Here is a 72,089-nt window from a genome sequence, read left to right as displayed (position 1 = left end):
CTACTTTATCCAATATATCCAAAACCGTTCTTGTGGGCACCGCTATGTAGGCACTCCTGGAGCGCGCCGCCCGATGAAGCCATACAAAATCCCAAATGGGTCGCCCAGTCACTACCCGATCCATATGCAATCATCCCTTCCCACTCTCTTCTACTTAGCCACGTTAACACCAGGGGCTTCTACCTCCATAGGTCTTCAAGGATCGCCTTCCGACACTCCCGCCAGTTTACTTGTGTCCATGTGTCTAGAGAGGGAGTCAGCTGGAGGCCGAATTAGCAAATGTGATGGGAGGCCCATCGATACAGCACAAGTTTCTCCAGGAGGGGAATCTCCTCCATCGGAATGGTGAGATTGAGGGCCCAGGATTTGTCATGGTTAATCTTAAGGCCGGAGGCCCACTCAAAAAGTCACAGCACTGAGTGCAGTGCCGGGAGGGACACCTGGGGACGCGTTAAAGTGAGGATAAGATCATCGGCAAACAACGCTACCTTGTTCTCACGTCCTCCATGGGGAATACCATGGATATCAGGTGCCTGTCGGATCATCTCCACAAGGGCTTCTACTACAAGGGCGAACAACAAGGGTGAGAGGGGGCACCCCTGCCTTACCGCTATGGATGGGGAACTGCGCCGTGAGTTGCCCATTGACCCGAATCCTGGCCTGCGGGGCAAGATATGGTGATCATATTCTGACCTAGCCCAATCTTTTGCAAAACCGCCCGAAGAAAAGTCCAATTCACCCGATCAAACGCCTTCTCCGCATCTAGCGACAGGAGTCAGGCCGGTATATTCCAGTGGTGTGCTTTCCCCACTATGTGCGAGATTTTACGCACATTATCCGCCCCCTGCCAATTTCGGATGAAGCCGGCCTGATCCGGCTCTATGAGTCCCGGCATGTGGGGATCCAAGTGTTTTGCTAGCAGTTTAGTGTACATTTTAAGGTCAGTATTTAACAAGACTATGGGACGGTAGGACGCACAGAGCGTGGGGTCCTTCCCGGACTTTGGGATAAGTGCTATCTCCGCCATACCCATGTTGGATGATGGTCCCTCTGTATCAGTGAAAGAGTTGTAAAGTCGCAGAAGGTGGGTCCGGAGCTGTGACTGGAACATGCAATAGAAGGACAGGGGCAGGCCATCCGGCCCGGCGTCTTCCCAAGGGGGAGATCCCTTATGGCTGCTGTCACCTCATTGTCGGTGATAGGTCCCTCCAGGGTCTTTGCATAATGAGGGTGTATCGGCGTCTCCGTGTATCTAATCAAAGCGTCCGCCACCATGTTTCCGCCTCTTATAAAGCAGTATAGTAGGCCCGGAATGCTTCGCACTTGTCCTTCTCCAAGGTAACCCTCGTCCCGTCTGACAGCTGAATATTGGCTATATGAGCCTTGGCCACATTTGCCTTCAGACGCCTCGCCAGCAGCCTGCCCACCTTATCCCCCCCTTCAAAGTACCGCTGCTTCAATGCCAACAAAGATTTTTCAGCCCTGTTGGTACGCAAGAGCCGAAGCTTCCCCCGGAGGTTGGCAAGCTGCCGCCTAGACGCCAGTGAAGTGTGTTCCTGATCCCGTTTCTCGGCCCGCTTTATGTCCTTTGAAAGGCTATCTTCCAGAGCCTGACCCTCACGCGCCCGTGCAATCGAGAGAGTGGTAATGTGGCCCCGGATCGTGGCCTTGAAAGCATCCCACACCACAGGGAAGGGCGTCTCCGGGAGATCATTACTATCAAAGTGAGAGTCAATGGCAGCCCGTATACTTCGGCTGCATCCCGGAGAATACTCGGCGGCAGGGAACACCTCACGTCTCTGGCTGGACGAGCGGCCGAGTCCTGCAGGAGCAGCTCAACATGAGCATGGTCAGAAAGCAATATATCAGACATGGAGGCTCCTAGCATGTCTCGTATCAGAGCATGCAAGATAAATATATAATCAATACGGAAGTACGAGCGGTGAACATGGGAATAGAATGAGTAATCCCTCAGCCCCGGAGAGTGGTAACACCACGTGTCCAACAGCTCCAAGTCAGCTATCTGCGTGCGTAGCGCTGAGGACACAGCCCCTGTTCCACTGAACGAAGTCTCACTGCAATCCACTTCCAGGTCCCGTACTAAATTAAAATACCCCCCCCCAGGATCAACGAGGGATCGTCTTGTGGTACGTGCTCCCTCAGGAGTGTCCGGAGGTATCCGTCCTTCATCTGATTGGGTGCATACACATTTCACAGAGTGAAGAGGCGCCTTCCAATCCCCACATTTACTTTAAGAAAGCGCTCATCCCTACTCCCAAAGGGTTTAGCTTCCCCCGCCTAATACCATTCCTGCACAATATCGCCACTCCTGCCGTTTTGGTATCTGCTGCGGCCCAAAATTGGAGGGGGTATTTAGGGTGTGCCATGCGCCCCACATCAACTTGCAAGAGATGGGTTTCCTGTAGAAATATGATGTCAGGGCTATGCTGGAGGAGATAGCGCCAGGTTTGCCTCCGTTTATTGGGGGAATTTAGGCCCTTGACGTTAAGCGTTAAAACCTTCAAGGGGCTAGGCAGATTCGTAGTCATATTAAAGTCCAAATGGGGCCCGCCCATGACCTCCCACTCTGCCTCATCAGAAACATATAGGCGCGGGGGAGCCCATCTATTCCAACCCACACAGAGCGACGCAGCCGCAGGACCCCCACGCGACGCACTCAGAAAAGGGGAAGGAATAAGAGAGGGAAATCAGCAAGAAGCAGAAAGAGAGAGAGAAAGTCAAGAAACCCAAAGGTGACCAACAGGGCCACACAGCAGTGGAGACCAACAACGGCCAACGGGGCCATACTATTCTGTCCCCTTTACAGGGCATCCTACACCCAAGGGTTCGGACACACTCAGAGATGTCACTCCCTCAGGAACAGTTGAGGGTAGGTTTGCAGTCGTCCTCAAGGTCATCTAGTGGGAAGGTCTCAGAGTTCCCCACCCCACTGACCGGGAGCTGGGGTGTAAATCAAGGTATCGCAACAAACAGCAAACCCAGGGAGGAGAGTACATTCCAACAGGTACGTGATTCCTAGTGCATTGCAGACATCTGCCCAACCGATCATGGAGTCGAGGGCAGCGAGTCGGGTTCTTCCTGATCCCCTTCAAGGGATTGAATATGCGCGATGATGTCCTGTTTGGCCTGCGAAGCAGATTGCTCATCCATGGGAGGTGAACGTTGATTACGATGGACAGTGGTCCAAGATGGCTTGGCTGGCACCCGCTCCTGGCGCCGCAGGCGGGAAGGGCTTGTCGGTGGCGACAATGGCAGTTGAAGCAGCTGTGCTGCCTCCGTGTAGGACTGTATCACCCTGCGCTTTGACTCCCATTGGAAAATGAGGGTGAAGGGATGGCCCCACTGGTAGGAGATGCCCATGGTCCGCAGCTGTTCGGTCACAGGCTTGAAAGCCCGGCATCGCCCCAGGGTGTTGGGCGCCAAGTCTTGGAAGATCTGTATCTTGACCCCTCGTAGCTGAGATCTGGCTTATCATGTGCCGCTCTGAAGATGGCCTCCTTCTCTGTAAAAAAGTGGACCCTTGTTAAGATTTCCGGGAGGAGCCCCGGCCTCCCCACGGGCCCGGAGACCTGGTGGGCCCGATCCAAAGCCGACGGAGAAGCGTCTTCGTCCCCCCAGACCCCATGGAGGAGTTGCGCCACATAGGTCATGATGTCCTTCCCCTCCGCACCGAGAGGAACCCCCCGAATGCGGAGGTTATTCCTGCGACTCCGGTTCTCCAAATCCTCCTGCTTTACTTGCAGCTCTATGTTCTGCTCCTCTAACGCTGCCAGGCATTGCCACAATTGCTCCTGGTCTTCCGTGTGGGTGTCCACTGTCTTCTCCAGGCTATCTACCCATCTCCCAGATCAGTAACCTCTTTTCGGAGTTCCCGCACACAGGAGTGGACCTCGGAGCGTAGGGAGCCAATTTCAATTTTGAGTTCCGACAGAAAAGAGGTCATGAATGCCTGGGTCACCGGTGGCGAATCTCGGCGGCCAGCGGTATCCCCTCAGTGGGAGCTGCCGACCCCACCTTGCCCCACATTGCCACCACAGAGTTGTCCCTGGGGGCCGCAGGCGGGTCAGCCTTGCCCCCTATGGAACGCGTCATCGCCAGCTCCGGAGCGTTTCGTTAACAGCCAGGCAGCGTGCTCCCTGCAAGCCAGTTGCAGTGTACCTGTAAAGGTCCACCTCCCAAACCTTGTCGCTATGATTCCTCTCGTGCAATGTCCAAGATTTCCACAGGGGTGTAGAATGCGTAAGGGCCACCTCCCAACTCCCGACCCGCCAGGGCGAGAGCGCCGCCTCGCTAAAGGCCACTTCCTGACCACCATCTCAACAACTGGGCCTATGGGCAGAGTGCTGCAGGAGCTGGGATGCCCACCGCCTCGGATCAGTGAAGTCAAGTGTCCGCTTCTGTGTTGTCCGTCACTCCAAGACAGTCTGCACATGCCACTCTTACCCCCCCCCCACACAACAGGCAATCTAAAAGCTCTCTAGATCCAAGGAGCACACTCCTGCCAGCCAGAACACCGCTCCACCCAAAAGCGCCTCGCAACCTCTTCCCTGCTGTGGTAAAGTTGCCCTGGTCTCCCCCTCCACCACCCTAAGCAATGTGGTGCATCCCCCGGACCCAGTCAGTGCTGGAGCGAGCAGCCCAACATCCCCAGTCTGCCCCATTCAGCAGTCCCGAAATGGTGCCATGCACTCCCTGTGCAATGTGTCTCTTCCCCGGACGCCCGGGGGCAGAGGCGCTGCAGGTGGCACAGATTCTCCAGGTGCAGCGGCGCGCAGGAGCCAAAGTCTTAGGGCAGCTCGGTGGGGTGAGGTTCAAAATGAAGGGAGTGCACTTGTCCCGCTCCGTCCCTCATAGGCTGCTCCCTACCTCAGCCACACCGCACCCAGCCTTGTAGCCCCAGTGGGTAAAGTCCGCTCACCCTCCTCTCCTCCAGCCAGCGCGGGGTAATGTTCAGGCCACTGCGGCGTTAATGCTATCCGCCTAATGGCTCCAGGCCGCCCCGCTCGGCAGCCTCAAAATGGGGGCAGGTACTCCCAGTGCGAAGCGCCCCCCGCCGTCGTCCAGCAGCCGGGTAGCAGCGGCCGCCAGCTGAGTCTCTCCAAAGCCCCCAAGCAGTGATCCAGAGGCCTCGGATGTGGCACAGGTCCCCCGGGGCCGGCCATCCAAGGCCTGCCAAACAGTCATGTGCACTTCGATTTCTCCACCCGAGCTGTGCTGTGCAGCCAGGTGTAGAGTAAGCTTAGGGTCGTAGTCCCTTAGTGAGCGCCTAACTAGGGCACTCATACCAATCAGCGTGCTGCTTTCATGCTAGCTAATAGCGGCATGAGACGAGCATCTGGATTGGCTTTGGGGAGCCTGTAACATGACGAGAGTCGAGGCACAGAGGCCAGCAAAGCACCAACGCTGCACATGGTAAGCATTAAAAAAATAATTTTCCCTGCCCCGCCCTCGCGCGCTGCATTCATGTGCAGCCTCTCCTGTGCTATCCCACCACTTTAATGCCCCAGCAGCCCCGCTGCTTTAGACCCGAAAACTTTATGCGGTGTTCCTTCCTCTTCCCACTCTGGAAAGGGATGCATTTTTCCAATAACAGGAGTAAATCTCAGAGCATTTCCAGGGTTAGAATCAGAAAAAAGTTTGTGATAGTCACATACAAGCACCTTGTGGTTGAGCCCAAACGTTTAGCTCATTTACACCCATGCACACCAGGCCACTGAATGTAGATTTACTGACACTTGAAAGCCTCTTGGGGCACAATAGGCAACTCAAGCTTCGAGCTTGTGTCTTTTGATGTCACGTGGAACACCTCAGTGAAAAATAATCCCATTATTGATAGTTACCCATCCAGCATTCTATATATTACATAGACCCACTCGGTACAGCCAATTTCATTGTACATAGGTTAAACTCACATTCACACAGAAATTGTAAGATAACAATATCACGAAAGAGAGCCAACGTCAAGAAGGTATACATGATTAGTTGTTAAATGGATGGTGGATTTGCGTTCATGGATATGCATGTGCTTTAACATTACTGTATTATTGTAAAGAAACAAGGGAACCAAAGGAAGGTCTGCCAGGGACCTTGGGAATTAAGCTATTTTTAAGAATAGTGGTCCCTAGAGAAACAACAGTAAAAAGGAGCAAATGAATATAGACCCAGTCAGTACTGTAGCGCCTATTAGGATGGCAGACGAACCTGCGTCCATTTGCCACCCCCGAGGTGGAGGGACCGTCCGCAGAGGCAGCGGCACCAAATTGCGGCCAACAACCCGCGGATCAGCGGCGGACGGACCTGCCATCCGCCACTGATCCCACCGCCATCATAATCTGGCAGTGGGTGTTTTGAAGGTCCGCAGAGGTGATTCCGCATCCTCCGGGCCGGCGGTGGCTTCCACCGGCCCGGAGGATGCGGACTCACCGCAATCATAATCGACCCCTATATTTGTATACCTTGTCCAGCCGAACAGAGGTCAGATATTTAATATTTTGAAGTCAAATAGGAAAAATACAGACAAAACAATTTGTAAGTGGAACACAAGCCTGCATCCAACTAAACCAAGAGGGACAAACAATGAAGAACACAAAAGGCTCAGGAAAAGCTGTAGGTTTGTTAAATATACAATTTTCAATGTAACAAACAAATTGCAATAGAACACCTTTACACATTAAATGACAATTTAGAGCAGTGTATAAGGTGTATCGGGTGTCGACGGCGTTTCGATCCATATATACAATAAATGGATCATCATCAGGACAATTAGAATAAGCATGCCTGTGTGCAATTGCCTGTATTAAATGTTGGCAACTCCCTCATGGATAGTAACATATATGGAACTGAGGGCACGAATGGTGAACAGCCAGACCAAGAAAAATACAATCAGAGGTGTAGGGGAACTGTACCATCCATATAGCTAAAAAGAGGGTGCTAGAACATCAACAAGCGGTAATCTACCATTACTACGCGCCCACTTCTACGAATTTACATTTCTACGCATCTTTTTACTGCGCATTAACTTTTATAACGCATGGTTTTACTTAGCAGGAACTATTATAACGCATGCTTTTACTTCGCATGCTTCTAGTACGCTTACCGCTACTTCGCAAATACATTTTTAAGTAATAGAGTATTACTTACAATTGGGGCCAAACGGGTGTGACTGGAAATATGCAGAAAAATACTTGAGTATTAATTGAGAGGGAGGCTTCACGGTAACTTGCGCTACGGAAACAGCTATAATATAAATAAACGTACAATATCGAGGCTTCACTGTAACTTGTGCTACAGAAACAGCTATATAAATAAACGTACAATATACCAATGTCGCATCTCGCTGTTGTCAGACGAAGCACCAGGCCTGGCGATCAGACTTATAAATGACAGGATGAGGCTTTCCAGTGCAAAGGAGGTGACTGACTCTTCCCAGCTCTACCAGGCGGACATGGCTAGCTGCCACAGCCCCACTATGCGAGCATACAATGGGTGGCATACTCACATCCTTAAAATGGAAACAATTGTCCGTTTTCAATTTCTGAGAAAGATCCAAACGTGCATGCATACACGCATCAACGTCAATCCGTGATGTGAAATGTAATTACGTCATTTAGAGAATAGAGGGGCAATGGATGAGAAATATGGAAGGACCGTTCTACAGGTAAGACGTTTAAATGTGTATATTATTTGTTGGTAGAGGTACTTATCAGTAGATGAAGAGTAATTCGAGGATATTTTCATTAGTGTAGATTTGACAAATAGCATATTTGTATTAAAAAAAAAAGAAGTAAGGTTGCAAGAAGAAGTACGTACATGTGAATTTAGCATAAGGTATAGTTTTAAAAACCAGTTAAATAAACACGTGAAAGGAAGTAGTTGTAGAGGTATGCTTATTAATTTTCTGCAGAGAAAAACATTTTCAGTAGATTACTATGCATTTGCGAAGTAAAAGCATTTGCAGTAAAAACATGCAAAGTAATGGCATTTGCGATGTAAAAACATCGCACTAAAAACATGCTAAGAAATGAGTTTACTACACCCCAGAGAGGCTCTACAGATATGGTCTCCGCCAGTCGGCTGAATGTGAGAGGTGCCACGCGCCTGTTGCTGATTTTTTGCAATTGGCGTGGCAATGCCCGGGTATACAGGCCTATTGGGGCAGCATCTTCACCGAAATGAACAAGATATTGGAACTGGAGCTGACTCCTGATCCCGCGCTGGCACTTCTTGGTCATTCCAGGGGACTCCCGGTTGCGGTCCGGAGGCTCACAGACATGGGAATGCTCATGGCTAGATGTGTGGTGGCGCTGTGTTGGATGAGAGGGACGCTACCCACTACTAAACGCTGGGCGCATGATATGCTTTACTGCTGCACGCAAACTAAACACTATAGCGAGTTGCTACCCTATAGCGAGTGGCTCACTGGTTAGAGGCGGCAGACCCGAGAGCAGAGGACGGCCCGGGACCAGGGTTCGATTCCCGGCGCGGCAGGTTTCTGGACCAGGGTCAGCGGACTCGATAATTCTCTCGCCTCGGTGCCCACTCTGATCAGCGATCACACTCGGCAACTCTGGGCATCAGCTTGCCTCATCTTCACTAACGGCCCCACCAGACCGCCGGGGATGCCTGGTCTCACCCTGGAGATACCCATTAAGGGACCATCTCTCAGGGAAGCCAGGAAGGGTTTCGCAGCGGTCGTAGCGCCTTGGGACCCTACGGGTAAGTAGTGCGCTATATAAATGCCAATACATTTACATACACCAGTCGCCCGAAAAACTTATGGGGATTGTATCAAACACATTTAAGAAGCAGTGAAACAGAAGGTGAACCCGAGGATGCGCACGATGGCGGAGTGCCTCTCTTAGGCTCTTCGGACAACACAGAGGAGGTAACATTGACGAGCCACTGAAGGCGGCACTTTGGGGGTGTTATAGGGGAACATCAGGTATCCGGACCATGTCTCCCTAGTATTAGAGGAGGATGCAGGGATTGGTCTAAAGAGGAGTGTGTTCAAAATGAAAGTAGAATAGAGTTCCATTAATGGGACTCAAACGTTTCCTTCTGGTACGATTTGCGTGCTTGCAGAAATTGAACTGGGGTGCTCGACGCCTGCCCGCCTAGAGCTGCTAATGCTTGGCTGAGTTCGGGTTACCGTAGGGACTTTGGTGCTGGGCAACTAGACTGTGGTGCTGTGTGTGTCTAATTGGGGGGTTGGGGGGGAGGGGTGTTGTTCGTATTATTTGTATGTTCCAAATTCGTAGGAATAATCCTCACCTCAGAAGGGGCGTTTCAGCAGAAAGGGATGAGGTCCAATCACAAGAGTGTGTACGTACATTTCGTAGGCAATTATGCATGCTAATTACTCATATTGTGCATATGTGTATGGACAAGAAGGCATATATACCTACTTCGCCGCCGGACCCCAGGGTTGTCGGCTAAAAGGCTGTGTTACCCCTATGGAGATAAGTTTATTTTTCTTCTCATGCTGCTGGCCCCAGGGTTGTAGGCTCATGGCTGTGTTATCTTTTGCAAATACCAATAAAAAATTTTTTTAAATGAAGACATAAAAGATTAAAATCAAGAAATCTTTTTACTAAAAAAAATAAATAAATAGATTTTACTCCTTGATACCTTGAATTCAGGTCTGAATAAATAAAGGACTGGTCCAAAAAAAAAAAAAACATGCTAAGAAATGGTTTGCGTAGATACATCACATATTCTCAACAAGCTATTAGGCATAATGATTAACATTATCCGGTAGCACCGCACTTCAAAGTGCCAAGATGCTCCTCGGAGTGATAATCGCGCTATATAAATATACTTTACATCACATTATAAAGAACTGCATGGTCAAGATGAGAAGTTACTGACTTTTGTGGTTCTGGATGCGGTTAGAATACAGGAAAGAGGAGGTGACAGATAACGTCAATTGAGAATTATGGAATCTAAATATATAATTGATTTTAAGACTTTAACACCGGTTGGTCTTATTTCCAGCGAAGAGTTTGCTATACATTTAGGATAGGAAGATCTGTTTTGTACATTGGGAGTATAGCCAAATATGTTTATTTGATTAACTGAGGTTTAATCGGGAACACATCCCCGTCTGTGGAGTGACCAGGAGAATTAAATTTAGATTTTCTCTAGGATTTTATCAAATGAAGTATTGTAAAACATGATTGTGTATTTCGTCTCTTTTTGGTAAAGAGCTTTGTAATATGGCTTTTTAATCGATATATATAGTTTTTTATATTTATTTTTCTTTGTTCCGTGTTTGCACACAGGGAGAAAACGCAAATGAAAGAATAGCCAGCGGAGTATCATAACTATTGCAATAAGAACATCAAATAAGAAAAGATAAGAATAAGTTTGAAAATGCAAAAAATTATTTGGAGACAAAAATTCTGAAGACCTGAAAGAGTCAATAATGTTTGCGGTTTCAAGCTACCTACAGAGGACCTGGGTCATACGAGTGAAATGACTTGCAGGTCGGAATATCTCTGCAATGCGCTGTTGGGGCTCACTTCAGAAAATTCTACACGTTCGTGGAGAAAACTGATCCTGAAGGTGGAAAGCCATGCCTTCACTCGCTGGCTCTAAGATGGCGACACCATGCGTCCGATATCGAGCGGACGAATAAACATCCTGTGAGCCTCAAAACTGCCCGAGCTGCTGCATCTGACGAACTGACAACAGCCAACAAGTCTCCACTGCAGAATGCCATCGATACATGGGCGAGCTGCATGTTCTACATCGCTCCGCCACACTATTGAACGAACTGACACTCGGAAACTACCAAAATGGTGGTGCGCGATTGACGCTGCAATACTGCAGCATACTCCCATTGATGCGGCTTCCACCATCCATCGGAGCCTCAAAAATGCAAACTTGGCGGTAATTGCCCTGGAGAGAGCATTCCAGTACATCAGGCAAGCTATGGTGCATCAATCATCAGGCGAGTGCGGCGAACCATTCCGTGTGCAAGGCATGCTCCAACCGACGAGTGCGCGAAACTGTGCCATCTACATGCCAGAAACCAGCTGGCTCCGCATGGTGCCATACTATGTATGTCTTATGCCAAGACGATGATTCTCCTACCACGGTATGAAAATTGTAGAGACTCTGTTTTTAAAAGCTGAAACAGTCTAAAGACGGGGTCTGGAAAAAAATGTTTTACAATAAGGAAAACGAAAATATATTTTATGAAAATGAATTTTTATCTTCTGCTATTTAATCGAAATTTGTATATGTATACTTTATGGTTGTGATAAACCAAATAAAGTAAATTTTGACACTTTTGACACTATCACGGTGTGTCTTCCCGCAACTTCGTGACTCTGCCTTGGCGCCTACGTGCACGTCCTTCAGGGGATCGGCCCATACCCCCCCACGCAGGACTCATTACTAATGGAGCGGCACCATATGGCCCACTGACCGTGTTCCACACCTGATATCTGCTGACGCCTACCTGATTGACCCCGGCTGCAGTGAGTGCCAGAAATCCTGACCATAATATGTGGGGGAATTCCACGATCAATCAGAGATACAGGTGATGCTTTCGAGATTCCTCAGACTACTGGGGTTCTACTGGTGGCGTGGGGCAGAGGAGACGCAGTGCCACATTGATATTGCCAACTCCCCAAGGGCAGACTGCAGGACTCCCCGTGCTTCCTACACAGCCCTTCAACACATGACCAGACAGCATTGATAGTTCTGGTCATGAATTGACTTTTGTGGCATGCCCAAATTTGGCAATGTTCTCGGTGAGCCCTGGGATAGATGCCTCACCTCAAAATGGCGCCCGCTGGTAGGCGTCATCGGGAGGCTCAGTGGTGCACCCCTGGGGCTCACCCATGCACAATGCAGCTTGGTTTTCTATGCTCGTAGCTAGGGCTACTCTGTGGAGGGCACAGGGGAGTTGCTGTTCACCTTCCTGCAGCTCTCCATGATTTCGTCCTCGTCCTCCTGAGAATGATTGAGTCCCACAGTTTCTGCCCAATGCTTCTCAACACCAGCTTGGCATCCAGGCCATCTGGGGTCCCTCACATACAGGTTTCATCGTGGTGGAGACCTATCCACCTCATCTACGCCTACACAAGGATTGACACAGGCCCAGTCCTGACGTGCTTGACTTTAAATGGTGGGCTCCGCTGCCTTTGTTTCTCCGGCAGCCACTATGACAGACCCCAGTTCCTTCTCAGATACCGAGCTGGACTACATCAAGCGTCGCCATCTCCGCCTACACTTGGATTTCAGCAGCAGCATCATCCAGCGGGGATGTTTCCCTGAGCGTGGAGTCCCAGCAGGGTGGCCTCTCCTCTATCCTCTATTGGGAACTTGGTATTCTGTGTTTATCTATGAAACTGTAGCTAATATACCTACTCAAAATTGATTATTCTTGTTTTCCCGACCTCTGAGACCTGAGCAATTTGGCTGATGCCCGGTGGAGCTGTTCGATAGCTGTTGAGGAGATTGATCCCGGTTCACCCCCTTGTCCATCACCTACCCAGCCAAACATTGGACTTAGTTCACCTTGTCTCCCCCCTATGTCTCAACTCCCTCTCTGGCTTGTTTCTGTGCCCTCCCCCTACCTTCTTCTTTTACTTCTATCCTCATAGCCTATACATCTATTCTAAACTGTTTTTCCCAAATGTTTAGACCTGAGCAACTTGGCTGATGCCCGGTGGAGCTATTAGAAAGCTGTTGAGGAGATTGGTCCCGGTTCACACCCATGACCATCACCTACCCAGCCGCACATTGGACTTAGTTCACTTTGTCTCCCTGCTATGTCTCAACACCCTCTCTGGCTTGTTTCTATGCCCTCCCCCCCACCTTCTTCTTTTACTTCTATCCTCGTAGCCTATACATCTATTCTAAACTGTTTTTCCCAAATATTGAGGACCGAGCAACATGGCTAATGCCCAATGGAGCTGCTAGACAACTAATGGGGAGATTGGCCCTGGTTTCCCCTCGACCGTCACCTACCCAGCCGGACATTGGACACAGTTCTTCCTCGTCTCCCTGCTATGGCTCCTTCCTCCCCTCTTTTCCATAAATTCTCTCAACCTTGTTGTTTGTTTACTGTACATGATTACGTTATTGCAACTGATTCAATTTGTAATGCAATGTTCCTCTGTTATAGCACTCTGATACTTACGGGTCTAGCCAGTGCTTTATAATCATTTTGACGTACGTTCTAATGCAACGTTCCCCTGGTTAAGTGCTCTGATACTTCTGGGTCTAGATAGCGCTATATAACCATCGCAAAGCAAATAAACTAAAAACTGTTTTATCCTAAACGCTGAGACCTGGGCAACATGGCTGATGACCAGTGGAGCTGCCTGACAGCTAATGAGGAGATTGGCCCTGGGTTCCCCCTTACTGTCACCTACCCACCCGGACATTGGGCATAGTTCCTCCTCGTCTCCCCGCTATTACCCCTTCCTCCCCTCCCTCCTACAAAGTATTGAATCATTGTTTATGTGCATTGTACCTTACTATGCTCTTGTATCTGATGTAACTTGTAACGCAACAACCCTAAATGTAAAGTGCTCAGATACACTCTTGGGTCAAGTTTGCGCTATATAAAACTTTATAAATAAGGATTATGAATTCGCCCACATGGGCAGGATTGGTTATCATGATTTTGAAACATGAGGAATCTATTTAGTAGGGGCCAATATTGGCAGCAGGTCAATGTATAGAACATATGCCCACTAGGGTGGTACTACTTGATTAAATATACTATGAAGCACTGGTATTAAGTTACATAGCTTTTTCAGACATATGCCGTTAAACGATGTCGAATTGGCAAATATAGACTTTGGATAACATGTGCATGACAAATAAATATATTTTATGTTGTCTCCAAACTGAATATTGAAAGAAAAACCATTTGACGTATGCCGGTTGACAAACTGACATATTTGTTTTGCAAGACATTACAAAATGGTGCTCGTAGATTTATTTTCGTACAGAACTTGTAAAGTGTGTTTGTCTTCTTTCACTGTCAATTCTTATGTGCATGTAAGCGGAAGTATGGGGACTCAAGCCATACCTTAATCAAGCTGAAAGGTGAAACGTGTTGGTAGAGAGCATTTTCTGCAAATAAACTAATGAAGTATCCTGGAGTTTTCTTGAAAAAAGGAAATTTGGTTTGGAATTTAGTGGATTACCGGAATCCATCCAGGACCGCCGTAAGGACAAGACCTACACTTCCGGGCTGCATTGTGATTATATATATATATATAATTCACTGAAAAAACCATAGGTTTCACACCAGTTATAGTTAGGAATTAGCATTTAAAAAACCTATTAAATTCACTGAAAAAAGCATAGGTTTGACACCAGTTATAGTTAGCTGGACATTTTACTGACATAAAACCATTGAAATTCCCACATTATAGTTAGTTGGACTCACTATAACTTGCGCGCCTGCAATGCACTGCTGATGACGTCACATATTACATCACTCATGACATGGTCAGTGACATCACTCATGACAACTCATGACAACTCACCTCCCAATGACTCACAGTTCTTGCAGCCGAAATCAATAACGTCGCTCCACTCAAAAGCAAAAAGATAAGGCCCATTCCCTCAGCACCTTGGTTCAACAAATCCCTCCATGAAGAAAGGAAGCAGCTAAGATTCCTGGAGAAACAATGGAGGCACGTGCCCTCCACCGATAATTTGGCCACGCTTCGTTCAGCAAGATCCAAGTACCACAAGCACATCTTTCTTGGGAAAGCATCACACTTCAAAACCCTTCTTGACTCAGCCAAAAAACTATTCGATCTCATCAAGATTCCTAACTGCTCTCCCCAACCTCCAAGTTGGAGGATTCTACAATGAAAGCAGCAGATTTTGCTATATTCTTCGATGAAAAAGTGAAATCACTTGTGGATCATTCCCAGGAAATTGGGTTTTTAAGTGAATCCAATTTTCATATTTGATTACAATAATCACAAGTTATTTAATTGCGATTATTTATTTTTAAGCACTTTAATACACTTTAAACAGCACTTTCACAAGCACCTTGAGTGTATTTTCTATATTTAGTTCATAGGGGGACATATAGCTAACAAAGGAAATATGGTTACAATTATACTAGTGAACAAGAAAACAAGTAAAATGTCATGAATTGTCAAATTTTTTTGGTGATTTATTGACAATGATATATATATAATCTTTGTCTACAATTTAGTTGCATGTTTGAGACAACAAACTCTCTAATTGTCTTGGTATTTAAACCAGTATTTGTCATTAGTTTATAACCATGTATTGGCACAATGCACTTTGTTAGATAAATATTTATATATTTATTTATTTATTTATTCAGGGATTTATCCGAATAATTGCAAAAAAAGACAAGGATATTGATGTTTTTTTTACAAAGAATAGAAAGATGTCTTGTTTGAACTGTAACAGATTTCACATTTGAAGTATTTCTTTCATGTTCACTTAATCACGTGACGCAATCAGTGATGGAGAAGGAAAAATGTGTTTAAATACTGTGGGAGACGTGAGTCTCATCATGTGAACAAGCCCACCTGCTGGGCGAAACGCGTAATGCCACCATGCCGAAGCGTCTGCTATACTGAAAAATAAAGAAAACACGCACCTAATTGGAGTTCGTGTTCCTGTCTTGATTGCGAATGCGGAGCAAGTTTTGGGAACTTTGGTGTCTTCATATATATATAACCTACTGGCGGTCGCCATAGGTAGTTATAGTTAGGACCTATTTTCCATAGGAAATCCGCAACATTCTATTTTGAATAACTTTGGCGCCGGTTGATGAATCTTCGCGAAATGTTCAAAACTAATTATCAGCTCCGGTCCGTTCCTATCCTGAAATGATTCATGTAGCGGGGGGGCGAGAAAAAAGGGGGGTCCCAAAACGTATTTTCCCCATGCAATTTTCCATAGGACCTTTTGATGCAGCTACAGCCCGAACTGCTGAACGGATTCACACCATATTTGGCAAAGAGGTAGTCCTCAGGTCAGACTCGTGCCTTTTGCTTCAATGGTGTAAATCCGTTAAGTAGTTCCTGGGAAAATGACATTTAAAAGTATTTATATATCTATGGCCGCGCAGGATCCGCGCACCCTAAGCGCACTCTGCTGTGCATGAGCTGTATTCTAAATGGCTGTCAACACTCCAAATCAGGAAGTGTTGACAGCCATCTTGTGCCTCAGTAGAACCGAGGCACAAGAGACCTAAGAAACAAACACGCAAAACGGGGAAAGGGGGCAGGGTAAAAACTCCCTGACCCCCTAGGCCTGCTCAGGGGGTCACACAAGGACCTCCAAGGCCCCCCCAAATTTGTATTTATTTTTTAAATTAGCAGCGCCGATCCTGCCAATGAATAAAAAAAACAAAGAGAAGGCTTCAATGCCAATTAGCCCTCGGGGGGCCAAATTCTGGGGGCAAATTGAAAAATGAGTGTGGGGGGGCCAAATCCCCCCCACACTGCCCCAGGGACCGCCACCCCCGGGCTTATACTTTAATGTAGGAGGACCTCTAAGGCCCCCCAAGCCCCGGGGACAGCCACCCCCAGGGCTCGACTTCACTTTTATCTACGGGGGCACACTGCCCCGCGCAGCCCCGTGGACCGCCACCCCCCGGGGCTTTTAAAAAAAATATTTGTACCCTGTTTGGGGGGGCTCAAGCACCCCCACATGCCCCGGGGACCGCCACCTCCCCAGGGCACTAAATATTTAAATTGGGGGGTCTGTGATGGACCCCCCAGCCCGGGGACCACCACCCCCGAGTCTTTGCAGATGATGGGAGGGAGGCCGCGCGGCCCCCCTGGAGCCTTGTGATGACCCTGGGGACTGCCACCCCCCAGGGCCGGCTCCTGCAGTGTCCCGGGGTGCCCACCCCCGGGAAACTGTAGTTTGCTATGGCAGGGCGGGAGTCTCGCGGTTCCCACCCTGTCATAGCAAACTGCTTTGGTATTTGGAAGAGAGAGCAGGAAAGCTGCTCTCTCTTCCAAATAGCAAAGCAAATTGCTTTTCCACATGGGGAGCAGCATGTTAGCTGCTCCCTGTGTGGAAAAGCAATGCCGGCTTCCCAGGATGCGGGGAGCCGGCTGGGACCGTGGGGGGATTGGGGACCCCCCACGGTCCCCAATGAAGAGGGCCAGCCCCGGGGGATGGGGTCCCCCGGGCTAGAAATGGCCCGGGAGGGGGACCACGTGCCCACCTCCTAAAAATATAATAAAAAAAATAAATTAATTTAAAAAGGCCAGCTCCGGGGGATGGGGTCCACGAGGCCATAAATAGCCTAAGAAGGGGGGCAAGGCGGCCCGCTGGCGCGTTTGCAGAGATGTAGAAAATTCCCCTTGAATACTGGGGTCAACTAGCCCACCAGGAACCTCCAGTATGCGCCAGAGGGCTGCGATGCAGAGAGGTGTTCTGAGGCCACGCCCCTTTTTACACCTCTCTGCAACGCAGCTCTGTGGCGCTTACTGAAGGTCGCTCGTGAACTAGTTGCACCCCAGGGACCCTCAGTATTCAAGGGGAGTTAATTCCCCAACTTAAAATGCACCACGGGCGTGTTTGCACTGTGGTGAAGGGAGGGGGCAGGGCCTGAGTTCACATGTGTGCAAACACACCCTGTGGCACGGTTTAAGTTGGGGAATTAAGTCCTTGTCAATCCTGAGGGTCCCTGGGGGCCAACTAGCCCACCGGGTACCTCCTGTAAGTGCCACGGAGCTGCGTTGCAGAGTGTTGTAAAAAGGGGCGTGGCCTCTGAACACTTCTCTGCAACACAGCCCCCTGGCGCATACTGGAGGGATCAGGTGGGCTAGTTGGCCCCCAGGGACCCACAGGATTGAGGAGAAATTATTTCTCTAACTTAAAACTCGGCCTGGGTGGTAAATTCCGTTCTGTTCGTGGAATTTGCTGAATTTCGCGTTCCGCGGAGAACGCGAAATTGCCCAAAATACTGCGTTCTGCGGCTTCGCAGAATGTTTTACCGCATCCCGGAACTTTGCATAGCGGGACTACGCAAATTCCGCCCACCCCTACTTAAAATGCGCCACAGAGCGTGTTTGCAGACATGTCACCTCAGGCCATGCCCCCTTCATTCACCACTGTGCAAACGTGCCCTGTGGCACATTTTAAGTTGGGGAATTAATTATTTTTCAATACTGAGGGTCCCTGAGGGCAAAATAGCCCAACAGGTATCTAAAGTATGCGCCAGGGAACTGTATTGCAGACATGTGTTCAGAGGCCACGGCCCTTTTTACACATCTCTGCAACGCAGCTCTGTGGCGCTTACTGGAGGTACCTAGTGGGCTAGTTTGACCCTAGGGACCCTTAGGATTGAAGGGGACTTAATCTCTCAACTTAGAATGGTGACAGGGCACGTTTACACAGTGGTGAAGGGAGGGGACGCAGCCTGACGTGATGTGTGCAAACACGCTCTGTGGCGCGTTTTAAGTTGGGGAAAAAATTCCACTTCAAACTTGAGGGACCATGGGGGCCAAGTAGCCCACCAGGTGCTTCCAGGAAGCGCCACTGCACTGCGTTGCAGAGAGGTGGTGCAGGCCGTACCCCTTTTTACATCTCTCTGCTACGCAGCTCTGTTACGCTTACTGAATTCCGATTTACTCACCTGTTATCAGGAGAGACCTCAGTGCTGCATCTTTGAGCCCAGTACTGATCCTGAAAAGTAATTCTAACCATACTTACCAGTAACTTGAATTTCCTTCCATAGGCTAACATTGACTGGTTTCACTTGGAAATTCTTCTAAGTGTGGAGTTTTGGAACTTTTAAATATTCACCTAAAATCATCCGAACAACGAATTACGATTTACTCACCTGTTATCAGGAGAGAACCCAGTGCTGCATCTTTTAGCCCAGCACTGACTCTGAAAAGTAATTCTAACCGTACTTACCAGTAACTTGTATTTCCTTCCATAGGAATCCATTGTCTGGTTTTCACCAGAAAAGTTTCTAAATGTCTATTTTCACAAACTAAAAATATTCCTTAAAAATCACCTTATGACTTAAACGCATTCTTTCAACTGTTTACAGGAGATGCCCCAGTGCTGGATCCAGGATCCATCACTGAGTATGAAAAAGTAACGATAACACTATTTACCTGCTAAGTGAATTTCCTCGCATAGGATAACATTGGTAATTCTATGTGAAAAAATGTGTCAACTTTTAAAATACACTAATATTCCTTAAAAATTACTACTGTAACCCAAACGGTTTTACTCAACTGTTTACAGGAGATGTCCAAGGACTGAATCTAGGATCCAGTCCTGTGGTTAGAAAAGTAATCCATAAAGTAACTAATTGTATTTAACTAGAAATTCACATTGAGCTCAATGTTGCATTGTGTTTGAAATTGTGTAGCGCATTGTAACAACTGTAACTACTGTACTTAAAAGTCTATTGCCTATTTGCAAAGTATTTAAACTAAAGTAATTCATTCTGAGAAAGTATATTTTGTAATGTAATGTTTAATGTAATTATAATCTAATTTAAAAAATAAAATATCGAAAAATAAATTGTTTAAAAAAATGTAGTAAATCAGTATCAAAAAAATAAATATAACAATACATTTAAAAATTGTCATTTACAAAACCTTTGAAATTCATCGAAAAGACCATAGGTTTCAGATATGTTATAGTTAGAAATTAGCATTAAAAAAAAATGAAATTCACTGAAAAAAACATAGGTTTCAGGCATGTTGTAGTTAGGAATTAGCATTTAAAAAAACCACAGAAATTCACTGAAAAAACCATAAGTGTTAGGGGTGTTATGGTTAGTTGGACATTTCACTCGTACAAAACCATTGAAATTCCTCCGTCATAGTTAGTTGTACTAAGTATAACTCGCGCTCCCGCAATCCACTGCTGATGATGTCAGATATTACATCATTTATGACATGGTCAGTGACATCACTGATGACATCATTGATGACATCAATGATGACATCATCCATGTGACAATCTGATACATCTTATCATACACTGGTATAACCTTTCAACACTCATTATAAAACATGGAGTACCATATTTGAAACCATTGACACACCAGTACCAGTTTCTAAAAACCCACTAAGTGATTCCTACATCTACACACACATCTAAACACTTAACTTTAGATTCACTCATACATGCTAACAAAGATCAATAGAACACTATTAAATATACTTATACGCCTACATCGACATTACACACCAGCACACATCCTATTCACTTATGCAGTCATTCTACTCACTTATGCAAACAATTGATCATACTTACATTTACTAAGCTACACACTTATACAAACACCACTTTTTTTATTCATAAGTAAGTCATACTTAGTGTGTTATAAAATCACTATTACAAGTATACAGTTTTCGATACAGTCACTCATACAATCACTGTATCTTATGTATTCTTATTTATATACAACAAATGTCACATACACTGCCTTTTATATTTCTACTTTGTTGGACATGTCTCATTGAGAAATATATTTACTCATCACCACACCCATAAAGAGATTCACTCACCCAAACAACTGTTTCCACATACAGTCTTAACCTCATATATCTAGTAAATCAACTATTTACACATCTTTGGACATTCACACACCTCCCACTCAACCACACACACATTCACTATCCCATACAAATACTCACTTACCTAATTAATAACTAATAGAGACTTTGACATAGCTAGTAACCAACGTATGTAGCAGTTTACACAACAAGAGATAGAGTGATACAGGTATTCACACAGTTTAATCACTATCCCATATATTTAGTGAGACACTTTAAATTAGTCACTTAAACAGTCAATCACAGTGCTACTAAATTCTCCATCCAGACACTTATACATCCGCTCATTCTTCAATGCAGATTGCTATATATATAATACATATTGAAATATCGAACCAAACCACATTCACTGGATGATGTCATCAGTGATGTCATTTGAGATGTCATCAGTGATATCTTCAGTGATATCACTGATCATGTCATGAATGATGTAATATGTGACATCATCAGCAGTGGATTGCGGGCATGCAAGTTATACTTAGTACAACTAACGATAACAGAGGAATTTCAATGGTTTTGTACGAGTGAAATGTCCAGCTAACTATAACACCCCCAAAATCTATGGTTATTTCAGTGAATATATATATAATCTCTCCAATACTGACAGACGGTATTATACATAATTATTACTGTATTATTCTTCCCCAGTGAGGTTCTGTACTCATTCTCCAACTTCCAGTCTCATTTGGCTTCTTGAGGCCAAAATTCAAACCACCAAAGCATTAATTCAGAAAAAAAATATTTAAAAACTTTAAAAAAGGTCTGTGGCATTATTATTTTGCTAGATAGTATTTTACGCTTTTTACAAATGAACATACATTTCTTCATCTACATTGAGCTTACATCTATATTAACCCACTGAAGACCTGCAGACTCAAGGGGTCTGTCTCTGGAGGCTCTAGTAAGGGATTCACAGACTCAAGGGGACGAACCTCATAGGGCATAGGGACTAGTACTGCCCACCTGATACACTACCAGTACAAGCTTAATGACTGCGCCAGCATAAAAGGCTTGGTATTAGACGGTACCACCAAGATACCTCCCACCCTTCATACCAACTCTGGGGCTTGCTCACCAACTGGCTATGCAGAATCCCTGCAGCTCACGGTCTGTGTTTAGTTGGAGGCTATGAATAATGGAGATTGGACACCAGTGGGATGCAAGGGATGACAAGGTACCAAGCCCTGCAACTCACCTCTGTGCGTAGCCAGGCTGTTTGCAATGCGGGGGTCAAATGGACCTGGAAGGTGCACAACTTTCAGACCATTGGTCTCACCTCCATTGCAGACAGTCAAAAGGCCATCCACTGTGACGAAGGATGGTTTGCAGGAGGTAGCCAGAGGTCACACATGGCTCCCCACCCACCGCTGCCTTTTGAGCTTGGTGTGCAGGGCCTGGCCTGTGAGACACTGCTGCTTACCCCTACTGTGTGCAGTTGATGGAAGTACACAGTCCAGATTAGCTGCTGGTGTATGTCTTGGCATCAAACACCAACACACACGGCCCTTAAGGTGTGCAATACAGATTACTTCCTGCGCCCAGACCATTCTGGGTAGTCAATTCCTGCTGTGTATTGTTTTCACTATGCACAACAGGAGTTCACTTTATTTACTAGTCTATGTCCCATCCATGCGCCTGTATCTGTATAGATAGTAGTCTTATACTGAATATGAACATAGACACTTTTTTCTTAATATCTTTTCTAAAACTTTGTTAGGGTTTGTAGAGTGATGTGAACAGCAGTAGCATGGATGACGCCATCAATAGTTTATGAATGCTGTCATTTAACATGTAATGAATGATGTAATATGTGTGGTCATAAGTAATGCATGATGGTCGCAAGTTATACTTAATTTACTGTACCATAAATGGTAAATTTTAGTGGTTCTTAGGTTTTGTTTTGTGACTGTACCTGCACTGCACCTGTGTTTCTTTTTTGTGAATGTGTGTCCCTTATATTACTGTATCCCTGTAACTCTGTTTTAATTGCATAATTGCAAGGCCCTCTAGTGCTCATGCTTTGTATAAAACTGCAAAAATAAGTACATAAATATGAAGAGCTCAATTTGCTTTCTGTAGGTTTTACGAAGGTACTCTTGTATGCCACATTTCTAGTAAAAATGGCACTTGACGTTGTCAATCTTTAGTGTCGACAAAAAATAAATAATGTGTCTAAAATAAAGCTGACATTCCGTCCCTCTGACATATATTTTTTGGAATAAATACAGCAGACAAGTCTTTTAAAATGCATTGCCTTCAGTACTGTGGAACAGGTGGTGGAAGAAAACTGCAGCCTTTTCCAGCTGCTTTAGTTGCTGTCAGTGTAATAGCAGTATTGATCTCCCCCTGGGACCCCTGGGATCCACAGCTTCATGGCCAATTTGTATTGCTAGGTAACATCATTTTATGGTGAATTACATCACATTGTGTTTATGACAATTTGCGGATGTCTACAGCCCTGATGCAGCAGAAATCCAAGAGCGGTTTAGCGGGAAGGGAATTGTGCTGTATCACTTGAGTGTGAAGGGCGGGGGCACTTCACAAACATCACGTGACTTTCAGCGCTGACACGCATTAATGTGTGCCACTTGGGGAAATGAGGGGCATATTATCAAGGGGGTTTATCTCCACTTTTTTGGCATTAAAAGCCAAGAAAGCGGAGATAAAATGATCTCCCTATTACCTAGCTGTCGCTAACACCAGTTAGCGACAGCTAGTAGGAGATAGCGACCATCTTGGGCCCCACTTTGCCTGTCAGTGATATTTATCACTAATGACATGCAAAGTGGGCATGCCAAGATGTTAGCGACTGGAAACAGTCGCTAACATCGCTATCTCCTATTACCAACTTTTGGAGATATTCGCGCTAAGCGCGAATATCTCCAAAAGCTAACACCTGCCCCTGAGCAGTTCTTAGCCATGTTATCCAATGGTAGGTGGATAACATGGCTAAGAGCATTAGCTCGGTAATGCATGAATATCGCTGTCTTTTCAGCGATAATCATGCATTTCGGCAGATTTTTATCGCTTAGGAGATAAACCTTGATAATAGCAAGGTTCCTAAGCGATAAAAATCGCCGCAGCTCGGCGATAAAAATATTGCCGCTAAACCAACATAGCGATAATTATCGCTAGTTGTTGGTAATATGCCCCTGACTATCTTTAAGGCTAAGCAATGTTCACAAATACACAATTGCCTTCATTAGCTGATCTCGACTAACACATTGCAAAATTAAGCGTCACCATCCTTCTGCCAAAACGGAGTTACTTTTGAGTTACTTTGTTACGATTAGGTAACATTAACTATTTGCGACCTTATAGGGCCATATTTATGAAAAAGGAACGCAGCACGGTGCATTACTGCCTTTTCAGCCGCATGGTGCACCTTCCTGCCCGAAAACAGTCCCCTGAGTCATATTCCTCTTTCTACGTGTTCTGTAGAATGCAGCACACACAGAAGGAGCAAGGAACAAAGAGAAATAAGAATATTTCTCCTCATTACGGCTCCCTTGGGAAGGTGTAGCATTTTGGTGCATTCCCAGGTCTACCAGTAATGGTTAATCTAGGAATGCGTCAAAATCCATGGGAGTTGCATGGGAACACCCACGCAATGCCCATGGAACGCCTCCCTGGAGCAGAGTAACGCAACGCAGCAATTTGCGCTGCATTGTGTTTCTCCTGATTTATCAAGCCACTCAGGGCTACATAAAGTGATTGTGTGGCTTGATAAACAACATTTTAGGGTTTGTGTCGCGTATTCACCACATTGCGTGGTGCAAACGCACCTCAAACCCTTTAGAAATATGCCCCTTAGTGTTCACGAGCACTTAAAACGATGCAGACTGAAGGCAAAATCATTGACGGAACAGTATCCAGTGTACTTTGTCACCTGCTTTGGAAAGTGCCTTGCAGTTCTGAATGTGTGTTGTCTGTACCCATGGAGGCGGAGCTACCTACTGGGGTAAGGCTGAGTTTGTGGAATATACAAAATAGGGATATCTCACTCCCTGCCATAGAGGCTTCCGATTAGTGGCTTCACACTCAGAGGGGTCCAACCTGAATACGGATGGGGCAGAGTATTGCCTGATACAAAGATGCAAACCAGCAGGAGCAAAGAGCTTCTCTCAGGACCAACTAGTTATATCTATCCAGTTAGCTTGCAAGCCAACCATTTGGTGGAACACTACAACAATGAAGTTCAAGAAAGAAAAATGCTAACATTTAGGAACTGTGCTCAATAGGACGTGTGCCAACACAAGTCCTCTGCACTAGTAGAGGTCGTTCCTTGAGGCAGTCCCCTAGCAGTCTCTAATGAGAGCTAGACAGGGCTTCAAGGAGTTATGTCAATATCTCTGGTCCCTTGGCCCGAGCTCGGGACTCCCACACAGTCACACACAGCAGGATGCATGTAAACCCAGCTACAAACTCCCGCATATATCAATACGTTGAGGAAGTGGGGCCATGCCCATTGCAGATTGGAATCCTCCAGATTAGCATCCACCAGATTTAAATCACCTGCCATTCAGGCTGGGGCACAGTGTCCCTTCTCAGAGAGGAGTCTGGGAAAGTCTTCTGCTAAAAACGCATTAACATGTTCTCTACCTATGTGCAGATGCCCATGTAAACATTCCAATGGGCTGCTTTGGTGAGAAAGCTTGTGTATTTCTACCCCAGAAAACACTGGAAACAAAGAATGACAGAGGAAGAAAAGGTTGTTGATGCAGTGTTTCCTGTGGACAGCAGCCAGCCTTCATCTTGCAAATGCAATTCTTGCAAGAATAATTAAGTGCAGAAAGATTGTTGTTGAACAGCTAAGGGTAACAATAAGGAAAGTCATCATCATCAATAAACTTTATTTCGGTCAATATGACCTCAAAAGTGCAATCAATATACATACAAGTGAATTTAAAAAGGAGGAAAAGAAAGAAAAATAAAATAAAAATATAAAATAACCTCATGTTACAATTGCGTGTTTTTATAAAAATTAGGATTGAATTGATATCTATATGTACATTATTACTATACAATGAAGATACACAAATTCACAAGCCTATTAGAGTGTTCTGTACCCTGAAATGGGGAACAACAGATCATATCGCAGAGGGTTGTACTAAGGTATAAACAAGAATTCATCTATGGAAAGTGCATAGCGCGTATAAAAAATCAATAAATAAGTCAATTCTAAAAAAGTTCATAAAAAGATGACCACAATCTTATCTTACAAATAGTTGCACAGTCTTCACTCTGTAATTTCTCCCTACTAGAGGTTACTTCTTCGCAAAGAGTTTTTACAAAAATTGTGGAAGTTAACTGATTGATTCACAATTCCCTCGAGCAATGAGTAGACACATTTTTTGTCAAAACAAGATAACGGAACTAGAAATTTAAAGCCATTAATAGGTAACCATGGGAGGGTGAACTACCCAACTTGTAGAAAGGTGGAGTAGTTATATTTCTTTTGTGGGGGCTTCTATCACCTGTTGAGGCGCCCACAAAAGAAATATAACTACTCCACCTTGTACCCATAGTGCTCATGAAACGTTTACCATGCGCATATCTTCTGACTGTCTCAATCAATGTTGCAGAAAATTGTGATCATCCCCCACACATAAAGCACAACAAATATGAAAGGGTTCAAACTGCACCATGCCTCCAGATGTAACTACCGAAAGCCAGTATGCACCCTAGTGCACCCAAAAAAGTAGAATTAGCTGCCGCCACCAGGGAAATGTGCTGGAGGAGCTCACGGTTGGGTATGCCTTTCAGACTACAGGTGTCGCGGTCACGGGCTGCGGCTCTAGGGGCCCCACTGGCAGCAGCGGTTCTGCGTTCATTAACGGTGGATGTACATCTGGGCTTGACCCTTGTGCGCTCTTGTACAGATGTGCTAAGTATCATCCGATCTGTGGCAAACTACATTGGCCCATCTTTACAGTGCGCTACTGGTGACGTTGCGTTCATTGATCTATGCACCCTTTGTTGCCTTGTCACTTTATTATACCTTCATTTTTATAGTGTCTCCGTGTTTTGGGGAAAACAACCTGTGTCACTTTCAACAATCTATGCCGCTTTGTTTGAATGCAGTGCCAATGTGGATGAGAAGCTTGGGGCATATTATCAAGGGGGTTTATCTCTGCTTTATCTCCCTATTACCTAGCTGTCGCTAACACCAGTTAGTGACAGCTAGTAGGAGATAGCGACCATCTTGGGCCCCACTTTGCATGTCAGTGATATTTATCACTAATGACATGCAAAGTGGGCGTGCCAAGATGTTAGCGACTGAAAACAGTCGGTAACATTGCTATCTCCTATTACCAACTTTTGGAGATATTCGCGCTAAGCGCGAATATCTCCAAAAGCTAACACCTGCCCTGAGCAGTTCTTAGCCATGTTATCCAATGGGAGGTGGATAACATGGCTAAGAGCATTAGCTCGGTAATGCATGAATATCGCTGACTTTTCAGCGATATTCATGCTTTGCGGCGATTTTTATCGCATTTGCGTTAAACCTTGGTAATACCAAGGTTTATTTGCGGTAAACATCGCCGCAGCTCAGCGGTAAATTTTTGTCTCTAACCAAGCAATAGCGATAATTATCGCTATTGCTTGGTAATATGCCCCCTTGTTTCCTTGTGTGTCGGCCAGCAGGTTTGTTCGTTCATCTTTACCTGCTGTAACGCTTTACTCTGTTCTTTCTCATAATTGACAGTATAGGGAACGCCAGAAAACCTGGCGGCCATCTGCGTGTGGCTCGTCTATAAAAAGGAGCGAGACCCCAGAATAACCGCTCGTTATTCTCTCTTCACCTCGGACCTGGATGCGGCTGAAGTTCGGCGGTGATCTAACTTTCGCGAACACAGAAGAGAGGTCTGGAGCCGTGATCGGACAGAGATGGAATAGCTGAAGCATTCTTGAGCAGAGCTAAAAGAAAAGCAGAACGCTCTACAGACATCAGGTAAGAGCGAGAATTTCGCTTCTTATTTTCTGTTATAAGTATCCTTGAGCAATTCTGAAAAACAATTTTTGGAACTTTTGGAACCTATGTTTTGGAACAAAGACTAACCACAGCAGTAAAAGTAAAGACTATTCTCATTGTAGTGAAAACTCAGGGGCATATTATCAAGGGGGTTTATCTCCGCTTTTTGGCTTTAAAAGCCAAGAAAGCGGAGATAAAATTATCTCCCTATTACCTAGCTGTCGCTAACACGAGTTAGCGACAGCTAGTAGGAAATAGCAACCATCTTGGGCTCCACTTTGCATGTCAGAGTAATTTAACACTAATGACATGCAAAGTGGGCTTGCCAAGATGTTAGCGACTGGAAACAGTCGCTAACATCGCTATCTCCTATTACCAACTTTTGGAGATATTCGCGCTAAGCGCGAATATCTCCAAAAGCTAACACCTGCCCTGAGCAGTTCTTAGCCATGTTATCAAATGGGAGGTGGATAACATGTCTAAGAGCATTAGCTCGCTAATGCATGAATATCGCTGACTTTTCAGCGATATTCATGCATTGCGGCCGATTTTTATCGCATTTGTGATAAACCTTGGTAATACCAAGGTTTATCTGCGATAAAAATCGCCGCAGGTCGGCGATAAATTTTTGTCTCAAACCAAGCAATAGCGATAATTATCGCTATTGCTTGGTAATATGCCCCTCAATTCCTTATAAATGAAGATTGTCAAGTTCTATATATTTTTTATCTCATAGCAAAGATTGCAGCACGCCACTTATCATAACAATATTGCTTTTTACACAAAAAACACAGAATAAGCAGTTGGGCTCTTGAAGGTTTCTTTCTTTTTCTTTTTATTCTTTTAAACTCCAATCCCCTTCTGTCATGGCAACGCGTTCCGCCGAGGTTGTCATTAACCAACCGGCTTCATCAGGGCTGGAAAATGATACAAGATGTACTTTTACAAGAACATTCCTGTCAATAACGCTACATTTACATACATAGAGCCCCTTTGTGGTCAACACACCTGTGCTTCTTCAACATATAATACTCAGTGAGCCATGCATAAAATTGCTCCTAATTAAAAGTCTGTGATGCACACATTATTTTATAAAAAAACTTTCCAATTATATATCAACATGTTGCACATCAGCTCATAATGTTCATGCATTGCATTAAGGATTTGTTATTCAGAACCGCTTACATCTTAGCTCTATAATGTGTTGGTGACCTGAGTATAAAAATACCAGCTGAAACCACTGTGTTCTCTTAAGATTATACAACCCAAGTGATGGAGAAGTATTATACTACATTCCACACGTAGTTACCTTAATCCTTATGTTATTACTTGATACCTGATGTAAAAAAGATCCATTTGAATTACCGTAACCTCTTGACAGACAAGGCAAAGCTAAAATCATCACGTATTTGATCAGTAATTACAATATTCACTAAATGAATCCTACCTCAATAGTTTCATTCCCTTTCTTTCAATCAATACTTGAATCTGATAGATACTCCGACCAGTCCAGAAAACGCCTGTGTTTATTTCTAAAACGAAAATAGACATACCAACTCATCTATGCTCTCCCAAATCCTACTCTCCCCTCAAACCATTCCAAATACCAAACATAATAATTGATGGCATCCTGTAGTTCCTCTTACCTTCTAATTTCTTCCAAAAACGGGCAATCGATTATTCTTGCAAAGTCTTATTTCAAATGAGACCAATTAATTCCAGTACTTCTGCAACTAATGGAAAGTCCTATTAAAATCTGCTCCATGCGGTAAATATATTCTTTTGAAAGAGCTGCTCGTTTCCTCCTACCTACCCGTGATGCCGATTCTCTGCAACTTCTCAAATTCTAAGTTGCCACCCACTCTTTAAATGTAGTCTTCCCCTGTCGGAATAAAACATATGTTGCTAAAACTGCTTAGTTTAGGACTCAAATACCCCTATAGAGAGCCCCAAGTGTCCCCGCTTACCTTTTCAGGTTCTCCCGCTAGCCCGAGTACAGGCGTCCCGGTTCCTCTCCCAACAGCCGCCTTAGAAGGGTCTATCTCATATGGACACAGAAGACGGAATATGTAAAGCTCCGTGTGCCCGCCATCTTAGAATGGCTAAAACCCCCTGTATTTCCATTATCCATAAATTTACAACCACTTTTCTGGTCCTCTAATCACTTGTATAGAATTAATCATCCTCTTGGTATTAAATTTAAACGCCTTAATCAAATAACGCGCCCTTGATTTCTATGCTGCCCCAATTAAAACTCTGTGAGCCCCCCATCTTGGAATGGTTACAATCATTGTATTCACATTAATCGGGGGTTTAATTCCAATTTTATTTTCATCCACGATTCATTACAAATTATTAATCGACTCCTTATTTATTAAAATTAGTACACCTTCATTATAAAGCGCACCCCTGATTTTCATGCTGCCCCAATTATTGTTTTGTCCCTTTGTGAATTTGTATAAAGTTTTTTACATAGTTTTACTTCCGTGACCCTGCCATACTTTACCAGTTAAAATCATCATACCTCGATCTTGCGATCCCTCTTACTCTTTAAATACTGCAAATCATTTCTCACTCAATTTCCCATTAAAATTTGCGCTATCCTGATTGGCGTATACTTTCAGTTCATTATTTATTTTGCTCCTATAAGATCATACATAAACTTCTTATCCACTATCAATTGGACATAAAGATTTCTCTTTCCAGCATCTCTTGTAGGTTTAGACTACCTTCTTCCTATGTTCCCCCATTATTTTAACTCAATATCATAGGCAAAGTCAGACACTACTCTGCCTTTCTATAAATTGACCCATTCATAATTTCATTTGTTTAAAATGTCCAAACCTGATTCTCAATAAACCGGACTTGTTCCTGCCCTTCCTATGATAGAGAGATAAAACAGATAATGAGCTCCATGTAGAAGACTACCCCATTTGCATCAAGGGTTCTTAGCCTTGGCCAATATACAACCAAATCTATCCTCTCAATTACCGTGATGAAGTCATTCACAAATCTCCACACTTTTTACTGCGTCCGCTTCCATTCTAGATCATTCTCTGATTAGGAGCTCCATCCCTATCAGTACCATTACTTTCCACACAGATTAGTCCCCAAGAAAATATTGTACCTCCTGATCAAAATTTAAGCCGTCCTCCACGGCCCTCAGACGCATGATCCACCTTGCTTTCTGTCTCCTCAATCTCAATTCCCTGTTCCCACCCCGTGGGTCTGTATATACATGTTCAAGGCCGTAGAATTTAAAGCTCCTGCTCTGGTCCTGCATACTACAGTTGTGTATATGCTCTGCAATTGGGTATCTCACATCGTTATTCTTCACTGCTCTTAGATGTTCACCCATCCTTTCCTTTAACATGCGAATCGTGCTCCCCACATAGATTTTCAAACATTTACATTCAATGATATAAATCACATACTTAGAACTACAAGTAATGCTTGATCTGATATCATACATTTTACCATCATTAATTTGAAAATTCTTAGTTTTGTCCTTGGCAAACCTACACATGCCACAATGCCCGCACTTGAACAATCCCTTTGAGTGCTCATCTAGCCATGTCTTGGGTTGCTCTGACCGAGGATAGCTTGGGCTCAACAAAGTTCCCAACGTTTACCCTCTTCTGAATGTTATTTGCGGTCGTGCACCCACATATTTGTCCAGAGCGTTGTTCATTTTCAGTACACTCCAATGCTTATTCATACTCCGTAAGAGAACATTACCAACTGGAGTAAAATTTTTGATCATCCTAATTGGTTGATCCTCTTTTACCTTTTTCTCAACCATTTTTAGAGTTGAGCTATGTTCAATCTTACACACCCTTGTCATAGCTTGATTGATAATCCGCTTATCATAACCCCTTCTTAAGAATCTGCTCTCCATGTCATTTATGCATTCATTAACAGTTTCGTCTTGCCCTTAATATTTCACCAAATGGTATTGCTTTCACCTGGTGAGATGGATGAGCACTTTTCGCATGCAAAATCGTGTTACACAAAGTTGGTTTACGATACATACGACTTGCAATGCAGCCCTTGTCAACATACAATTCAACATCTAAGAAGGTTATTTGACTCTTACTATGGTCGGTGGTGAACCTGATGTTCATATGGTTGCTGTTTAGATATTCAAAGAAACCCTCTAGTGCCTGTTCTGAGCCCGTCCAAATCATTACACAGTTATCTATTAATCTACCCCAATAAAGGATAGATCCATTCCATTCACTTGCTCCTGCCCGCCAGATAAATCTTTCTTCTAACCAACCCATAAATATATTAGCGTAGGCTGGTGAGAATTTCGAGCCCATGGCCACGCCTTGTTTTTGCCTGAAACAGTCACCCTTAAATAATAAGTAGTTTTTAGTCAGAATCAGTTCAGTCATGGCCAATGTCATCCGTGTATGCTGCCAATGGCTTGCCGGTCTTTTTGAGAGGAAATGGTCCAGGGCTTTAAGCCCCAATTCATATTTTAATACTCGTATATAACGAGATCACATCCAGGGTTACCAGTGTCATTCCTGTCTCCCATTGTATATCACTCAAGATATTTAAACTGTGCCGCGTGTCCCTGATATAAGAAGGCAAATTTATCATAATTGGCTGCAGAAAAATATCAACAAATTGTGACATGTGCTCTGTCGGGCCCACAATGCCCGACACAATATTTTTATCTCACAGCTGAACCAGGAAGCTGTACACCATATGGGCACAAAGAGACTATACTTATGGTAGGTGGAAAAGACCAAACACTAATATAGAAAAGATTGTAGCTGTTACAAGTACATTCATAGCGTCAAACAGTAAAAGGCTATGATGTATATTACATGTTTTGTTTTATAGCCTCTTACTCTCAATACCCAGTTAGAACATTCACAACAACTTACAGATGATTACTATTTAATAACAATGATTGTGAATAAGGTTCATTATTAATGACAGAAAGCTAATTAAGAGTGTGTTTTATTACAGATCTCCTTCCCCCACCTGGCCACTCTAATAGTCTGCGCTAAAATAGCATTCAGACTTAGAGCTGCCTGGAGGTGGACCTTCTAACTTCACCCAAGCCCTGAGGAAACCCATTCCGGACACAGGGTGAGGAAACCAATGCAGTGCATTCCAGCTCATAGTACCTCATATCGGTACCAGGCAAGCACCAGTTTGCTGCTTGAGAGGGTCCCTAAAGATCAGGGGCTCCACCACTGATCAACAGAACATGCTTCTGTTAACCCCTTCCCTGCTGCCGTCGGCTGTTGCGAGCACTAACTCGCTGATGCTGCGAACGTCCAACGGCCAACGCGGCCCCGCCCACTCCACAGAACTGCCACAAATTAACGGCTGCGGCTAAGGTGTTAATGTTACCTATGTGTTCCTAGGGTGGATTTTAGTGATGTGTGAAACAGTGCCATTGCTTTATCCAAGCTTTGCCAATCATACAGCTGTGGACCTTGTTGTGAACCTAATGCAGCATGCATTATTTTAGTAGTACCATGACAAGATAGGATTAAAAAAATTATGTGTAGTGCGGTGGTTGGCTATAGAGTGTTGTTTGATGTCCAAAGATTTTTGTGAGGCAAACCTGGCAAAAAGCCTTTGTAATTCTTGGCCCCGGTTAGAGCCTGGCATTTAAGAGTCCCTTGGTGTGGTACCTGACCATGTATCACCCCACAGTCAGGAGTCACAGAGGGGACCTTAAAGATTTGCATAGCTTTTTACCCCAAAACCAAAGCACTGGTTAGGATTTCTTTAGGGTGGACCTTACCTAGGTGGGGTTTTTTAATGTGAGGTTCCACAATTCCCTTAGATTTGGATATTACCACAAAAGATGTGTTATATCCCCTCTATTACATATCCCCCATCCCACAGTATTTTGCAGGCTTCCCTTGAATAAAATATATGTAGCTCAATATCTCTCTAATCCCCTCCGGATGGAGCCTAATACTCAGGTCCACTGTGCTTCCATAAAGTAAGGTGTACCCTTGTCTCAAATGTGTTTGTGAATGACCAGGACATGGATCAAGGAAACAAATGGCATGTCATGTCTCTATAAAATGAAAAAAACTTCTTCTGTTTAGCCCTCCCTTTCCGAAATAAAGTCACACTTCAACCTCTACACTTTTGCTTCCATTTAAAACAAATGTATCTCAACACTGTCAGGTACCAAAAATGAATGCTATTTTAGGATTCAAATCTGAACAAATTTCAGTTTTGCTCCATGTTTTCTTTGGTGACGATTCCCTTACAGTTCCCTTACTCTGCCATGGTGCCCACTGGAAAGTATGTCCCCCAACTTGCAATGTCTCATTCGTGGGGTTATTTAAAATGAGAAGTAGTATTGTTCAGCAGTTGGCAACGTTAAGCACCCAAACATGTTGGACCAATTTACAGAGACAGCTGTGGTATTTATACTTCCTGTGCCTTCCATGTTTACGTCAGCAAGTACTGCGCCCTCCACAAGCCAGCTGCAAAAAAAGCTTGTGAATCAATAATGAATCTTCAATGGGAGGCACTGTTAACACATACAATCAATAGGACTCAACATTCCTTGTATAAAACACATCTTTGATTCTTTGCCTCGATGCTTCCAAATCAGAAGTTGGTTATTTAGTTTCTTCATAAACATCCGATGTTCATAAAAGCTTCCTTTATTTCATAATTCCAGACAATTGTTTGTTTATATGTATATATATATATATATATATATATATATATATATATATATATATATATATATATATATATATATATCTATACTACTTTAATAAAGGAAGAACTTTCAGCCTTTGAGGCGGGTAAACCCGGGAACCACAGCGCCAATCCACACACCCGATACACCGTCGGAATCAACAGGGTGTGCAGATGGTTATAGGCTATATAAATTAAAAAACAAAACGTTATTTAAAAAAATTACAGTAAAAAAAAAAGTAGACCCTCCGAAGTAGCGCCGGCCGCGACGTGCGTGCTCACGTCAGGAGCGCGGGAGGAGCGGCGTCCAGGAGCGCGACAAGGAGCGGCGGACATGGCGCGGGGGAGGAGCGTTGACGTGAGGAGCAGCAGACAGGCCAGCTGCGGTGCGAGCAGCGGACAGGCTGGAGGAGCGGCGGCTGAGGTAAGGGAGCGGCGGACATGGCGCGGGGGAGGAGCAGTGACGTGAGGAGCAGTGGACAGGCCAGCGGCGGTGCGAGCAGCGGACAGGCGGGAGGAGAGGCGGCTCAGGTAAGGGAACCCATGTCGGGGCAGGCGGGGGTCGGGGCAGGCGGGGACGGGCCGGGCGGGGGCCCGGGCTGCTGCACAATGTCGGGGCGGGCGGGCGGCGGGGAGGCCTGTTGCACCCGGACAAGGTCGGGGCGGGCTGCTAGTATATATATATATCCATACTAATATAATAAAGAGAGAGCCCAAATCTTTGAGGCAGGTAATCTCAAGAACCACAACACCCAATGCAGCGTTGGAAAGGGCAGTTGCAGCAGAAGGACATAGGCTATGCAGACGCCCACCATATACATTTAAAAGGTAAAAGAACTGTGCCAGCAAAGTAGTTCCTTGTGGGCGTGTCTGCGTTGTGCTGTGGGCGTGTGCTGGGGGCGTGACAAATGCTGGGGGCGTGTGGTACGTTCCGCCCTTCAGGCCATGTCTCATATCGTGTTCTAATCCCACCCTGCTCCCTTTAAATACCCCTGCACCCCATAATCATAACCCACACTTACTCCTTAAAATACCCCAACACCCTTAAACACTAACCCATCTTAACCCTATATTAGCCCTGAACCCTTAAAATACCCCTGTACCCCAAAACCCAAACCTACCCCAGAATCCTATAAATACCCCTGTACCTCAAAACCCAAACCTACCTCTGAACCCTAAAAATACCCCTGTACCCCAAAACCCAAACCTAGCCCTGAACCCTAAAAATACAACTGTACCCCAAAACCAAAACCTAGACCTGAACCCTAAAATGCCCCTGTACCCCAAAACCCGAACCTAGACCTGAACCCTTAAAATACCCCTGTACCCCAAAACCCAAACCTACCCCTGAACCCTAAAAATACCCCTGTACCCCAAAACCCAAACCTAGCCCTGAACCCTAAAAATAACCCTGTACCCCAAAACCCAAAACTACCCCTGAACCCTAAAATACCCCTGTACCTCAAAACACAAACCTAGCGCTGAACCCTAAAATACCCCTGTACCCCAAAACCCAAACCTAGCCCTGAACCCTTAAAATACCCTTGTACCCCAGAATCCTAAAAATACCCCTATACCCCAAAACCCAAACCTAGCCATGAACCCTAAAAATACCCCTGTACCCCAAAACCCATACCTATCCCTAAACCCTAAAACTACCCCTGTACCCCATAACCCAAAACTATATCTGAACCTTAAAATACCCAAACACCCCAAAACATATACCTCAGTACCCCAAAACATATACCCCTATACCCATACTTACCTTATCCAAACATTAAGAAAAATACATGGTTTTACCATTCATGCATTTACAACGAATTTCGTTGTAAATGTATGCGGGTAAAAGCATATAAAATGTATTGCCATGCGTTATAATGGCATTGCGGAGTAATGGTACTTTCGTAATGAAAGTATGCGGAGTGATGGTATGTGGAAAGAAAGTTACGGAATAATGGGGTGTTTACCCTCCCCGGTAAGTACATTGGTGGCACGGCGGCCCACATCTCCAGCAACATACTCATATTTTTTCACCACCCATTTGAAAAATGCACAGGTCTCACTCATTGATGGCCAGCACCGACATACACTTTTAGACACACCTCCGTTCGAATCTCGGCATCAGCTCAACATCATGTGATTCCAGGCAAATCGCTTTGTCTCCCCATGCCTACCACAAATGAATGTGTTCTTCTGTAATGTAAATTGTGCTCATGCCATGTTGTCGAGTTCGCGCTATATAATATTGCAAGGAAAAATAAAGTAGGGAAACTCGAGTTCACACACTACTGAACGCACACTCTTAAGTGCATCAGCAGTGCACTGTGAATCGGAGTGTTTCACAGGCCTGTCACAGATAAGAAATGCTATCAAAACGAAATCCTACAAAACAATATACTACTGGCCAGCAGCTATTCATACCCGGACAACGTCGGCACGGGCTGCTAGTATATATATATATATTACCTACTGGCGGTCGCCAGTAGGTAGTTATAGTTAGGAGCTAGTTTCCATAGGAAATCCGCAACATTCTATTGGAAATAACTTTGGCGCCGGTTGATGAATCTTCGTGAATTTCTCAAAGAAGATGGCCCGCTCCACTCCGCTCCTTCCCTGAAAGTTTTGGGGGGATTTGTCAAGCGGGGGCTGAGAAAAAAGGGGGGTCCCAAAATGTGTTTTCCCCATGTTATTTTGCATAGGACGATTAGACACGGCTACAGCCCGAACGGCTGAATGGAATTACAAGAAATTTTGCAAAATGGTAGAGTCTGATGCGCAGATCGCCCTTTTGTTTAATTGGTGTAAATCCCTCCAGTAGTTCTTGAGAAAATCGAATTATTGTTTTTTAGTATATCTATAAGCGAGCATTTTGCACGCATGGGGTGTGAACATTCGATTCGGTGGTAACCAGGAAGTGTTGGCCGTCATTTGTCAGTGTGAGGCTGAAAAGAGGGCAAAATAAAAGTGAAGAACATGAAAAGGGGGCAGGGTAGAGAGCCCCTGACCCCCTAGACTTTCTCAGGGAGTCCCTGAAGGACCCCAAAGGCCAAAATAATTTTAAATCGCGAGGTGCACGCACCCTCGAGGCTCAAGAGAGTGAAAAACAAAAGTGGAGAACGTGAAAAGGGGTTATGGTAGGGACTCTCTGACCCCTAGGCCTTCTCAGGGGGTCCCTGAAGGACCCCAAAGGGTCCCAAAAACTTGTTTTAATTTTTAAATCACGAGGTGTGTGCACTGTGCTCGCACCCTTCAGCCGCCATTTTTTGTATTTTCAGATGAGAGTGAAAAATGAAAGTGGAGAACGTAAAAGGGGGGCAGGGTAGAGTCTTCCTGACCCCCTAGGCCTTCTCAGGGGGTCCCTGAAGGATCCCGAAGGGCAAAAAAAATATATTATTTTTTTTAAAAGGTTAGTTCTGAAAAGAACTTTTTTTTTCTTTTTTCTTTTGTATTTTTTTTCAGTTTTTAAACAATTTTATAGATTGAAAAAAGTAAACAGGTAATAAAAAATTGTTCAAATGGAACAAAAATAATAAATGAAAAAAATTAACTGCGGCGGCATACGTGCGGTGAGATCCTAATTCAATCAAGTCCACACTCTGCTCACCGTAACATAAAATTTCTTTGCAAACATTGCAAGAAATGTGAACTTTAGAAAAATTTGGACGGATGTCCAGCACTCTTGAAGTAGGAGATCGTGCTGCCGAAGAGGTGGAGGGTACAGCAGGTGGAAGATCCCTGGCCAGGGCTCTAGTGCTCGCACGTGCATAATTATGTGGATGCACGTTTTTCACGTGCCGTATCATTGTGTAAATACTGAAGGAGTACTTCTTGTTGGGGTCTCCCCTTGACAATACACTCCCACAGATGGTACACGTTACTTTTGGAGCATTTACTTTTTTTTCACCCTCCGGAAAAGTAAAAAGCTGCAAATGAAGGAGTTCTTCTGCTTCCTTGAATGTGGCTCCTCTTCCACCACAACAGTATCTGATTCAGATGAGCTCTGAGGGTGTTGTGCTGCCATTTTCAAGTAGCTGTACCAAAGCAGAGATCCTTCTCTCTGGAAACCAACAGAGATAGTGAGGGAAGTGGGTGGAGGTTTTGAAGATTCTGGAACAGAAACTACTATAAACCTATCAAATGTGTTGTTTTCAAGTCACATGACTTTACGTGCGCGCACGCATGGGCGCACGGGTGCGCAACCGTCGCATAAAAATGGCGTTTTGCTCGATTTTCGTAAAAGTTTAAAAACGTGAAACGGAGGCAGGGAAGAGATTCCCTGACCCCCTAGGCCTTCTCAGGGGGTCCCTGAAGGACCCTGAAGAGCAAAAAAAAACATTTTAAAAAAATCACGAGGTGCGCGCACGTTGCGCTCACCCTCGAGGCTGAAGTGAGTCAAAAATAAAAGTGGAGAACGTGAAAAGGGGGCAGGGTAGAGACCCCCTAGGACCCCAAAGGTAAAAAAAAACATTTAAAAAAAAATTGCGAGGTGCGCGCACGTTGAAAAAAAATCACAAATAAAAAGGAAAATAACTAAGTTGAGTGTTATTGTTGATTAAAGATGTAGACTATACTGTTCAGCTTTAACCAAATCATAGAAATTAGCTGTGCCATTGCATATTACTGGATACAGTCCATCTATTATAATATAGAAAGGCAGTTTTTGAAAAATAAATATATAAAAAATATAAAAATTGATACTGGAAAGGGGCGACCAACTCGGTCCCCCCGAACTTATGGCAGAGTGCCTCGATCCCCCCGGGAAGCCATTTTTGGGCGGGGGGCGCGTCTCGGCTGGTATGCCCGAAGCGGCGTAGCTGGGGCGCGCCCGTTCCCGCCCTAGAGTGGGCTGGCCTAGACACTGACGCAGCCAGCCACGCCCTCGGGGCAGGCAGGGGCGGGTATACGCCCGCCCTGAAGACGGATAAAAAGGGACGCAAGACCAGAAGACATCCTCTTGTTCTTGTGCCCTGAAGCTGCACCTCCTCGCTGCACGTGAGCTCGGGACAGAACGAAGAGCCAATTTTGAGCGTTTTAATCTTTCTTTTTGTCTTCTAGATACTTCGTTTGAAAGATGCCCAAGAAAGGCGCGAAGAGAATGACGACTGACCAGATGGTTCGGGTCCTCATGAAGGAGATGTCCGAAATAAAGAAGCGGTTGGCGGAGCGAGACGGGGAGGAGGGATCGGGGCGTCCACCGGCTGGAGGGAAGCCAAAGAGGCCGAGAAGGGGGCCAGCGGGGGGAGACGTCCCGGTCCCCTGTTCCCCGCTCGAGGCGCCAGCCCCGATACCGGCCCCGGTACCGAAGGAAGGGAATCCGATTCCCGTCGTAGTCACCCCGACATCCACTGAGGATATGCCTCCTGAGTTGGCGGCACAATTAGCAGCGTGGTTGGGGGACAGTAGCGAGGGCGCCACGGCTGCCGAAGCGCAAGCACTGATGAAACAGTTGCGCGAGAAACGTGATACAGCCAAGGTACCCGCGCCAGCTGCGGTGATAGACAAGCCACGAGTGGCGGAAGCAGCGTCCGGTGCAGGTAAGCGGCCATTGCCGATCGCGAGGGATGAGTCAGCACCCTCTCGTAGAGAAAAATTGGGGCAACATGTTCCTTTGGCAATAAAGGAGAAGATTTGGGCGGGGGAATATGTAAACATTTTCTCCTTGCTTGTTGATCATTATGAGGTTGAAACTGTTAAGAGTCAAAAGGATCTGATGCATCCAAGTGTTTGGCGCGCAAAAATGGCCGCCTTTAAAGTAAATGAGAATATTGGCAACTGGGGCAATGCATGGGGAATTTTTACGTCAATTCTGGGGGAACGTAGGCCTGGATTGCTCCCTGAGTTTCCAGTATATCAGTCACGAATTATGGGGTACTCGACATCGCACCAAGGTAACCAATGGTTCTGTTATGACAACCTTTTCAGGAAAGCGATGGAGCATAACAAAAGTTTAACCTGGGACTGTTATGATTCTTTGACATGGGATAAAATGAAAGAGTCAGGGATGTTGAAAATGCCGTTGGTGGGGAGTACTGTTGGTGAATCCTCCCGCCAATATGGGGGGACGCCCTTTCGGTCGGGTACGGGTACCGACGATTATCCGAGACCCGCCGGCAACGCAGGGAAGAAGGGTTTCTGTTTCAATTTCAACAAAGGTAAATGTACTAGGCCCCCGGGATCGTGTAAGTTCAAGCACGAATGTAGTGGTTGCGGGGCACCCCATCCTGAGTCCTCGTGCAGAGCCAAAACGGGTGAGAATGAGGGTAGAGGAGGCGCCAAACAGGTCTAATGTAGTCCGAGGGGCGCCTTTACCAACCCCGATTGATACCTTGGCGATGATTCCATGGCTCAGCGAGTACCCAGATCGTACTTCTGCTGGGGTGCTGCGGAACGGTTTTTCATATGGTTTCCGCATCCCGGTGGGGGACTTTCAGGGTGTCGGGACGTGCAAAAATCAACTTTCCGTCTTGCAGCATTCAACTGTAGTGCAGGATAAGATCCGGAAAGAGGTTATCCGAGGTCGGGGTGCCGGCCCGTTTAGTGTTCCCCCGGTACAGAATTTTGTCTGTTCTCCTTTAGGGGTGGTCCCCAAGAAGGACCCAGGTGAGTTTCGATTGATCCACAATTTATCAGCTCCTCATGGCCTTTCTGTGAATGATGCAATTGATCCAGAGGTATGTTCGGTGCGGTACGCATCATTCGATGAGGCCGTAGCCATTTTGAATCGCTTGGGGCCCGGGACGCTGATGGCGAAATCAGATATCGAGTCAGCGTTCCGTTTGCTCCCGGTACACCCGGACGACCAACGTCTTCTGGGATTCATGTTTCAAGGTTCGTATTACATGGATAGGTGTATGCCGATGGGGTGCTCTATATCTTGTGCATATTTCGAGAAATTCAGTAGTTTTCTACAATGGGTTTACACGAAGGAAACGGGTTTTCGAAATGTGATGCATTACCTTGATGACTTTCTGTTCCTTGGGGCCGCTGGGGATGACGAATGTGCCCGGGCCTTGACTGAATTTTGTGTGTTAATGGATCGATTTTGCGTGCCATTGGCACCAGGTAAAACTGTGGGTCCCACGACTTGCCTCGAGTTTCTGGGGATCGAGTTGGACTCTAGTGAGGGTTGTTTTCGTTTACCAGCTGCCAAAGTGTCGAAATTCAGGGCAGCCCTGCAAATGTGTATAAATGCATCTAAAGTTACGCTGCATCAATTGCAGCAATTGGTGGGGAAGTTGAATTTTGCCCTGAGGGTGATCCCAATGGCCTGCCCCTTTTCCCGTTCAATTGCTCAGGCGATGGTCGGCCTAAACGAGGGTCATCATCGCACGAGACTATCGGCTGAGGTCCGCCAAGACATGCGTATTTGGTTAGCATTTTTGGCGGATTTCAATGGTCGAGTCGTCTGGAACAAACCAGCCTTGTCCTCTGAAGAGCTTGGTCTATGGACGGATTCAGCGGGAAGCATGGGCTTTGGCGCCATCTTCGGCACAAAATGGTCGGCACAAAGGTGGCCAACATGGTGGCATGAAGAGGGGCTGACGAGTAATATTGCTTTCCTTGAACTGTTTCCCATTTTGGTGGCCCTCAGAACCTGGCCCGATGGATTCAAAAATCACTCTGTCATATTTTGGTCTGACAATATGACCGTTGTAGAATGCATCAATAGTCAGGCAGCACGTTGTAAAATGATTTTAAGGCTGCTTAAAGAAATTGTCTTACTGTGTATGCAACTGAACGTGGTATTCAGAGCGAAGCACGTCCCAGGGGTGATGAATCAGGCAGCTGATGCACTGTCTCGTTTTCAAATGCAGGCTTTCTCGGGTTTCCTTCCCTCAGCGGACCCAGAGCCGGCACCCTTTCCCGAAGCTCTCTGGTCTCTCGGTGCCCCGAACTTCGTTACCTCGTGGGAGAGAGTCTAGCACCAAGGACGAGGAAGGCATACGAAGGGGCGTTTCGGGCCTATTTAGCCTTTTTGGGGACTGAGAGAGGGGGGTTTTGGGGGCATGAGGATTGGGTAGTGCATTTTCTGATGTCCTTGCGTAGGGCTGGGAAGTCGGTGGCTACAGCCCAGAGGCATCGTGCTGCCATTTCCTTTGTTGCCAGGGCTCATAATATCCAGGACCCGACAGCGTCTTTTGTGGTACAGAAAGCGCTGCGTGGGTGGCAACGCCTTGAGGGTCGCAGAGTAGATGAGAGGCGCCCGATAGGTCTGGATAGGTTGTCCCAGTTGCTGGCCACACTCCCCGCCACATGCTCGTCTCAGTTCGAGGCCTGTTTGTTCCGAGCTGCTTTTACGCTTGCATTTCACGGGGCGATGAGGATAAGTGAGCTGGTGGCAAGGAACAAACAGGATGTGGTGGGGGGTTTGTGCCGGGAACACGTTCAGATCTGGGGTGAGACGATGACTGTATCCTTTGTCAAGTCCAAAACCGATCAAGGTGGGGTAGGGGACTGCATAGTCATTCGCAGGATTCCAGGGTCCTCCATGTGTCCGGTAAAGTGTTTAGAGGACTACCTAGCACGAAGGGTGGCATCATGGGGAGGGACATTGTTGAGACACGCGGACGCCACCCCACTGACGAAATTTCAGTTTCAGCGGGTGCTCGCGATGTCAATTACCGCAGCGGGCTTGGACCCGGGCGAGTTTGGGACCCATTCCTTTCGGATAGGGGCTGCCACTGAAGCTACAGCCAGGGGTCTCAATGTGGAACAAGTGAAACGTGTGGGGCGCTGGTCCTCCAATTGTTATAAGAGGTATGTGCGGTTGCACATGTTGTGAAGCCATGATAATGTACTCACGCTTCTTGTCTTTTGTTTGGTTTTCAGTTACGCAAGCCTTCGAGGCGGGGCGGACTATGCAGTCGACCCAACACCAGGCCAGCGGTCAGACATCACCGGCTGTGAGGAAAGAGGTGTGGGTCGTGGGCCACTCATACGTGAGGCGTGCCGCTGACGTATTCAAAGCAGGTGACATGATTCACGTAGCTGGGGAATACGGGTACAGGGTGTCCTTCTACGGAAGGGGCGGTCTCTGTATTGACCAGTTTCAGGCATTCTTTGAGGGTTTGTTAGGGCGGACGAGGTCACCGCCGTCTATAGTCATAGTACATTTAGGGGGCAATGATTTGGTCACCACCGGTAGACGACTTCTCCTGGAGGCAATGCTTTCCACTGTAAGTTGGTTGGCGAGGAAAGTTCCGGGGTGCATAATTGCGTGGTCTCATATGATCCCACGAAAAGTGTGGCGGGGGGCTGTTTCGATTCCTGCTTTGAACCATTCTGTTAGAAAACTTAATAACAAAGTGAGTAGGTTGTTCCGTTCCAGGACATTGCATTCTATCTCGCATGGTTGTATTAATGATGACAGTATGTATCTAGGGGATGGTGTGCATTTGTCTCGGGTGGGAAATGAGTTACTCATAGGAGACTTCTTAGCATGGTTAAAAAACGTTGAAACATGACCTTTAGGTAGGAGTTTTGTGGGGGTCCGGATAGCCGGTCAACTATCCGGCCTGTGGCGGTAAGGTCATGATCGGTGAGCACTAATTGGTAGATCCCTATGAGTGGGCGTCACCCAACACGGATGGGAGCGCTCGGGAGAGGTGGCCATTGGCCCCTCAATGGGGAGGCGGTCCCTTCTAAGGATGGGTCGCCGGAAGTAAGGGAAAAGGCGGTCAAGGCCCCTTCCTTTGTAGGAGGGGTTACAGCCCCCTCCTGGGGAATTTCCCGTGGGCCAGTGACATCTGCGACGGCAGATGCGGTAAGTTGTGTGGGGTTGGGATAAGGTCTACGATACCTTCTAGATACCTCACACGAGTATTCGAACGACCTTTAACTGGCGTCGAGTCTTTAGGTGCCCCCGTCAAGTCAAGGGAAATTGGTAGTAGTTGCACTTGAGGTACGCCTCCGTGCTGTCGCCCCTCCCAAGTGGGAGGGGTAAGTCGGGTTAGGGATCTTGACACCGGTTATGACCTTGCCGTTGGCCCTTAAACGTTAGGATGTACAATTTCAATATGTCAAGAAAATGTTTGTAGGATGCTAGTTCGGCTAGGAGAACCTCTGTATTAGAGAATCTGTTAAGGATAGCCAAACATCGTAATGTGGTAATGAAATTGTACATAACATGAAACGTTTAATGTTTTTAATTTTGTTTTAATAAATACGGCCGGGATGGTCACTCCATCCCACTTCCAAAAAACTTCAAGAACTGTTTCCGGTTTCCCTCCTTTTGGGGATTGTGTTGAGAGGGGGTGGCGGGTATCTCGGCCATATGGAAAGGGGCGACCAACTCGGTCCCCCCGAACTTATGGCAGAGTGCCTCGATCCCCCCGGGAAGCCATTTTTGGGCGGGGGGCGCGTCTCGGCTGGTATGCCCGAAGCGGCGTAGCTGGGGCGCGCCCGTTCCCGCCCTAGAGTGGGCTGGCCTAGACACTGACGCAGCCAGCCACGCCCTCGGGGCAGGCAGGGGCGGGTATACGCCCGCCCTGAAGACGGATAAAAAGGGACGCAAGACCAGAAGACATCCTCTTGTTCTTGTGCCCTGAAGCTGCACCTCCTCGCTGCACGTGAGCTCGGGACAGAACGAAGAGCCAATTTTGACCCACCCACCAGCCCCTGAAGACAGCCAGTTGTTTGTAATAAAGTTGATTAATTTTGCTTCCATTTCGTTTACAGGTTGTGGAGTCATGTTGATGTTGAGTATAATAAAGAATAGTCGGTTTGAGTACGTTTTGCCATTAAAGAGATTCAGATATAGTGTTGAATTTTAAGCATGCTTTTTCGGTCATAGTGGCCAATGTATTCTTAGGTTTTGTTAGCACTGTCGTATTTATTTTGGTAGGCGGTAAGGTCATGATCGGTGAGCACTAATTGGTAGATCCCTATGAGTGGGCGTCACCCAACACGGATGGGAGCGCTCGGGAGAGGTGGCCATTGGCCCCTCAATGGGGAGGCGGTCCCTTCTAAGGATGGGTCGCCGGAAGTAAGGGAAAAGGCGGTCAAGGCCCCTTCCTTTGTAGGAGGGGTTACAGCCCCCTCCTGGGGAATTTCCCGGGGCCAGTGACATCTGCGACGGCAGATGCGGTAAGTTGTGTGGGGTTGGGATAAGGTCTACGATACCTTCTAGATACCTCACACGAGTATTCGAACGACCTTTAACTGGCGTCGAGTCTTTAGGTGCCCCCGTCAAGTCAAGGGAAATTGGTAGTAGTTGCACTTGAGGTACGCCTCCGTGCTGTCGCCCCTCCCAAGTGGGAGGGGTAAGTCGGGTTAGGGATCTTGACACCGGTTATGACCTTGCCGTTGGCCCTTAAACGTTAGGATGTACAATTTCAATATGTCAAGAAAATGTTTGTAGGATGCTAGTTCGGCTAGGAGAACCTCTGTATTAGAGAATCTGTTAAGGATAGCCAAACATCGTAATGTGGTAATGAAATTGTACATAACATGAAACGTTTAATGTTTTTAATTTTGTTTTAATAAATACGGCCGGGATGGTCACTCCATCCCACTTCCAAAAAACTTCAAGAACTGTTTCCGGTTTCCCTCCTTTTGGGGATTGTGTTGAGAGGGGGTGGCGGGTATCTCGGCCATATGAAATTAGCATGTTAAAAACTTTGGAAATTCGCTGAAAAAACCATATGTTTCAGACCTGATATATTTAGAAATTAGCATTTAAAAAACCTTACAAATTCACAGAAAAAAACATAGATTTAACATTCGTTATAGTTACAAATTAGCATTTAAAAAACCTTGCAAATTCACTGAAAAAACAATACGTTTGACACATGTTATAGTTAGAAATCAGCATTTAAAAACCTTAGAAATTCACTGAAAAAACCATAGGTTTCACACACGTTATAGTTAGGAATTAGCATTTAAAAAACCTTGCAAATTCACTGAAAAAACCATTGGTTTTACACCAGTTATAGTTAGCTGGTCATTTTACTCATACAAAACCATTGAATTTCCCCCGTTATAGTTAGTTGTACTCACTATAACTCTCGCCCCCGCATTCCACTGCTGATGATGTCACAAATTACATCATTCATGACAGGGTCAGTGACATCACTGAGGACATCTCAAATGACATCACTGATGACATCATCCATGTGACAATGAAATACACCTCATCACACATTAGTATAATATTTTTCACTCACTGTAAAATAGAAAGTGCCCTATTTCAAACCATTGACACATCAATAGTATTTTCTAAACATCCACTCAGTGAATCATAGATCTATACGCACATCTAATCACTTACCTATAGATTCAGTGTTATATGCAGTGAATAATTAACAGAACACTAACAAATATACTTATACGCCTATTTCAACATTACACACCAGCACACATTGTATTCACTTATAAAGACATCTTATTGACTTTTGCAAACAATGGATCATACTTACATTTACTCACCTACACACTTCTACAAACACCACTTCATCTATTCATCTATACACTTACTCCTAGATGCATCAACGTTGTCATTTGCGATTCCTTATTTGCGAAAAATAAGGAATCGCAAATAAGGAATCGCAAATGGCAATGCATCATTTATTTCGCAATTTTATTGAGATTCGGTAAAAATCGCAATTTTTACCGAATCGCAATAAAATAGCGAGTTTCAAATAGCGAATTCGCAATTCCCATTCATTCCTATGGGCTGAAATGCCCATAGGAATGAATGGGAATTGCGAATTCGCAATTTGAAAATCGGAATTCAACAAAGCATTTCAAGGGTGGAGAGGGGGGTCCTGCACCCATGAAATGCACTTTTACATTTAAGTTACATACACACATGTCCTAAGGACATGTGTGTCTGTAACTTAACAGTTTAAAAAATGCATTTTTGTGCTTTTTTAAACAATTGTGCAAATTACCACGAGGTTCAAACTCGTGGTAATTTGCACTTGCAATTTTCAAATTCGCAAATTTTTTTACAATGATGCATTCCATTTAAGGAATCGCACAATTGCGATTCCTTAAATGCAATCGCATTTAGGAAATTCGCAAAATTAGCGAATTTTACCAAAAAGTAATGATGCATACCAAAAAGCATTTTTGGAGTCGCAAACGGCCGATTTTAAGGAATCGCACCGTTTGCGACTCCAAAAATGCTTGATGCATCTGGGCATTAGTGTGTTATAAAATGACTATTAGAAATATTCAGTTCTCCATACAGGCACTCATACAATCACTAAGTCTTAGGCTCACTTAATTAGATATAACTGTAACATACACTGCTTTTTTATGCAAATGTAATGGAGATATACTATTGAGAGACATATTTAATCTCCAACACACCCATAAACATAACACTCACTGAAACAAGTGTTACAACATGTAGTCTTAACCTCATTTACCTACTAAATGAACTATTCACACATTTTTAGGCAATTACATGCCCCCCACCAAACCACATAGATATTCATTTACCCATTAGTTAGTTATATAGTTAGTTGTACTAACTATATTTCGCGCACCCACAACCCACTGCTGATGATGTCACATATTACATCATTCATGGCATGGTCAGTGACATCCCTGATGACATCTCAAATGACATCATTGTTTCCTTGAGTAATTTGTAGAGTCTCACTATATATAATGTGTAGTTACTAAACTGTGTTAAAGTCTTTATTGCTTTGTCTTAATTGCTATGTTAAAGACTATATTTGTTATTGGTTTCCTAACTGAGTATTTATATGGGTAAATGAATGTCTATGTGGTTTGGTGGGGGGTGTGTGATAGCCAAAAAATGTGTGAATAGTTCATTCAGTAGGTATATGAGGTTAAGACTACATGTTATAACAGTTGTTTCAGTGAGTGTATATGTTTATGGGTGTGGTGGTGATGAAATATTTCTCTCAATGGTACATCTCCATTAAACATGAAAAAAGGCAGTGTATGTGACAGTTATATCTAATTAAGTGTGCCTAAGACTTAGTGATTGTATGAGTCACTATATGGATAACTGTATACTTGTAATAGTGATTTTATAACACACTAAGTGTGAGTAACTATCTATATAAATAGATGAAGTGGTGTTTGTATAAGTGTGTAGATGAGTAAATGTAAGTATAATCAATTGTTTGCATAAGTCAGAAGGATGTCTTCATAAGTGAATAAAATGTGTGCTGGTGTGTAATGTTGAAATAGGCGTATAAGTATATTTGATAGTGTTCTGTTGATTATTCACTGCATATAACACTGAATCTATAGGTAAGTGATTAGATGTGTGTATCGTTCTATGAATAACTGAGTGGGTGTTTAGAAATTTCTATTTGTGTATCAATGGTTTCAAATATGGCACTTTCTGTTTTACAGTGAGTGATGAAAGATTATACTAGTGTGTGATGAGGTGTATTTGATTGTCACATGGATGATGTCATCAGTGATGTCACTTGAGATGTCATCAGTGATGCCATCAGTGATGTCACTGACCATGTCATGAATGAAGCACTTTTTGTGACGTTCCGGTGACGCAGAAGACTGAGTGATATTTATCATGCAGGACTAAGCCACTTTTTGTAGCGTAATCCTGCCTGATAAATATCAGTCCCTTTAACACAGTGTCCTGCATTAAAAGGGTGTGCAATGGGTGTTGCTGGGGGCGTTCCCAGCAGCATCCATAAACTTAAGTAATTTATAGCATCCTCAAAGTCAGTCTTTCAAAAATTCCAAAGTATGGGACATGATAATCCAAATCCAAATGTTTCTCAAGAAAAGTCATAAACCGTGGGTAATATCTGCCCAAACGCCGATATTCCGAACAATTGAAAATGACTTTTCTTGAGAAACATTTGGATTTGGATTATCATGTCCTATACTTTGGAATTTTTGAAAGACTGGCTTTGAGGATGCTATGAATTACTCAAGACTGCCCGAATTGTGTGGGTAAAATTGATACCTAGTCACTTTGAATAAGAATGTACATTACGTCTCGTCTAATATTTGTAAGAAATATCTAGTTATATGACAACAGGATACCGACATAACTTGAAGGAAATAAGAACGCCCTGAGAAGTTCTGTTGTACAGAACGAAACGCGTCGGCTGGCTGTGGTACATAAACTTAAGGAAAATAAAAGCATTTGAATATACACCAAGATTCAGCACTTCAATAAGGACTCTAAGTGATATAATTTGATTGGACTTGTTGTGCAAGTGGTGCTGTGACAAACTTTGGAATATTCTCCACTACTCTCTACTACTCACTCTCTACCACTCATTCTCTACTACTCTAGTACTCTCTACTACTCTCTCTCTACTACTCACTCCCTACTACTTCTATCTACTACTCACTCTCTACTACTCTCTCTTTACTACTCACTCTCTACTACTCTCTACTACTCACTCTCTACTCATCACTCTCTACTACTCACTCTCTACTACTCTCTACTACTCACTCTACTAGTCACTCTACTAGTCACTCTACACTACTCTATCTCTACTACTCTCTACTACTCACTCTCTACTATTCACTCTACTACTCTCTACTATTCTCGCTGCTACTCACTCTCTGCTACTCAATCTCTACTACTCACTCTCTACTACTCACTCTCTGCTACTCTCTACTACTTACTCTTTACTACTCTCTACTACTCACTCTCTACTGCTCTCTACTACTCACTCTACTACTTACTCTCTACTACTCACTCTCTACTACTCACTCTACTACTCTCTACTACTCACTCTCTGCTACTCTCTCTACTGCTCACTCTCTACTCTCTATTACTCACTCTCTACTCTCTACCTCTCTACCTCTCTCTACTAGTCTCTACCTCTCTACCTCTCTCTACACGCACAAATACACATATATAATCTGCATATCTATATAAATACAAATATAAATGCATGCAAACATATACATATATGCATATATATGCATGTTATTTATATGAAAGTTTGAAAAACACTAATAAAAGCAAAGCTAAAAAGCCACCTCATTACAAACAGAATGGTTTTAACTTAAACAGGGCGAGAAGTATTGCATTTTCAATGCTTGTTTATTTTGGTTCCATCAAGAAGGCATTCAGATGTGTCACACATTTGCCATAAATTCTGAATGTTAGCACTCTAGTTGCTCATTAGATCACTGTAGTAAAGCTACTGCTCACCAGGGAAGTCTGCTGCTGGTATTCAAAGTGCATGTTTCAGTCTGCATGTCAGAATTTTTTTAATGAAATAGAAGAGGATTTGAGAAGTCACTCAAAATGTGCCCTAATTTTTCTTTCTGAAGCACTAATCATACTTTCTATGGCAAAACGAACCCCCTCATTTTGTTCCTTTTTAAATTAAATGTTTTCAGACTTACCACTTCATTCCAATCAAGATGGCTTCTGGTGTGCCATACTTTTGTCATAAGTAAGACTGTTAGCGCTCTAGTTGTTCTTTAGAACACTCTGGTACATTCTGTCATTGGGCTATACTTGGGCTACATATGGGTGATATTTGGGCTATATTTGGGCTCTTTTGTCTCTGGTGGCCATCTTGGGAGACTGCATGTCAGAATTTTTTAATGAAATAGAAGAGGATTTGAGAAGTCACTCAAAATGTGCCCTAATTTTTCTTTCTGCAGCACTAATCATACTTTCTATGGCAAAATATACCCCCTCATTTTGTTCCTTTTTAAATTAAATGTTTTAAGAGTTACCACTTTATTCCAATCAAGATGGCTTCAGGTGTGCCATACCTTTGTAATAAGTAGGACTGTTAGCGCTCTAGTTGTTCTTTAGAACACTCTAGGAGGCTGCAGTAGAACACAAAGGAATCAACTGACAGTCTCTGTCCCTGTTGGATGTACATGTTTTACTGAGAATGTCAGACTTCATGCTCACATGACTGAGAAAGATAACGTGAATTTACAGAAAATATGCTTTCAGTTTAGCTTATAGATCCCCTTCCAAACCACTGTGGGAAAAGCATTAGATAATAGTTTTCTTTCAAACATGATTCATGATATCCCAGCATAAGGCTTTTTCACATGGGAAAATCACCTTAGAACACACCACAATTCCTAAAATGAGTATGGTACCATCAACAAATGATTTATAATGTAACTAAAGTCTTAAAACCTTCTATTAACTGCAATGCTTTTTAATGAGGTGCTATTGTTGGAAGGCGGTGACCCCAGGGGTCAAGAGGGCTCTCCTAACCACCTGGAACCTCCTCTCCCACAATTACTGCCGAGTCTTATCGAGGGGGAGTCCCCGCCGGGGAGGACTGATCGTACACACTGTCGACACACCACACTTATGAACGGACACCACACCGTGATTCTTTATCAAGAAAGACTTTATCAAGATTAAAAGTAGGGAGCAATATACAGCGATCGTGGGATCGCAAAGGTCTCGTAACGAGGGGTCGGGGAAGCGGGACAGTCTCAGGAGGCCAGTGAGCACACCACGCACCCTGCGCACAGTTCTCAATCCTTGAACTGGGGGGTACGGGGCTGGCGAGGTGACTTGCTGTCCTCACCGTCCCGCTGAGTACGAGCGGCGAACGGCAATCTTCATTTTTAATTCACGACCCCTATCCCGCCCTCCTGACTCCTCCCACCACCGCGTCACAGCCTATATAGACGTCCCTCATGCGTCAGCACAGCGGACGAGCGCAGCGGGCGCGACGTAGGCCAGAGTTAAGACCGTCTGCGCCCGTCCGCGGCAGACCGGGGCTAGGGGCCATCACCCCTGGTCCTCTTACCCAATATTCTTCCGCTGACCTGACACTACTTCAAGGCCATTGGCCCCTCGATCCTCATACTATTCATAGGATTACCCTTTTGGGCTGCAACTCTCCCTGTCATGCCTGCCCATCCGGCTGCCCTCCTCCTCCTCTCACGTCTCCGTCAGCCCCCGTCTCATCTACCATTTCTGATTCCTATTCTCCCCCCTTATCTATCATTTTACTTAATACTAGGTCCGCCATTAAACACCACCAGGAACTTTTCATCCTTTTAGACACTGATAAACCCGATCTCCTGTTGCTGACGGAAACGTGGTTTTCGGAAGCCTCCCTTCCATCCCTATTGGCTGCCCTCCCCTCGTCTTACTACGCTATCCGTGCCGACCGTCCGGGCGGGAAAGCGGGTGGAGGTGTTGCTCTCATTGCCCGTTCTGATCTCCAGTTCCAAGTCCTCCCCTCACCTTCCCTGGAAGGAATTGACTATTTGGTGGCTCGCTCTACCTCCCTTTCCCCCCACTTAGCCATTGTGCTTGTCTACCGCCCTCCCCAACCAACCCCATCTTTCCTCCCGGCCTTTCAAGATCTACTTGGCACCCTGGCGGTCAACTATGCCTCGGCTCTAGTCCTTGGGGACTTTAACTATTGGCCCTCGGACCCCAAGGAATGTGCCTCATCAAAGGAATTTTCAGAAACCCTCCTTTCTCTTAATTTCACCTCTTTTGTTCACACCCCTACCCACATTCATGGCCACACTCTAGATCAGGTCTGGTCTCTAAACTGCTCCCTGTCTGCACTGTCTGTTGTCCCTTGCACATGGTCCGATCACTTTTTAATTTCGTTTTCCCTCAGCCGCTGTCTGACTAAGACCCCTATCCACACCAAAAACTCATGGGCCCGTAATTGGGGCAAGGTCAATCTGTCTGACCTCTCAGCCTCGCTCCTGGCCTCCTCTCCCCCTACATCGGGACTGGATTCCGCAGCCCAAGCCAAAGCCATTGACTCATGGCTCAAGGAAGGAAGCGACTGCTTGGCTCCTCTCCGGCGCACCTCGATCAGACGCCCTAAAGACGCCAATCGGTGGTTTAACAACGAGCTGAAAGAACTGAAGCTTACGGTTCGCAGGGCAGAACGTAAATGGAGACTGGACTACTCCCCCGACTCCAGGACTCGCTACGTCCACCTCCTAGGGACCTATAAGCAAAACATCACTGAGGCCAAGAAAGCTTACTTCTCGGCCAAAATTTTGGCGGCCGAGAAACAACCTAAGGAGATCTTTGCCATTACTCACGATCTGGCTTTCTCCGATCGGACCTCACTTAAACCCCCTCCCTCACAGAAACTCTGTGATTCGCTGAATCTTTACTTTGTCGAAAAAATTTCGACAATCAAATCCAACATCCCCCCCTTCCTCTTTTTTTGTTGACCCCCTGCCTCCCCCCGCCCCAGCTTCTTTCAATTCCTTTCCCCCCCTCTCTGAAGAACTTTTCCTGTCCCTCCTCCCCAAAATTAAATCCGGTTCCCCTTCTGATATATGCCCGGCACACATCTTACGGCAGATTTATACTGTCTGCCCTCTGCCTCCTCTGGGTTTCCTTAACGACTCACTGGTTCGAGGGGTTGTCACTCCATCGTTAAAAGCCGCTTCCATCGTCCCCATCTTGAAAAAGCCAGGAGCCGACCCCTCTGTGATGGCCAACTATCGCCCCATCTCCCTTCTCCCGTTTCTGGCGAAGGTGCTTGAGCGACATGTTACATCTGCGCTCAGCTCCTTTGCCGAGGAGAATGGGAGGCTGGCTCCGTGCCAGGCTGGGTTTCGGCCCAAGCACTCGACAGAGTCAGTGGTGGTGTCAGTATTAGACACCCTCAGAGAGGGTATGGACATGGGCAGATCTCAGGCGCTGGTCCTCCTTGACTTGTCCGCCGCTTTTGACACGGTGGATCATTCCATCTTGCTTTCCCGTGTCAAGGCGGCGGGCATAGGAGGCTCAGCCCTTATCTGGCTTTCATCTTTTTTGAGGGACCGGACCCAGGCGGTTCACCTTGGGGAGTTTTCAGCTACCCCCTGCCAGGTCCAGTGCGGTGTTCCCCAGGGCTCTTCTCTCTCTCCTTTACTATTTAATCTTTATATCGCCCCTCTTATCTTTGCCCTACAGCAGCTGGAGGTCACGGTATATAATTATGCCGACGACCTCCAGCTCATCTTCAATCTGTCTTCTACCCCTGACTCTATCTCTAACTTCCAATCTATCCTATCTTTCATCAGGGACTGGATGAATTTCAACCACCTGAAACTCAATCCCGATAAAACGGAACTTGTGGTGACGGGTGGTTGCTCCAGTCCCTGGAATTCTCTCTTTTGGCCCCCCTCCTTTAGTTCTCCTCCTACCCCTGTTCCCTCTGTTAAGACTCAAGCTAAATGATAAACTCACTATGCACTCCCAGATTGGTTCGGTGGTTTCTTCCTGCTTTCTTACTCTCCGTACTATCCGCTCTATCTCTCGCTTCTTTTCTTTCTCTGCACTTAAACTAATTATGTCCGCACTGGTCCTGTCCCGCCTGGACTACGGGAACATCTTGTTCAATGGCATCCCTCAGTACAGCCTGCGTAAACTGCAACTAGTGCAGAACCAGGCTGCCCGCCTTGCCTTCGGTCTTCCCAAATTCCATCATACCTCCCCCTCTTGAAAACCCTCCACTGGCTCCCTGTACGGGAACGCGCCTTGTTCAAATTAGGCTGCATGGCGTTTCAGGCCAGGACTGGCCTGGCCCCCCTTTTTATATCCTTCGCCATCAAGGCCTATGTCCCTGGCAGAGACCTCCGCTCCTCGGCACATCTTCTTTTAGCAGTCCCTCGCTACCGGAAAAAAAACAGGGTGGCTCGAAATTTTCCACTCTTGCCCCCATGTTCTGGAACTCTCTCCCCTTCCATCTTAGGTCCCTCACCCAGTATTCTAGTTTCCGCAAAGCTCTGAAGACCTTTTTATTCTCTCAGGCTTTTCTACCGTAAGCCCTGCCTGCCTTTCCAGTCGACGCCTTAGCAACTGCTCTTGCCCAGCTGGCTGCCTGCTACTATAGCGCCAAGAAACCGCCCAGGTGAACGTTGCGCTTGATAAATATTTTAAACTTAAACTACTCACTTCGGGTACCAGTGGTTCGTGAGGGTAGCATCAATGGTCCAGCCAGACCAGAGAGTTCGCCAAGCCGCGACAAGGTCAGCAGGGCTTGGTCGGGAGTACTCCGTCGTACTCGTAAGCAGGTGGAGCCGCGACAGCGTCAGCAGGGCTCCGATGGTCAGGTCTCGTGCTTCGAGAGGGAGCTGCGACAGCGTCAGCAGGGCTCCGATGGTTCAAGTCTCTTCGAGGGGGAGCCGCGACAGCGTCAGCAGGGCTTCCGATGGTTCCGTTCCGTAGGTTCTAGGATGAGCCGCGACGACGTCTGCAGGGCTCGGCGGGTCAGAGTCTGTTCTCCTCAAAGTTAGCCGCGATCAGATCAGCAGGGCTTTCTTGTCCAAGATACAACTGCCGCTTAGATGGAAGGCAGGCTGTCTTATAGTCATCGCGCTCTTTGATGTCCGGACCCTCAGAGGCAGAAGGCCGGAGGTCCGAGGGCCAGGTGCCTGATCGTCTGGGCGGTTGGTTCTTTGATGCTTTGGACCCTGCGCCCAGGGAATCCCAGACGCCCATCAGGGCCTGGAGCCAGCTCACTAGGAGGCCCAAGGTGCGATCGAAACCAGCCCCCAGGGATAGTTCAGAGGTGTGATGGAAACCAGTTCCTCGGAAGGGGGCCGGAGGTGTGAGGGGCGTCTTTGTTTCGGTTACTTGAGGAGTCGTTCACCCCCCGGTAGATCTGGGCGCGTCGGTTCAGCTGCAGCCAGGAGAGGCCAGGGGCTGCCGAAAGGGAAGAAGGCGGCCGGCCGGCCGGGGTGGCCAAACATGGAGTCTGATGGTCACGTGCATAGGTGTAGGCACGCGGTCTGGGGATCGTCTCAGGTCCGGGGTAGTCGTGTCATGAACAGTTCTGGGTGGACGGGAATCAGCCCCGCCCGTAGATCTGGGGCTGCGGAGGTCAGCGAGGACCACGCCACGAGGCCGGGTCCAACATGCGTCCCCTCCAGCTGAAAGACGGGGAGAACTACCCATCCTCTTGGGGGTTCTCTTCGCTGAGGCGGAAGAAGTGGGACAGGCTGTCGGCGTTGGCGTGGTCGGTACCAGGCCTGTGTTCCACAGTAAAATCCATCCCTTGGAGGGAGATGGACCAGCGTAGCAGTTTAGGGTTCTCTCCTCTCATTTGCATGAGCCACCGGAGAGGACGATGGTCGGTCTGGACCCGGAAGTGGGTCCCGAACAGGTAGGGCCTCAGTTTCTTCAAGGCCCAGACTACTGCGAAGGCCTCTCGCTCGATGGTGCTCCATCTCTGCTCCCGGGGTAGTAGTCTCCGGCTGATAAAGGCCACCGGATGGTCAATCCCCTTGTCGTCCACTTGGGAGAGCACGGCCCCGATGCCATGTTCGGAGGCGTCGGTCTGAACCACGAACTCTCTGGAGTAGTCAGGGGCCTGTAGGACTGGAGCGGTGCACATGGCCTCTTTCAATTCTTCGAAGGCCTTCTGACAGGCGGGGGTCCAGATGACCTTCTTGGGGTTGGCCTCGGCTGTCAACTCGGTGAGGGGGCCTACAATACTCCCGTACCCCTTGATGAATCTACAGTAGTACCCCGTGAGCCCTAGGAAAGCCCGCACCTCGGTCTGGGTCGTGGGGGTCTCCCAGGCATTGATGGCGTCTATCTTGGGTTGGAGGGGGGCCACGAGGCCGCTGCCGACCTGGTGCCCTAGGTATACCACTGAGCTTTGTCCTATTTGGCATTTACTAGCTTTAATGGTGAGCCCGGCTCGACGCAGGGTGTCCAACACCTCCCAGAGGTGGTGTAGGTGCTCGGGCCAGTGAGCACTGAACACTGCAATGTTGTCTAGGTAGGCTGCACTGAAACTTTCCAACCCAGCCAGGACCTGATTGACCAGTCGCTGGAAGGTGGCGGGGGCGTTTTTCATGCCGAAGGGCATGACTCGGAAGTGGAAATGGCCATCCGGAGTGGAAAAAGCGGACCTTTCTTGGGCCCTCTCCGTGAGGCCGATCTGCCAGTAGCCACTGGTGAGATCGAAGGTACTGAGGTACTGAGCCGATCCTAGGCGGTCAATGAGTTTGTCGGCTCGGGGGATGGGGTGTGCATCGGTTCGGGTGACTGCGTTGAGTCCGCGGTAGTCTATGCAGAACCTCAGCTCAGGAACGGTGCCGGGGGCGGCTGCCTTCGGAACCAGGACCACGGGACTGGCCCATGGGCTGTCGGAGGCTTCCACCACTCCTAGGTCCAACATTTTTTCGACCTCAGCCTTGATGCAGGCTTGGACTCGGTCCGGGACCCGGTAGGCTCTGTGCCGTACCGGAGGGCTGTCCCCGGTGTCCACGTCGTGGACGCACCAACTGGTGACGCCGGGAGTGAGGGAAAAGAGGTCTGAGAATTGTCCCAGCAAGTGGCGACATTCTTCACGCTGTACGGGGGTGAGGGAGGAGGAGAGACTCACTCCCTCTACGGAGCCATCTTGATCCTTGGCACACAGGAGATCGGGCAGAGGGTCCGTTTCCTCTTCCTCTCCGTCGTCGGTGGCAAGGAGTAACCCCAACTCAGACCGCACAAAATGGGGTTTGAGCCGGTTTACGTGTAACACTTTCAGGGCGTTCCTGGCTGACTTCGTATCAACGAGGTAGGTGACCTGGCTCTTGCGCTCTATCACCTTAAAGGGTCCCGTCCACTTGTCCTGCAAGGCACAAGGTTCCACTGGGGACATGACCCAAACCTGTTGACCTGGTTGAAACTCGACCAGAGTGGCATTCTGGTCATACCAGCGCTTCATCTCCTCTTGGCTGGCTTCCAGGTTGGCCTCGGCCAGTTCGCGAAACTTCCGCGTCTGGTTCCGGAGGGCCAGGACATAGGAGAACACATCGGGGGCTGTGCTCGGGGGGGCTGTCTCCCAGCCTTCCTTGACCAGGCTGAGGGGACCCCGGACTGGGTGCCCATAGAGCAGCTCGAAAGGACTGAACCCCAAGGATTTCTGGGGTACCTCTCGGTAGGCGAACAGGAGGCAGGGTAGGAGGACGTCCCACTTGCGTCGCAAGGGCTCCTCCAGACCCATGATCATCCCTTTCAGGGTGCGGTTGAACCGCTCAACCAGGCCATTGCCCTAGGGATGGTAGGGGGTGGTGAACCGGTAGGACACCCCACACTGTTGCCAGAGGGACTTCATGTACCAAGATATGAAGTTCGTGCCTCGATTGCTTACCACTTCTCGGGGGAATCCCACCCGGGAGAAGATCCCCATGAGGGCCCGGCCCATGTCTGGGGCCGTCACGGTCCGGAGGGGGATGGCTTCGGGGTATCGGGTGGCGTGATCGACCAGAACCAGAATGAACCGGTGGCCTAAGGAGGTCCGGGGGTCCAGAGGTCCGACGATGTCGATCCCCACCCTCTCAAAGGGGGTACTGACAACTGGAAAGGGCTGGAGGGGAGCCTTGCGCTTGCCTCCACTTTTGCCGCTAGCCTGACACGTGGGGCAGGACTTGCAGTGGTGTTCCACATCAGCCCGCATGTGGGGCCAGTAGAAATGGGTCACTAGTCGTTGGAAGGTCTTATCTTGGCCCAGATGTCCTGCCAGGGGCACATCGTGGGCCAGGTTGAGGAGGAGTCCGCGGAAACGTAGGGGTAACACCAGCACACGGGCTGACCCTAGTTCGGCGGTCTTCTGCTCACTGTACAGTAGGCCGTTTTCCCAGTAAAGGTAGTGGGAGCCGGACTGGTCTCCAGCGGCCTGGGCTGCGGCCTGTCGCCGGAGCCCCTCTAGGGCAGGGCAGGAGGTCTGCTCCTGGCAGAACTCCTCTCGGGACGGTCCCCCCTCTTGGCGCCACTGGGCCAACTCGGGAAGATCTGCTAGGGTCGGGACTGGTTCGACAGCTGGTCCGAGGGGACCTTCGTCGGAGGTGTTTTCTTCGAGTGAGGGCCGGTCAAGGACCGTAGGGTGCTCGCCGCCCTCGGGGACATCAGGTGCTGAACTGGGGAACTCAGGCTCTTCGTTCTCGGGGTTGGGCATTCTGGCGGTCATGGCCCGGGTGCTCACACAGGCCCATTGGGGCAGACCTAACATGGCTAAATGGGTCCTTCTCTCTACCTCTTTCCACTGTGAACTCTCTAGGTCATTCCCCAGGAGGCAGTCTACAGGCATGTCCGTGCGAACTGCGACCCGTAGATCGCCCGAGACCCCCTCCCACTCGAACGGGACCTGGGCTATCCTGCAGGTGCGGACAGAATTATCGGCTGCTATCACCCAACAGGAGGTGTGGGGGATTATCATGGACTCAGGAACTAGCGTGTACCTAACAGATGTGATGCTGGCTCCTGTATCCCGAAGGGCTCCTATGCTGCGCCCGTTAACCTTCACTGTTTGGCGGTACTTTTCGGTGTTGTCGGGCAGATAATCTCCGGGGATCATCTCACTATTCCCCAGGGAGGCTAGGACCATGGCTGCGGGTTCCCACTCCCCCTGTTCTTCGATCTCCTCCTCTTCTAAGGCTACTGAGGATATCTGTCTAGTGGAGGGCCCAGTGGGGGTGGACTTCGGGGTCATCGTCTCAGGTCCGGGGTAGTAGTATCATGAACAGTTCTGGGTGGATGGGAATCAGCCCCGCCCGTAGATCTGGGGCTGCGGAGGTCAGCGAGGACCACGCCACGAGGCCGGGTCCAACAGCTATCATGTACGCGTACCCCGCGATTTAAAAAAATAATAATAATTTGTTTTGGGCCTGGGGGGGTCCTTGTGGGACCCCCTTAGCAGGCCTAGGGGGTCAGGGTGCTTCTACCCTGCTCCATTTGCATGTTTTGCACCTTTGTTTTTCTGCTTTCCTGTGCCTCAGTCTACCAAGGCACAAGATGGCTGCCAACACTTTCTGGTTTGGAGTGTTGACAGACATTGGCAGCTAATCAGCATGCAGCTCGTGCTCGGAATGGTACAGAGTACAGTAAGCTTACAGTAAGCTGCTATAGATATATATATTTTTTCTCTTTTGATTTTCTCAGGAACTACTGGAGGGATTTACACCATTGAAACAAAAGGCACTTCTGCGTACCAGTCCCTTCAATTTTGCCAAGTTTGGTGTAATTCCGTTCAGTGGTTCGGGCTGTAGCCGTGTCTAAACGTCCTATGGAAATTAACATGGGAAAAACAGGTTTTGGGACCCCCTTTTTTTCTCAGCCCCCGCTTGACGAATCCCCCCAAAACTTTCAGGGAAGGAGCAGAACTGAGCTGGCCAAAAGTTTAGAAAAGTGCACGCAAATTCCTCAATCCACGCCAAAGTTATTCCAAATAGAATGTTGCAGATTTCCTGTGGAAACTAGGTCCTAACTATATATACCTACTGGCGACCGCCAGTAGGTAATATATATATATATATGAACAAGCAACTGCTGTTGTGAAACGCGTTGGTTTGTGTTATTTGTTTGGAGATTTTGACAACGGATTAAAGAACTTGGGAAACTTGAATCTGTGAGTGCTGACTCATTCCCTTGAGGAAAGGGATTTGTTCGAAATAAATGAAAGCGGGGCTCTGATTTGGAGTCACAGCACCGGTGAGGAGAGCGCCAGAGGATTGTGAAACGGAGCCAAATTGGTGGATATATATATATATATATACATATATATATATATATATATATATATGAACAAAACAATCTTCAGAAAAACCACACTTCTGTGGACACGAAGACACGGACCCAATGGTTGCAGGCAAGGAGATTTTATTTAAAACCTCTCTGGTTACGCGTTTCGAGCAACTAGTGCTCTTGGTCACAATATATATATATATATATATATATATATATATATATATATATATATATATATATATATATATATACATATATTAAAGCTCCAAAGTGTACCGGCAATCCCAAGGCACTCAAGGAGCGGGTGCAGGCTCCGCGTCGATACTCGCGGTAAACATCTTACTCAAAAACCATTTCCTTCAAGAAATGTGAAGCCCACTCCAGAGGTAAGGCGGCAAGGTTTTATTTTCAGCCCACAAACACTTCGTGCAACAGACGCGTTTCGGACGCCAAGTCCTTCGTCAGTGTTTACACATTCAACCGTCTGGCAGCAACATATAAAGTTTACCAACAAACTGAAAAACGGACTATAATTTGTAGCATAGAAAATGCAGCGGCCATTTCAAAGTAGGTTAAATACTACAATCGACATTAGGAAAAAACTCCAATTATATGTCAAAAAAGGCCCAAAATAGCCTTCAGGTCATGTTTCATAATGCCGTGTATCGGCAAAGCACTGCATCGCAAAGCGCTAACGTACTGTCCGTTTCAGCAGCATGAGAGCACAAACATAGAGGCTGTTAGGTATTTTTTGCAAAAAAGGCCCGCTAAATTTATGGAACATAACACCATGCTGATAGAATGTTTGGAGTTCTGCCTTATGAATAATATATTCTTATTTGGCTCTGAACTTTTTAAACAAATCTCAGGGACTGCGATGGGAACCTGCTTCGCCCCCAGCTACGTGAATCTTTTCGTTGGCTGGTGGGAGGAGCAGGTGGCCCTAGCAGGGACCAACAGCAAGTGGGCAGAACATATAGTGGTATGGCGTCGATACATCGACGATCTCTTTCTTGTGTGGCGGGGCTCCACCACACAAGCGGAAACATTCATTGAGGACCTGAATAAGAATAATCTTAATTTGAGATTCACAGCTGATATCAGCACATCAGCGGTACATTATTTAGACCTGAGAGTTTTTGTGCACAGGGATAAGTTAGAGACAGCCCTATATAGGAAACCCACGGCGGGGAATAGTATACTACATGCCTCAAGCAGTCATCCCCCCAGTCTCATTCGAAGTATCCCCTATGGGGAGTTACTTAGGTTGAGGCGCAATTGTTCGCAGGACACAGACTTTATAAAAGCAGCAGAAGAATGTGTCGCGAGTTTTCTTATAAGGGGTTATGATCAGGCTGAATTGGATAAGATCTACAAAAAGGTAGTCAGGATCCCTAGAAAACATCTATTTGAAACTAAGGAGAAGAAAGATCTATCCACTGACACGAAAAATACATTTCGCTTGATCACCACTTTCTCTGACCAGGCCAACATTTTGAGAGGGATAATTACGAAGAACTGGCACATCCTTCACACAGACCCTATAATAGGGAAGGATGTTCCCATTAAACCCCTCATAACTTTCAGGAAACTGAGATCGATCAAAGACAAAATTGTCAACAGTCACTTGAAACCAGAGAAACCCAAAGTGAGTGCTACCCTTAAAGACATGAAGGGATTCTTCCCATGTGGGAAATGCTGAGCATGCGAAAAGAGTAAACGTGTCTTATCTTATAAGATTCCAGGGATGTCCCAATTGAAATCCATCAAACAGTTTATCACATGTACGACTCCCTATGTTGTTTACTGTCTCACCTGCCCCTGTGGACTCCAGTATATCGGAAGTACGATTAAAAACGTAAAAATGCAAATTTTAGAGTACCAACGAGCTATAATGAATAAAGATATGGTATACTCTGTAGCGTGGCATTTCACAGAGGCACACCAAAGTAACAGGGAGCTGTTACAGTACTTCGGTCTGGACCACATACCCCTCAACCCTAGAGGGGGGACCGACTACTTAGTCTTCGTAGGCTCGAGTCACGTTATATCATTGACATGCAAACAAAACACCCACAGGGTCTCAATAGTGGGGAAGAATGTTTATGTTTATGTTTATTAAAACTTTTGTAGCGCGCTCTGTTACCACGGGGTATCCTGGCGCGGTGAGTGAAATTTGAAAAGCGGAAGAGCTGAAAACAGAGTCAGGGGGAACTACTAGTAAGGGGCATTAAACAGATGGGTTTTGAGATCTTTTTTAAACAAAGCAATGGTTGGCGAGGCTCTGAGAGAAAAAGGGAGAGCATTCCAGGCAGCGGCAGCTTTGACTGAAATGGATTGTCCTCCTATGCGAACATATTTGAATTTGGGGGTAGTTAAAAAACACAGGTTGGCCGATCGAAGGGCACGGGTTGGAGCGTAAAATGAAAACCTTTTCTGCAGGTATGTTGGTCCCTGGCCGTGGACTGCTCTGAAAGCCAACACAAGAATTTTGAATAAAATTCGATGAGGGACTGGTAGCCAGTGCAGGCTGCGTAAATGGCTACGTACGCTAGATCTCCTTGGGAGGGAGAAAAGCAAGCGTACAGCGGCGTTTTGTATCACCTGCAGGCGGTGAACCATGTACGCGGGTAGACCACTAAATAAAGCGTTGGCATAGTCGAGCCGAGATAAAATCAAAGCTCGAAGGACAGACTCCTTGGCTGCCCTAGGCAGAAGAGGAAAGAATTTCCTCAAGGCACGCAGGGTGCCAAAGCAAATGCCGGTCAATTTTTTTATATGATCGGAAAACTTAAGATCTTGACCGAACCAGACCCCCAAGTTCTTAGCTGGGCCGCCCGTCACGCTGGGACAGGGCAGGTCCAGGGGCCAGATCTGGTCCTTAAAGTTGTCAGGGAAGGAGCCGAAGAATAGAATCTCGGACTTGTCTTCATTGCACTTAAGTTGGACTTGTGCAAGCCACCTGAAGACTTCCGACAAACAACGTTGGACTGTTGATGAGTCGGACACACCCTTCGGCCATGTGAATAGCAGCTGAGTGTCATCAGCATATGCTATTATCTTGGCTCCCAGATGTTCTGCCAGATAGAGTAGCGGGGTCATATAGACGTTAAACAATAGCGGGCTTAACGTAGAACCCTGCGGGACACCAGTTGACAATTTTTTTGGGGCCGAACAGTAGGGGGGCATCCAGACCTGTTGAGTTCTGTCATTTAAAAATGATGACAGCCAGTCAAGGGCCAGCCCAGATATTCCAACAGCACGTAGTCTGTCCAACAGTAGGGCATGCGGAACCGTATCGAAGGCGGCAGAGAGGTCCAATAAAATCAGGACCGCTCTGCCACCTCCGTCCAGGCACTCACGGACAGCCTCCGATACCTCAACTAAAGCAGTCTCGGTACTGTAGGCAGCTCTGAATCCAGACTGAGCTGGATGTAAAGCGTGAGAAGATTCAATAAAGCTGTCCAGTTGTTTAAAGGCCACCTTTTCACACACCTTCGCCAGAGCTGGCAACAATGAAATGGGCCGATAGCTCGATGGTAGTGCTGGGTCTAAACCGGCCTTTTTTAATAAAGGGAGCAGCTTTGCCTCCTTCCAACTTCTCGGAATCCTGGCTGTGGCAAGGGAGAGGTTGATGATGTGAGTCACCTCTTGAGAGATGGTGTCCATTATCCCGCCTAGAACCCTGGCAGGGCAAGGGTCTGAAGGAGATCCAGATTTTAAAGCCGTCAGGATTTGACGTATGTCCGGTTCCGAGGCCGGAAGGAAGGTAACAAGTTGGTCACGTTGACATGATCTGTCTGGTCCGAATAAGGCAGGAGGAGTCGTAACGGTCTTTTGAGCCATTTCTAGGTCCGATTGTATTTTTGCTATTTTGTCCATAAAATAGCAGGACAGAATTAACGGGACATTTGGGAAAATGATGGATGCAGTTAAAATCTGCTCAAATGTGATGAAATTGATAGTTTGTTGACTTGAGAAATGTGAACTTTTTATACTTTGAAATATAAAATTACATGTATATGAGACGGCTAATGTACTATAAATTGACTCATGCGGGGGACCTATGTAGGACCTTTATGGTGAGATAATGGGTCATCTCCTCAATAATTACCTATGCTATGTTGTTCTGAAAATTTGGAATGTGACTATGAAATTGGATAATTTAAGAATTTCACCTCTATGGTTGGCAAGGTGTGGTGATATGCCGATACACGACTTGATTTTGTTATTGTATTAATTTCAGCCTTGACTTAAGGTATTGATTGTTATATGCATGCACATTTGATTTAAGAACTATCAGAATCACGGATGTGATCGATGCATGCATACCTACATATAGATGTGTATAGATGTTTGTGCTCTCATGCTGCTGAAACGGACAGTACGTTAGCGCTTTGCGATGCAGTGCTTTGCCGATACACGGCATTATGAAACATGACCTGAATGCTATTTTGGGCCTTTTTTGACATATAATTGGAGTTTTTTCCTAATGTCGATTGTAGTATTTAACCTACTTTGAAATGGCCGCTGCATTTGCTATGCTACAAATTATAGTCCGTTTTTCGGTTTGTTGGTAAACTTTATATGTTGCTGCCTGACGGTTGAATGTGTAAACACTGACGAAGGACTTGGCGTCCGAAACGCGTCTGTTGCACAAAGTGTTTGTGGGCTGAAAATAAAACCTTGCCGCCTTACCTCTGGAGTGCGCTTCACATTTCTTGAAGGAAATGGTTTTTGAGCTTTGATGTTTACCGCAAGTATCAGCGCGGAGCCTGCACCCGCTCCTTGAGTGCCTTGGGACTGCCGGTACACTTTGGAGCTTTAATTGATGTTTACTGAGGCACCGCAAAGCCACAACAGGAGAAGGGAACATTGGAGGAGGGATTTCTAGCTGCCGGTAGATGAGAAGAGTCGGCGTTCGTCACCGGTAAGCTGTGCTTTCTTGTCTTCCACCCTTCCAAAAAACATTTAAAACCTGTTGTACTGCCTAGCAGAGCGTGGGGAAAGGCGGCTTGGTCACGGGGAGATACTGTGCAGCCATACTATTGCAAACACAATGTGCGACGAGAAAGACCGCCAGGAGGCGGCACTTGCCATTTTTAAAAAGAGAGCACCGGGCACAATCACCACACCAAATGCCGGTGGAGGGGTGAAGACATTACCATGCTCCCTAGCAAACTTGTTTACCAAATTGGAGAGATGCAGCGAGAGGGAGGTAAGAAAATGGTGGGAGGCCACCTCCCTATAGAATTATATCAACGTCGATAGGGTCCCAAGGGGGCTGAGGATCTACACTGTCCCGGCATATGAAAGCCCAGACCCTAGACTATTAGAACAATGGGCCGAACTTACAGCTGCATCCTGTAAAGCTATGCTTGATTTATTGGTAAAGTTTGCCTGGAGCGATCGGGAGAAAGCATTGGAAGAAATCACCTTGATTGAAAAAGAAATCTCCACAGACACCGATCTTACAAAACAGGAACAACTGAGAGGAGAAATGAAAAAACGACTAATGAAATATGAACTCAAAATAAGACTGAGAAAGCAAGAGAAGTTCGAACGCGACGAACGGGACTACGCTCTTGGTAGAATTTTGACATTCTCAAAAAAATGTAATGCCCCGAGAGCGGCAATGAAGAAAAAGAAGAACACACCACCACCTGTGGAATTAGCCACTTCTGAGTCAAGTGTGACAGACGATGATCAACCTGATGATGTTAGACTTGATGTAACAACTGAAAATAGGAAGAACCCTTTTCATCAGGAATTCGACCTGATTCGGAAGACATGGCTCAGAGGGGGCAAGGTCAAACCTCCAGAGGACGACGAAGAACCTGGAGAGGGGGCTGGAAGGGGAAGAGGAAAGGCAAAGAAGAGCAATTACAATACTCGCAAGAAGCAGGGCAGCAGGTGGTAGATGTTGGAGAAAACCTAACCATCATCAATTTAACACATGATACCCTGACAAAGGCAGAAGAGGAAACACTGCAGCTTGGATTGACCTTCTGTCCCAACAATAAAATTGAGTATACTCAGACACGGATTGACCTCTTCAAGCTTACGAGAAAAATTAAGTTGCATACATTTCATAAACTTAAACCATCCACAGGAGAATCAAAGAGAATATCTAAAAAAACGGGATCACAACCTACAGATATACTTTCCGTTGGTGATCTGAACACAGCAAATATCTTGGATGAACTAGGAAATGAAATGACATCTGTATCATCCACTGCCTGTGGATATAGAGGAATTGAACAACAATCCCCTGTAACTGATTTCCGTGCTCCTTCCCAATTTAATCCACAAATGCCCTACGACGCCATCGATACTTTCTCAGAGACAGTCATACAGGACCTCATGAAATTAAGGACTTTACCAGCAACTAAAAACAAGAAATCAAAGATGAAGAACAATTTAAATAAAGGACAATCCACTGCACTTATTAACATGGCAAAAAGGGAAAGAACAATCATAAAACCCTCCGACAAAGGGGGTAATGTTGTGCTCCTCACAAGAGAACAATATTGCGAAGAGTCTTTGCGACAATTGGGAATGGAGGAGAATTATCGAAGGAGTGACAAAACAGAATACCAGCTTAGCATCCAAGCCTATAATGACTTACTAACTAAATGGCGCAACAAAATGATGTTGGATACAAATGAATTCCTATTTCTTCAAAACAATGAAACTGTCACTCTGACATTCTACCACCTTCCCAAGGTGCATAAAGATCTTGAATGTCCACCGGGAAGACCCATCGTGTCCTCGAAAGGAGGACTGAAAGAAAATTTATCAATATATATTGACTCTTTCCTATCTTGTTTTGTTGTTGAACTGAAGACCTATGTTAGGGATACCAAGAAATTCTTAGAACAGCTTGAATTGATCACCTGGGATACCACATATGTTCTAATCACATTAGACATCACTAGTCTCTATACAAGCATAAGACATAAGCAGGGTATAGAGGCTGTTAGGTATTTTTTGCAAAAAAGGCCGGCTAAATTTATGGAACATAACACCATGCTGATAGAATGTTTGGAGTTCTGCCTTATGAATAATATATTCTTATTTGGCTCTGAACTTTTTAAACAAATCTCAGGGACTGCGATGGGAACCTGCTTCGCCCCCAGCTACGCGAAGATAGATCTTAAAGAAAGTGACGCATTTATGCCTAAACAATCGGCGCATAATATTGCATACAACACAAATGTATGACACAAATGAAAAAAACACGTTTTGGTTAAATGAAATTAATTTAACTACAATGCCCACAATGCAATGTGTGTCACATGTGTATATAATGAGAAAGTGAAAAGGGACTCACTGTCTGAAAATTTGCTGTGATCAAGAACGCTACGTTCGAAACGCGTAGGCGATCACAGTTGTGAAATAAAACTCCGTTAAAAACTTCCCCGAGTGGAGTGCCACATGGTGCGGTCATTAACTCCCATTGCACTATGAGAGCTTGTGTGGTGAGCGAAAAATGCCTGCAGCACAAGTTCCCATTGATAAATGGGACTTTGTGAAAATCCATGCACCATGTGGCAGACACCTCACAGTGCCTACCACATGGTGCAGGGATTTTCAGGGGGAAAGGGGCCCTGCTAGGTGCCCCAATGTCACTTTCAGACACCCTTGACATGTCGGAAAGGCCGACATGGAAAGGCTATTGGAAACAGACATCATAATCCCGACGACGGAAATGCCGTCCTTAAGGGATTATGAATCCATTCCGACTGGCCAATGGCTCCTTGAGCCCATAGAAACTGAGTCCATTTCCGAAGCCGGTTTACAATATGCCCGCCGACATTGTAATTCGGTGATCAGAGTGCAAACCTACCATGTCGGTCGGAGGATTTCCGACTTGACATCGTAATAAGGCCCTTAGTAGGTAAATTCCTCAAGTCAACTATATCAAACATAACACTTAAAAGAAAAATAAGAGGTATGCTAGATTTTAGAAATACCGCTTATTTGATCAGGCACATTTCGAGCATAGTAGTTGGTGTCAAATTCTATGACCTGTATTAGTGTATTTATAATAGCTACTGCTCAGCATATTTATATTAGGAGACAAGTAAATATAAACATAAATGTTGTTTCCCTAAGCTAGTTTTACTATTCTAGTGACATAAATCGAGTTTGCACTTTCTTTTTTATTAGCGAAAATTAATACTAAGGAGTACATAGTCTCTGTGTGTAAATTCCATTAGAATAAGTCAACAAAAAGTAAAAGTGAACACAAAGCAAAATAATGTTAATATTGATCAAATGAGTAAGAAACATCTATGAATCAAAAATTTGAAAGTGAATTTGAATTTCATTAAAAAAGTATAATGCAAACTTCTGACATAGATGCGTGACCAAAATACAATCAAAGATAGATTTAATGTAGGCGCCATCATTTTTATCTGGACTCCTCATAACCATCTGATAGAATCATGCAGTGAAGAATGTCAAAAAATATCATAGGCATGAAGGGTCAAACTCAATATTGTTGGTATTCATGTTGAAATTAAGTTAGACACAACTTGGTATTGTTGAAATTATGATATAAGTAAATTCAGCTAAGGCACGCATGCCCTCATTACAATACGCAAAAGAGCATGTAAGTGCTATGAAGATCAACTGCACATTAATCTGACAAGTCAATTTTAAAAAACGTGAACGTGTGTGTACAGTTCATACACCCTTGGTTATAAATGATGACTAAATCTACAAGACAAAACAAGACACGGAACTGCCCAAAGTGGTCAAATTTAATCTGTAATAGATGTCACGTTTAATTTGTATAGGAAGGAAAGTGAACAAAGAAACAAGATACTTACAGCCTTTTTACGAGTCTGATGTTATATGGATCGCAAGACCCGCGGGGGCACGGCTGTGGCGGTCCATCTGCTGTATTAAAAGATTGGCGGTCAGACCGCCATTTGACCACCAGAAATGCTAGTGAACCATCTCCCTGGTGGTGGCGTGGCAAAAAGGTGCACAAAATATGCTGGCAGTGCTGCTGGGGCACCACCAGTCAGTTTCCTGACTGCCAGCCTTACATGGCGTTCCGCATCGCCATGTAAATGCCTGCGGTGGGGAAACAAAGGGGGCCTTACAGGGCCCCCCATGCAGGTAGGTGCATGCTGGGGGGCACATGTTGTGCCCCCTGTGTGCAAGCACCCCCTCATTTCAAACAATGCATGGACTTTACAGTCCATGCCATCTTAGCACGTTCTGTGGTGGTCCCACAGTGGGGCAGTATTAAAGGCTCATTGAGCCTTTCTATTGCACCGCCATGGGACTGCCACGCTGCCCGTCCGCCCGATAACGATTTGTATCGTACTCTATGGCAGAGTTTGGGTTTAGTGGTGAAATGCCAGGCTCTCGCACTGCCTAACTCTTAGTGAGGCCCTTAGTGTCAGTGGAATATAATGTACACTTCTAGAGTATAATCGGTCCCCACGTTCTAAATTCCATTAAACAAGTCACTGGGAATAGTGCTTAACCAGTGCCATCATGGAGTAAATAATTTAGATCCTATACTAACAGATGAAAGGGAAATTGAAAAATTATTGAAAAAGCTAATTCTTTACAGTACACCATGGTATCCACGTTGGTGGGGGAAAGTGAGCAGGTTTACAATTAAATGGAAACAACTTCTATCAGGCATACTGCAGCTCTGGTAAAACAGGGTGCTAACAACAACCATTTTTGAATTGTAAAGACACCATCAAGTTTGTGTATGAAATAACATTACCATTCAAAAACAATTCATGAAAATATATCTTTAATCCGAAAAAGCGAATTCATTTTTGTGCATATTTTGTGCCCCTACTTATGGCACTACTATCCCGGCCGCGCAGCGGACGAGCGCAGCGGGCGCGACGAAGGCGCGCCGAAGTTGCGCCTAAGTTAAGCCCGTCTGCGCCCGTCCGCGACGGTCCGGGACCAGGGGCCACACCCCCTGCCCCTACATTGTCATACACGCCTGCACAACTCCTCGCCTGCACCGCTGATGTGCCTCTTCCCCATACCCTCATGCAGCATCTTGTTGCATTAGATATCTATGTCCCCCATTCAGACCGTGTTGTGTCTCCACGCCCCACTCCTCCCTTGCCTGCGCTGGACACCGGATCTCCCCCCATTGGATCCTCATCACCCCCTCACACTGCTACTGCCTATCTCCTCAACACTCGCTCGGCAGGCAAGCACCAACTTGAACTGTTTAACCTTCTTACCACAGACTCCCCAGATATTCTGTTCTTAACGGAAACTTGGTTTTCTGAGGCTTCTCTCCCCGACATTCTTGCCATCCTCCCCGATTCTTATTATGCCCTCCGGGCTGACCGCCCCGTGGGCAAGACCGGGGGGTGGTGTCGCTATGATTGTTCGATCTACTATTCAATTCCAGCTTCTCTCCCAATCTTCTATAGCTGGGGTGGACTTTCTGGTCGCCCGCTCCTCTAATCTTTCCGCACCTCTCACTGTCGTCCTTGTCTATCGCCCTCCCCTGAGCATGCCCCTGTTCGTGGCCTCCCTGCAGGAACTCCTAGCTACGCTTGTAGTTAACAACTCCTCTGTTCTCCTGCTGGGTGACTTTAATTACTGGCCTGGCGACCCCAGGGAGGACTCAGCGTCCAAGGACTTCACGGCCACTCTCTTATGTCTCAACCTTAAGTCCCATGTACTGGTCCCTACCCACAATCTTGGACACATTCTGGACCAAGTCTGGTCATCCCAGGACATAGGGCCCGATTCACAGAATGAACTTAAGACATTTGGTATTCACAGAATGCACTTACTACTATCTGGTATTCACAGAATGCACTTACTACTTTCGGGATTCACAGAATGCACTTACTACTTACGGGATTCACAGAATGAACTTACTACTTTTCGGAATTCACAGAAGAGACTTACGACTACTAACTTTACGTCCGCCGCCGGGCCGTAATTTCCGCCACCGGGCCGGATATTACGGCATATAGGCGGACTTTACCGCACACTTGCGTAAAATGCGATTACGGGCCGTAAAATGCGATTACGGGCCGTAAAGTACGATTACAGGCCGTAAATTGCGATTACGGGCCGTAAATTGCGATTTCGGACCGTTTGCCATGTTAGTCAAGAGGAAACACCTGGCTAAGGTCCGCCCATCCCCCAACATGGATCAGCTGACACACAGCAGCCAATCCTAGCCCTGCAGCATGTATGAATGCTGAGCAGACACAAAAAACCCTTTTCAGGATGTCACTGAACGTGTTTGTAGCACTACCCCTTGCCATGCGGCAAAACTACTTGAGGAGGAGGAGGAGGAGAGCACAGAGGATCTACAGGCAGAGGATCAACCTATTTGGAATGTCCAGCCAGGATGTAAGGGCCAGGTACCGTTTCCCACCTGAAGTAATCCTGGAAATGGTATGTGAGT

This window comes from Lissotriton vulgaris, chromosome 4_1 (assembly GCF_964263255.1).
Source record: "Lissotriton vulgaris chromosome 4_1, aLisVul1.2, whole genome shotgun sequence".
Lineage (NCBI taxonomy): Eukaryota > Metazoa > Chordata > Amphibia > Caudata > Salamandridae > Lissotriton > Lissotriton vulgaris.
The sequence above is the reverse complement of the archived record's forward strand: the minus strand, read 5'-3'. Positions refer to the sequence as shown.